Here is a 72,089-nt window from a genome sequence, read left to right on the forward strand (position 1 = left end):
CTTCTACATGGAAGCCAATTGCTTCACCATGGATGCTAACATATCAAGTTTGTGTTCCAACTTACTAGATTCAGCAATTTGTACTTCACTTACATTTCTGGTAACACAAGAGTTTTCCCTTGCTGCAAATTGTTGGGAGTTGGCAGCCATGTTCTCAATCAAGTTATGGGCTGCAACCGGAGTCTTTTCTACCAACACCCCTCCACTTGCGGCGTCTATCATGCTCCTATCCATGTGATGCAGTCCCTCATAAAAGTATTAGATCAATAATTGATCACTAATTTGACGGTGATGGCAGCTGGCACTTAGCCTCTTGAATCTTTGATAAATGCTTTCTATACTTGATCGTACATTATAATTCATGAATGATAATTGAGAGTTTTAAGCTATTCATTGAGAAAATTTACTATTATTAATTTCATTTTATTCATATTTCAGGAAAAAGGATCAAGAAGTGAAAGCTTTAAAAGATATTGGGAATTGAAACACACAAAAAAGCCAGAGATATACACGAGCAAGTACATGCCCGTGTATATGAGCGTGTATTTCACTGGTCGCGTCAATTGAAGTGTATCATCAAAATCAGAGATGTACACGGCCAGATACATGGCCGTGTATATAAGCATGTACTTTTATGGAAAGCTTTGAAGGGCGTCTATTAGAAAACAGAGATGTACAGGGCCAAGTACATGGCCGTGTACTTGGGGGTGTACTTTTACGCGCGTCAGAAATTTAACTTTTGCAAGAAAATTAACCCTAGGATAATTCCTATAAAAGGAGAACTGAACTCAAACCTGAGGAGGCAGTTTTTGGAGACGAAAGACTCAGAGACGGCAAGAGGATAAGATCAAGCGTTTTAATTCATCTCTTTTGTAATTTTAATTTCAAGATGTTTAGGTTCTAGAAGCGCTAGTGCACAATCAAGATGGAGAACCAGTTGAGTATAGAGGGTTGTCCACCTTCACTAGGCACAAGGCTCCAAAGTTTGAGGAAAAGTTTGACCCAGAAGGAGCACAAAGGTGGATGGCAGACGTAGAGAAGATCTTCCATGCTATAGGGTGCAGGAAAGAGCATAAGGTGACCTATGCGACATACATGCTATGTGGAGAGGCGAAAGACTAGTGGAGGTTTGCCAGTCAGACTTTGTCACAAGAAGATAGCTACATCCCATTGGAGGCACATTTGACAAATGTTGTGAGATAATTGATAAGGGGTGAGGGACTATCCTTATTCATGTTAAGTCATATATCATTTAACCCTACTATCACCCCACCACCATTCATGCCTTCCCTCCTCAAATGCATTCAATGGCGGAACTAGGCCCCTAAACAGCACTAGATGTACCATGTAATAGCCATAGAGGTAGTTGCATCTTGCACACCAATAATATCTGTAGAGATTCCAAAGGTACTTTTCAATATTATTTAAATTTACCTTTTAATTAACTATTTAGTGCATAGTATTATTTCCAAATATTATCAAATTATCAAATATTATCAAATTACTCAATAGCACTTTTCCTTCAAACCATGGTAAGGTCTCAATAGAGGTAGTGTAGTAACATGAAGAAGACTCTGCATTGCCCGTCCCAAACAAAGAAGCAAATCTTTTATACCTAAGAGATGCAATTGGTACTTATGTTGCCTAACCATTGTCCTTAATCATTTTACGACATAAGGTATGTATACAAATTTCTTTATAAATTTGGACAATGCGCATAATTTATAAATGTTTAATCTAAAAGCATTGATATATTTCAGGTTGTCTCATCATCAAGTAAATGGTTAGAGAAAGAAATAGTTCACTCTAAGGAATCGATTACGAGTTCAAGCACAAGCCCTATGTACTGCATGCTTTGATAAATAAAGCTTCTTATGAGACGTAATCAAACCATTGATACTGCTACCATTCATATGACAACTAAGTACTAAGGAAAGGAGTTTTATGATGTAGTGGGAAAGGAAAACATATTAGATATCATACTTCAACATTAGTTGAGTGCCTCCAATATTTGCCTTTACATTAAGTAATTATTTTTAGTATTTTTTTGTAATTAAGTATCCTTACTTTATGTTCATTACCTTATTTCATACATTTCCATTCTTCTTTTGTACTACAAGATATTTATGTGAAGCCTATTTGCATGACACAAATAAGGCAAGTAGATTTTCATTTATATCTTCATATGAAATGGATGAGAAGCCTAATCTGACCCCATATCAACATATAGTTAAAATGTTGAAGCGTCATATGGGTGAAGATCACTTGGTTTTTACACCTTATAATGTTAGGTTAGTCATTCTTATGAGCATGTATATTTGTTTTGTAATTTTAGTTATCATTTTTAATTCTTGTAATTAACTTAATGATATTCACTATTGGTAGGCAATATTAGGTCTTAGTTACCATCAACACCTTTGATGAAATAGTGTATTATATGGATCTACTACGTCGACAGCTTAAGAATTGAACACATATGCAGAACATATTTAACAAAGAAGCATGCATGTATTTCAATAGTCTATTATATATGAATATGCTTGAAATAGAACTTACTTCTTTCATCCTTTTTGGTTAGTGCTCTTATTACGTATTAACTAGAGAAGCGAGTTCAGCTCTCTTGGATAAAGATACATCAAATAAGATGGGTCACTAAATAAGTATATATATTTTCCAAAATCTCTTTTACTTGTAGCTTATTGCACTGTATATAATTATGCATTAATTCTAATTTTTATGTTCTTTTATCCCACAAAGTGTTTTAAGGAAACAAATAACGATGACTATGGATATTATATGTGTCTCTTCATTGGAGATGTTTTGCACTATGTATAAACTACGATCCAGTTAATGTAAGGAGTTCATATCCAAAATCACTTAATCATTTCTATTTGTTCAAGTTAAGTGTCTACCCATTTTGTCTATATTTAACTTGACTAGCTTGTTTTGTTGTTTTGTCTTCATTATTTTTTTAGAGTTCTCCTAAGAATAGAATTCAATAACTCCAAAAGGTGTATTATACATACATGTACTATAGATATTTAAAAGACACATTAAACACAATAGATTCTTAGTTATTTTTACAAGAACTATTGATCAAATATTTATACTTAAAGGAAAAAGTGTATAATTATTTTTTATTAATCACCGTGGTTCAATGTAATTGTATTCATTTTGACATTTTTTTATATTGTTCTGTTACATTGTTATTTTAAGATATTCAATTATTTCCAATTTGATTTAATAATTGCTTGATATATGTAATGTTCAATTGCTTTGAAATTTTAGAATATCAAACTATATTTGAGATATTGCACTATTTGTACTATTTTTTAATAATATATGGTTTATCAAGTATGCTAAAATTTGTAATAATGCCAAATATATAAAAAAAATTGCCAGAATCTTTCTAAACTTTAGAGAGTGTTTCATAAATAACTACCTCAGAAGTGGAGTTAATTTTGCATAGTAGTTTACAAATAATTGATCTCAGAAGTGGAGTTTGAAGAACAATTGACGTGAAATCACTCTCAAAGATGGAGATTGGAGAACAATTATACATTTGGAGAGCTTTACACATAGAATTGTTCTCTAAACTTAACTTATGAGAGCGATGTTAGAACAGTTCTAAATGTTCTTTAAATTAAAGCGAAACCGCTCTCATCATATTTTATTTTTAACTTAATGCTCTTTTTAAATTAATTCCTACATTTTATTAGTGCATAAGAATCTATAATTATTATTTAATGGTATGTTATTATATTATCTTAACAAATATAACTTTTTATTAATCTATTTTAACATTATTGACTGAAGTTTAAAAAATAAATGATGTAAAAATAAGCACATATAACCGTTTCTATAAACTAATAGTTCATATGAGTATAATTCGACACAGTATAATATTTAATTATTTAATGACAAAAATATTTTTGAAACATAACATAAATTTATAACATATAATTATTTTTTATTGATTATTATAATTATTTTTTTATAAATAGAATTATCAATGCCATTTTTTTTGAGGTCAACAATATTTATAAATTTAACTTTTAATTTAATAGTTTTTATCGGTACTTATACAGTTTTTAATAATCTTTAATTAATAATAAAAATTATTAAAAATATATGTTAAAACATATGTTATTTCTAAAAATTTGTAAACAACAAAAAGTCAAGAGTCAAGAGATAAGTCCAAAAATTTGTAAAATAGCATTTAGGGTTTGTATAAGTTACTCGAGTCATGGGTTAATAGTTTTATCTTAAATTATATCAAAATTGTATTTATGGTTTTATAATAAAATTTCATAAATCCATTTAAGATGGAGTTATTTGTTACACATGAAATAACTTTAGCACATGAAATCCAAACATCTAATATTATTTGTATAAAAATCATTCCTTAAATATATTATTTTCATGCCTTTCTCCTTGATAACGTAGGACGATTGACGTCTGGGTGTTCATATAGTTACAACCTTTATTAGAGGTCTTCTTCAGACTGTGCGTAATATGTGTTTGCTCTGAGCAAGTAATTCGCTTGCTTTGAAGGACATCATTTGTGCTTGAAGCATTAAAGTTGCTGCCATTTGAGCCTTTTGCCCCGCCATCTCAATTTCAGAGGACGAAACTTTCCTCAGCATCAAAAGAGAAGCTGCGTCAGCTATCTCAAGCCCTTCATCTATTGTTCTGCTGTTTGTTGTCTCCTCCTTCCTACCATTCATTGAAATATCCTTCAAACGTTTCACTATACGTTCCTCATCAACTGTTACAGCTTCGTAGGTTTCTCCAAATTTTGGTCGTTTGTACAGTTCTCCCATTGCCTTTTCCCGCAATTGCAGCTCAAATTCCTCTCCCCAATCTTGCTTGTCTATCAATACTAAATAAATTAATTTATATGTACCAAGGAAATAGCACAATCAAAATTTATTGTTTCACAATCATGTAAATTGACCTATTATGTGTAAGAAATGTAATACCAAATCATTAAGAATCGTACTTAAAGGAGAGTTTGGCTTCAGAAAAAAAAGAAATAATAAAATATGTATTTTTAATAAATAATTTCTATTCCTGTAATCATTTAAAATAAAATAATAGATTAACATTAGTTTTTTATTTATATTTATAAATATCTTTTCATTTAAAAATAAAGTATTTGACATTTTTTTCTTGTTTTAAAACTTAATTTCCAAAATTACGAAAATATATATGTATGATTCATTTGTGTGGCTTTATTTAGCCATACTTAGGAAAGTGGCTATGTTAAGACAGAAATGTACCCTTAAAAAACCTCAGCAAGTAAGTGGAATAATAAATTTTTTATTAGTATGTAAAATATTATTATATAGAAATATATAATAAATTAGGAATTTTTAAATAAATTATACTATATTTAAAAATGTGTAAAATTAAGTCTACAACCTAATATTAATGGACGATTTGTGCTTGGGCAACCTTAAATTTATTTTCTTATTTCTTACCGTGAAGAACCACATGTGAAGTGGTTGCTTGGCCATGTGTGTGAAGCAGTGTTGGCAAAACATTACCACTTTGGGAATCCTTTTCAGCTACTGGTGTCGAAGGAACCGCAGGTGATTCCTTTCTCTGTCTAGGAGAGTTTCCGAAACTTCTTTTCAGGGCTTTATTAACAATCTGATTGAATGGAACCGGAGGTGTTTTCTTTTTGCGTTTAAGAGAACTATTCAGGGTTTTGGTAACAACCTGATTGAATGGAACGGCTGTTGATTCTTTGTTCTGTTTAGGAGAACTTTTCAGGGTTTTGTTCTGTTTAGGAGAAATTCTTTCCAGGGTTTGGGTAACAACATGATTGAATGGAACCGCTGGTGATTCCTTTTTCTGTTTAGGAGAAATTCTTTCCAGGATCTGGGTAACAGTATGATTGAATGGAACCGTAGGTGATTTCTTTTTCCGTTTAAGAGAACTTCTTTTTGTGGTTTTGGTAACAATGTGATTGAATGGAACCGCAGGTGATTCCTTTTTCCGTTTAAGAGAACTTCTTTTCATGGTTTTGGTAACAATCTGATTGAATGGAACCGCAGATGATTTCTTTCTCCGTCTGGAACTTTTTCTCAGGGTTTTGGCAACAATCCGATTGAAATCAGAGATGTTTCGGGGGTTTTTGGGAGGAGTAGGAAGAGTTACATCCGTTTCACTTGGAGAAAATGGGAAAACTTCACCGGCTTCTGGATTTCCTTCTCCAAGACTTTTTGCCTTTTTTTTGTGTGGCCATGGAATTGGAAACCCAAGTTTGATTTCATTGGTGGCCATTTCCCAATTTTATACCTGTGCTTAGGTTCGTTGATCCCATATTTCCATTTCATTTTACTTGTCTTTGAATGTGAAAGCTATTATCCCCTGCCCCACCGCTGAGGCTGTATGACGTTGATTTCATTCGTTATTAATTTGTTGCAAAGTCAATTACGTGAACGGATACGTAATAATGCAGACGAATAATTCATTTGCTGATTTCTTATCGGTTCATAAATAAATTATATAACATATAATATTATGGAATGAGAAAAAAAAAATCGCATCATCCACATTTACCTTTTGTTAAAATATTTTGTAACATCCAGCAATATCGTATGTTAATGGATATCAGGTATTAAATTTAGTAAGATAATATTTTAAATAAAAATTGGAAAATTTTAATTTATTATATTTAAAGTTTTTAACTTCTTCATATTGTTGTATAAAATCTAAAAAAATATATTTAATTATCTTTTTTTTTATTAAAAGTATTAGTTTATTAATGTATGTGATACACGGGTAGAAATTATTTGACAAAATAATAATAATAATAATAAAAACTTTTTTAATGAATAATAATATCATTTAACAAAGCTCTATTGTCTTTAATTATAATAAAAAAAGTCCAAATAAAGTTAAATCAAATTGAGTTCTTACTATGCAATTTTATATTATCAATACAAGTGTCTCAAAGAAAAGAAAGTTTTCTTAAGTTATAAAAGCATTATTTTTGTTTGAAAAAATTTTGCACAAAGAAGGTGAAAGAAAATATAATAATAGTTGAAATAGATTTTATTTTATTTAAGGTTCAGTTAACCTATTTTTGGGGGTCAAAGAGATAATTTATAATAGTTGACGTTTACTATTTTTGTTAAAAAATCACAAGCTAAATCTTGTCGCTAAACATGTTAGTGTGTAAAAATCGATTACTGGACAAGTGTATCTGTTGTCAGAGTAATATTATGAAAAATAGAGTACCAAGTGTCATATCTACAGGGACTGTTATTAAGAATTACTTCCTTAATTACGCAATTGTTAATGAATATGAGAAATAAATTTTTGTTGATAAAATTACTAAAAATAGAAGAATAATAAATTAAAAGGAACAAATTTCTTATAATAATAAATTATAGAAAAGTATGACTAAAGGTATTCAAGGGAAATAGATAAGTATCTAGACTGTAAATCCTCCTAAGTGTCCAAATAACTAAATTTCTTCTTCAACTACTTAGTTCCAAACCCTTATCGCTGCATCAATACCTTTCTAAAGGATAATAATTCCTAACCTTCGATTGATTAATCAGAATATCTTCCTTAATTAATATACTTAGGTTGCATTAAGTTCATTATGAATTCCATAATTAGGATTAATCCTAATACAGAAAACTTACGTCTTTCTATCTCTAGAAATATATTCAAGTCTTTTTAATTGAGCAATGTTAAATTCATGCAGGAATTTTACTCAAATTCAAACAAGAAAACATGATAGAAGAAAATTGATATTACTCAATTAAACCCAAGAGAAAAGAACATGAAATAGCATTAGAAGAATTCCAGAAAATTTAGTCAATTAGGATTCATTACGTTTAGATACTCAAAGGAAAATTAGAACCTAAACATCTTCAAACTAAAATTACAAAAGAGATGAAATAAAATGCTTGATCCCATCCTCCAGCAGTCTCTGAGTCTTTCTTCCCTTCAAAATCGTCTCCAAAAATTGCCTCCTCTAGGTTTCTGTGCCAAGTTCTCTTTTATATGAGTGGCCCAAGAGCTCATCTTCTCGCAGAAATTTAAATTATGACGCACGTTAAAAGTACACGCCCATGTACTTTGACCGTGTACATCTCTGGTTTCTCAAAAACGCCCTTCAAAGCTTTCCATAAAAGTACACGCTTATGTACACGGCCATGTACTTTGGCCATGTACATCTCTGGTCTCTAATAATTGCACTTCACAGCTTTCTTGAAAAGTACACGCGCATGTACACGGCCATGTACTTTGGCTATGTACATCTCTGGTTTTGATGATACACTTTAATTGACGCGACTAGTGAGATACACGCTCATATACACGGGCATGTACTTGCCCGTGTATATCTCTGGCTTCATTATGTGTTTCAATTCCCAATATCTTTTAAAGCTTTCACTTCTTGATCCTTTTTCCTGAAATATAAATAAAATGAAATTAATAATAGTAAATTTTATCAATGAATAGCTTAAAACTCTCAATTATCATTCATGAAGTACAATGTAGGATCAAGTATAGAAAGCATTTATCACATGTTAAGAAAAATATCTCTAAGAATGAAAATGTATTTTTAAGAATGAAAATGTTTCTAAAAATCAGAGGAGCCGCTTTCCAAGTTTATTAAAAAAAATTTAGAAGATCTTTTAGAACTTTATGATCTTTAAAATAAAAAATGAGTTCGAAAGTTGTTCAAAAGAAGGTATTAATACTCTACCATGTCAATTTAAATAACAATTACTTTAAATTAATTGTACAAATTTATTTTAATTTTAAAATATATTTATTTAAATCCTAAACAATAAAGGTTGCTATTTTTATTTTTAAAGGAAAAAAATTTATTTATTAAATAATTAACTAGTATCTTAGAAAAGAGATTTTTTTTTTAAATTGTTTTGATTTGACGAGTATGTTCCCGCTCCTATGTATTCTCAAGTGTAATGGAAAACTCAAAATCATGTAATTCTATAAAAAAATTATGAAGTTGGTTGGCTAAAATTGAGTTTAGTAAAAAAAAATTATCCTATAGATCTATTAATTAATCGAAGTACGGTCACCTGATAATGTAATTAATTAGGGTTATATCACGATATAATTATGCGCAATAGGATAAAAACTAATTGTAGACGAAAATGACACTTAGATTCTAACATCAAAATACCATAAATTCATAAACAAGAATTCTCATAACCCTAGCTATTGATGTAGTTACTCATACTAAAGAAAAGAACTAAAGCAATTATAAGCAAAGTCATAATCAAAAGAAATAGAAAACTAGAAATGAGATGAGTTTCTGGTCTTCAAGTATAGCCGCTCGAAACCCCAAATCCTACCAAAAGTATGTCAAAGGATCAAGTCGAAAGAGATGTGAGAAAGATGAGAGGGAAGAATGTATTCAAAGATCAAGGACAAGGTGTGAAATTGGCTACTAGATCGCTACCCTCGTGCCTCCTTTAATAGGTTTTGAGACCACTAACATTTTTCAAAGCTAGGTTCTCTCACGTAAACACAGTTGTGGCAATTGTAGGTTGTGCTTAAACATGAGCGTGCTGTTAATATGCACGACTGTGCTTAATATCGAAGCATGGACATGCTAAGTAATGGAGGATTGGGCGTGTTTTGTTCAGATTAGCATGATTCTCTTAAGTTCATGCCAAAATTGTCCATAAATCGCGTGTATCCTCAAACATGTTTATCTATGGCAAATAACAAGGTAGTTAGTTTAAAAATCTATTCAAATCAAGAATAAGTATGTATGAACATGCTAGGAAAGTGTGCCAAAATACGAACTTAAAAATATAGGATGATTGAAATGCATTTTTGCCTTGAAATATTTGTTTTGGACTGAGTCTGGATGTGTTTGACTTTAAACACTTATATTTAAGTAAATAATGAGAACGAATAAAGGAAAGTATATTATGAGTGGTGGTGATAAAGAAGATTAGTGTAAATGGTTATAATGATACACTAGAGATATAAAGTCTAGAAACAATTTGAAAAATCTTGGAAAAATGAAGATGATGAATGCTATTCAAAATGACTATGCATAAACTGATTAGAGTGAAAGCATTACAGGCCTCACATTTATTTCTTGACTAAACTTCTAACTATACTTTTGCTAAGGGGCCTATTATTGTGTATGTTGTATTTGTGTGCATGAGCTAAACAGAAACCGTTTATCTACATGCGTAAGGCTTCATGAAATGCTAAAGGTAGCGGTTAGGACTTAGAGGGCTGATTCGATGATGATGACTAAGATCCTGCCTTCAAGACTTTTGTTGTGGAAATACACTGCTCATTAGGACCTAGTGTATTTTGATGATGTAACAATATAATTTTGAGTTCTAATACATTTTGGATAATGACTTCTACATGTTAAACGTTTATATATGAATGAAATCTAATGTGTACATATTTTTCCATTATCAATGTGTAAATTTTGTTTACCAAAGTGTAATGTAGTTATAATTAATTACTTTTTGTATCCCAAATACTTTGGTACATTTTTAAGTTAATTAAGAAATTAAAGTTTTTAACTTTTCATAAGTTTTTATACCATAATTATAAGAAAGTCATTTTATTTCTTCTTATCTCAATAAAAATTATTATATTTTAAAGAAAAAGAAACTAAAGATATTACAGTCTATACTATTCTATTAGAAAGAAATTAATCAATCAACAATCAAGGGATACATCACAATTAACTATTAAGTTAGACAAATCAAACAACTTCAGGTTGAGAAAAAAAAATTTCTTCTCATTCTATTTTCTCCTTTTAATGTGAATTTTTTCGTGGAAAAAAATGCAAATGACCCCTCTCTCTCCCCCTCAACAAAAACAAGTGCATTAGTCGATTATTTGTTTAAAGAAAAACAAAAACAAATATTGACCAAAGAAACAAAACTGTCTTCAATAAAACCAACAATTGTACTCTTTTCACTATGCCAAAATGGAGATCTGAGAGCGGTTCTGTTTTGAATTAGAGAGTGTTTAGAACTGCTCTAAAATCTTGCACTATCTAATGTATTATATTTAAGAGAGCGGTTAAACAAGCGCTATCTGATGTTAAGATTAGAGAGCGGTTCCATGTGGAACTGCTCTCCAAAGTATAAATGTAGACCGCGAATCTGAAATTTGAAATTGATTTCTTTTTTGAGTTTTCTGTTGCAAAATAAAAATTTATTATTACGCTTAAATCAAAACTTGGAATTGATTTCTTTGTAAGTTTTCTTCATTTTTATCACAAATCAAAATTGAATCTTGATTTTATATATTTTGTGTTAACCAAACAATTCACATCTACATGAACCAAACACAAATAAGCAGAGAAAAAAGAGAGAACAAATTAATAGGATAATTTTTAACATTAATAGTGAGAAAAAGAAAGAAAGAGAGAATGGATGATTCACCGTTAACAAAGAAAAGAAAAAAGAAGTACCTACAGATGTGGAAAAATTAATGTAAAGAAGATGAAGAGAGCAGACTAACACAAAATGAAGAGATACCTACAGATGAAAAAAAAAACTAATTTGTTAGCAGAGAAGACAAAGAGAGCAGGACAACAGAGAAGATGAAGAAAACATAAGAGAGTAAAGAAGAAACTTATATTGAAAGAAACCAACTTTGTTAGCTAAGAAGAAATGTGTTGAGCGTGTTCATTTATAAATGACTTTAATAACATTAGAGATCGGTTCTTTATTAATCGCTCTCCAAGAATGAGATTAAAGAGTGATTCTTTATTAACCGCTCTCTAATGTGTGCTTTAAAGAGCTGTTAATAGAGAACTGCTCTTAGAAGTATAGATCTGAGAGTGGTTATTAGAGAACCGCTCTCTAAATATATAATTACAAAGAGGTTTTTGTAACGCCCCTAATTTTGTAATATTAATTATGGTTATTTATATAAATCTAAATGTATATTCACGTGTGTATTTTTAGATAGATGTTGTGAATATGTAGATATATATATATATATATATATATATATATGTGTGTGTGTGTGTGTGTGTGTGTGTATGCATGATTGGTTGGGCTAAAATGGGCTAAGTGTCTAAGTATATGGCGTGTTATTGAGCTGTTCTTGCTGCAGCAAGAGGATTTTTGCTGTAGCGAGAGGGCCCTGGGAGGAAGGACCAGAACTGTCGCCTTCTTGCTGTAGCGAGAGACGTCTCGCTGTAGCGAGAGAGCGACAGTTTAAGGTGCATTTCTGGGTGCAGTCTCGCTGTAGCGAGAGGGCCTCGCTATAGTGAGATTCTGCAGAAACCAGAGTGCAGTTTTCTCTGGTTTTTTCGCTGTAGCGAGAGGGCATGTCGCTGCAGCGAGAATATCTTGTTGTAGCGAGAGTGTCGCAACTAGAAAAGGATTTAAAGGGAGTTAGGGTTCGAGGAGAGTTATTTCTCCCTCTTTCTTCGATTCTCTCATTCCCCAAAGCCCTATTCCACTGATTAATTGCCTCCAAAGCCGTTTGGGAGCTTGATTGAAGGTTAAGTTTATGTAGGGGACGCTTGGAGGTGAGTTTTAATGGTTAGGGTTTCGATTTTTCATCTCCTTTCTCTGTTTTCGTGGTTTCCTTGTGTTCTCATGGAGTTTCTCCATGTGTTTAGGACGAAATTTGTGAGGGGGAGCACTTATTGGTGGATTTAGTGCGTGGGTCTTCAATCCAAGGTAAGGGGGGGACTCTACCCTATCTCAATGCATTATAATTCTTTTGTGTTTTGTTGATAAGTGCAACATGGCTGAGATAGAGAGTAGGAATTGTGTGTTTAATGGAAATTAGTGTGTAATGTGATGTGTGCTGAAATAGTTAGACCCCGTGTGGGTGATTGTGTGTGATGGATTGCCTTTGATTGGTGAAATAATGTTGTTGTGAATAAATGAAGGCTATGTGCCGTATATTGTGAACAAATGTGGGCCCGAGGGCCATGTAATATAGATGAATATTGGCTGTGTGTCGTGTAATGTAAAATGAATGTGGGCCTAGTGCCGTGTATTTGAATGCAATGTGGGTTGTGTGCCGTTTGTAAGCATGATTATTGCATGCGTGAATGAAATATATGTGTGAATGTGCGTGTTAGCGCTGTTGTAACGTGCTGTGAATGGTTCAGCGATACACTGGGGTGTGTGAGATGAGGACGGTAGAAATACCTTGGGGAAGAAGGAGTAATGGTGACACCGACTGTGGAACGGGTGCACCACGGGCCACACACTCTCTTCCTGACTAGACCTCTGACCATTACCTTTGCTGAGCGATCCGTGATTGCCCACATGGTATCCGTGAGGCAGGGGTAACTAGCGACCATTCATGGTGTAAATCTGTGATCACAGTGCTATAGTGAGTGTGGCTGGTGTGTGTATGCGTGGATTTGTGTTTTGTACTTATGGATGTGAAATGCTACTTGTAATTGTGTTTGTTTAATGTATTGGAATGTTCTGAAGGTGAGACTCTACGCTTATTATGTGTTTTTGGGTAATGTAGGGCACTCACCCTTACATTCATTTTTTAGGTAATTGAGACGATCAGCACCAGACTCAGTGAAGGGACAAATGTACTGTTATAGGACTTAGATTTTATTTTGAAAATGTTGTAATTGAACTAGTCCTGTAGCAGTTATTTTGATATTAATTTGTAACCCTTCACTTACTTTGAAATCTTTTATAAAAACTTGATTATCTGATTTGTGAAATTATTATTTAATTAAAATTATAATTATAATTAAAATTAAAATTAAGTTGTTACAGTTTTTATTAACCGCTGTCTAAGTTAACGCTCCAAAAATTCATTTCTGGCGTAGTGTTGGTATAGACAAAAACACTTTTTTTTTCTCATTTTTCATATTATGCGCTAAAATAGTAAAAGAGCAAATAAAAGGATACAAAAATCACTTTTGGCAAAGTATAGGACCTGTATCTCATAAAACAATTTCAAAAAGAGGACATGTTATGACAAACAGTTATGTATGTGTTTGCATAAACCGTGAAGTTATAAGTTATTTAAAGAGACACATATCCATGCAAAAAACAAAAACTGAAAAATACATGTGTAAAAGATCATTTTTCAAAAGTTTCAATTGCTGCAAGTCTTCTATAAATTCACATATTTATTTCATATTTAATGAGTTAAAAGTTTGAAGAGAGGCGTGAGAAGAATACTTTGGAGTGAAATTGCCTAAAGAGACATTTATAAGAATACTTAAGACTTTTAGAGTTTGAAGGGATTTGTACAAAAATATTTGAATAATTAAATAGAGTCTAAAGTCAAGAATTGGATGTAGCCTTACTCTTTTTGGGTGAACCAAATTTAAAGTATTTTTCATTTCCTCCATATGTTAAACATTTTTTTTGCAAACCAAAAGAATTTGTTAAGTTTTAGTTTATCTTTTTAAAAAAACATTAAAATTATTTAAAGTATCTGAAATATATAAGAAATTAGAGGTTTATAATTAACAGTGAAGCAAAAGGTTGAACACATACGTACATATAACATTCTAGCTAAAACTCCAAGTATTGCAAGTTAAACTACAACTCAGGCAAATTACTAGAAACATCGAAAAAGAAGCGAATGAAATATTTCATGTAGGATAAGTAGTGAAGAGCATGCTCATAACATAGGGGAGGACAACCGTGACAGAATGAGAGAGAGGAAAGGCATTATTGTCGCTGAGCACCATGCAAGCACTCCACGGTTGTCATCTTGAAAATAATGGTTAACGGGTTCAATGAGTTTTACAAGATAGAGTGCATTAAGGCATTGAAAGATTAGAGAAAATCATAATCATGACACAATTTAAGATTAGGGAGAATCAGAATTGCGCCTAAAATAGAACAAAAAATTCAAAAATGTTTGATTTGTGACTCAACAAAGAGATTAGGGAGAAAAGAATGATTGAATCATAAACTCGACTGAGCTTTTTGAAATTAAAATTAGAGATGAGATGAGTTTGGTTATGAAATCAAAGAGAAATAAGAGAAGACACATTTCAAACCTTTGGATTTCAGACTTTTCTAATTCCTCTAATCGTGGCCGTTAGATTCACCATGCCACAAGGCCTATCGTATTCAGAGCATGTGATTTCAAGCTATTCTCCCGAGAGTAACAGGGTAATTATTTTAAATGATTTTTAAATATAATATATATCAAAATATGATATTTTTTAAAAAATAACGAAAAATGTGATTTAAAAATTACTAATGATAATTTTTTATGTATGTATAAAATTTTAAAATGAAAAAATGAAATATTATATAGTATAAAAAATTGTCAATAATAATTTTTCAAAAAATATTTTAAAAGTATAAAGAGTCAAAATTTGTTAATAGTAATTTTTATAAAAAAATAAAAAATACTAAATAAAAAAAATTATCAATGATGATTTTTAAAAATAATAATTTTTTTTTAAAATACCAAAACATGCTATGAATAATTTTTAAAATTTTTTCATATCTTTATAATTCTTCTCAAAACCCTATATGTTGATAAATTTTTTTTCATATAAAAAAAGCGCCTAATCAACAGGGTTATGAGACTCAGAGTATTTGTGTGTGTGCACGCCTGGTTTATGGCTTGAAAAACAGAAGGTCTAATATGTTTGAAAAACAGAAGTCAAAAGGTACTACAATACAAGAGAAGATTAAAAATTAATAACAAGTATTTAAAATATTTTGTAGCGGTTAAAAATTCTAAAAAAAGGAATTTAATTGTCAATAAATTTCAATTTTGTGACCTTTACAAAACCTACCAAAATATATTGTTTGGTGTTGGTTTCAAGTCATCACTTGTACAAAATCGCTAGTAAACGGTACTGTTTTGTTTGGTTATATAGATATATTTCTCTTGTAAACTTTCATATTTCTTGAAAATTTATAGTTCTTGATCATATATAAGAATAAGAAAAAATATTAATCTTTATTTTTATTTTTTGTGAATGATTAATATTGTCAAACGTGTTTCTCTTATAATTTATCTCATCCATTTCCTTTCTTCTGTCTCTGCACTCGATGAAAAATAAAGAGATCTACTTTAATAGATTGCGACATGAACCATTTCATTTCCTTTCAACATGTATAATTGTCACCATCAAACCATTACAACTTAAAAGAGTTTCATTCCCAGAAATTATATTTATATGCTACACACGAGATGTTACTTAAATCTTTCATTTAGACTAAAATGATAAAGTACTTTTCATTATTTAATAATATATCAATTATAATGTGTATAAATAGCTTTATGACTCAAATATTTTTTTATCCTCACCTTTTTTTTTAATTTTTAGTTCCTCTTTTTCTTTTTTTGTTTTTAGCACGCTCTATCATTTTTAATAAACAAATATTATAAAAACAGTGAGGACTAAAAATAAAGGCAGAAACTAAAAATAATGGAAAAAAAAGACTATAAATTTGAAGTCATTGTTTCATTTATTCATTATTTAATAAGTGATAGTTAAAAACAAAGTTAATTAAAGTTAAAGCAATTATACATCGCTAATTCAATATACCACAACGCTTGAATGGTAATATATGTCTAATAATAATATCATTTTGATTGATAAATCTTTTTTTATATTACTATTTATACACGTGAACATGAATTTTAAAACAAAATTATTTAAAAAATCATAATAAAGTAGGATGAATATTATTATGGATGAAATCCAAATACTTCCGTTTCCCTCCCCAACCAGAAGTATTTATATATTCCTTCAGCAATTCAACTTTAAGTAAGATTCCTAATTCAAACAAGGTTATCTAAAATCCTAACAAATGATAACAATGAAAACAAATAGCAAATAATAAAATAAGATCAATCCTAATACATTATATAGGATCATTCATCAGACATCGATTTGGGAGGTACAGGCATTTTAAATATAGAGTAAAGAGAAGCTTGTGACTGCGCAAGCATTCTCTCGCCCATGTCTCGGAGTATCTCTCCATAAAGCGACAACATGGCTCCGTTTTGAGCCATTTGCTTAGCCCTTTCCACCTCATCATTTGAAGTTGAAATAACCCTCTTTATCTTCAGAACATACTCTCCATCACCCACAATCTCAAGGCCTACATTCACCTCAATATCACCATCTAACAATTCTTCTTCCCCACCATTCTTATAAGCTGATTTTTCTACATCCTTATTATTTTTATCCTCACCTGTACAAAACGTTCAACACAAAGAAAGAGTTAATCGTTTTTATTCATACTTTCCATATTGTTACTTCTGTTAATTGCAAAAGACTTATTTATTATATCAAGAATGTAAAATTAAAATAAAAAATTAAAAAAATCGTAAAAAAAATCTAAACTTAAAAAAAAATGACATGTTGCGAGTTAACAAAAAGAAAATGTAGTACAGATTTACCGTCGTGCTTAATGGGTGTTTTGCTGCGAGATTGGTCAGTTGCGCTTGAGTCAACGCCTAATAGCGCGTTACTGAATAGATTGTCCAAATATTTTTTGATGGCTTCTTGTCCTTCTTTCTCTATGTGGCTTGGAATTGTGAGTCCCTGGGAACACTTTGGTTGGCAGTTACCAACTACGTTCAGCCCATCCACCGTTTCACTTTGGCAATCTAACTCGCAGTGCTCAATTTGGTCCAACAAATTGGCGCACGCCAAAGACGCGCACAAGAGAGAACAGAGAAAGAACGAGGAGAGAGAGAGAGGAGAGGGAGAGAGGGAAATTCGAGACCGTGAAATCGTTGGCTTCATCGTCTTGTCTGTGTTCCGTGAAAGGAGATGAAGAGCTGCAATTGGGGTGCTTGTGTTAGGATAATGAAGTTTTTGGCTATTTGCAGTTAATAAGACGAGAGGAGGCTTGAAGGAAAAGAACAAGTCTACGACAGCTTGAAAATAATTTTAAATTACCCTACCCAACCATGGGTCTAAAACTTTTTTATATGAAAAATTAAAGACCGGTATTTCTTAAAAATATACAAATATTATCACTATAAAATTCATTTTAAAAATCAATTGAGTTAAATAAAATTTATCTCTACAATTTAAGTTATAACTCTATAAGTTTAATTAAAACTAAAATTAAGTTTATGGTAAAATAATTTGCTTAAATATTTATTAATTATAGGATGTTAAGTATTTGATTTTGCTTACAAAAAATTCCTGCATAGTAAAAAAGCGGTAAATTTCAGCATAATTCTAAAATATCTTTCACTATTTTAATTTAAATGTAAAATTAATATTTTCTAGTCATAAATTAAAAAGTCAAATGTAACAAAAAAAATAAAATAACTCAGCAGTTTAATTGATGGGGAGTGAATCAAGTGCTGAAGGGATGGATATACGTATTTTACCTTAATTATTGTTGTTTTAACAAAGGTGAAAAGCTTATTATGAGAACCGTTAGTTAATACATGTTCAAAAACTTATTAGAGTGCTATTGAATGATAACATGATTTAATTCAGGGCACAATTTAAGCAAATAATGTTTAGTTACATAACATAATGTTAATATGTAAAGCAATTCTGTGTAATTTAAATCACTAATTCAAGAATAGAATAAGATAACGAAGTGAAATAGAAATTTTAACTTCATTCTTTTGTTTTCTTTTGATTTGATAGGACTAAGTCTACATTTTGTATTACTGTTTTCCTTTAAATTTAGTCAATGCGTATGCATTATAGGGATAACGACAATGGGTTAGATAAGAGAATCAGTTAACATTTTCATAAGATGGCAAAGGTTGTTGAGCAGTTTCAACTTAGTAATTTGAAAACTTATATAATATCGAAGGTTGGAAAAGGTAGGAAAATATTTCTGAACACTCAACATATAAAAAAATAATGTTAAAAGAGAAGATATGACTTGGTGTTAATTTAGTCCTGGAAGAAGTGAGTATTTAATATAAAATTAATGATACTTGAATGTGTCAAAGATGGAAGTAGGTACAATTAGAAACAATTATGATATTTTCACACACCATGGTGGTGAAATAGATTTTTTTATTATATGGTTATATTAAGAGTAAATTACTTTAATTTTTATTATGTTTTACATTTCTTACAAAACATTCCTTTACTTTTAAAATTTATATAAAATCTCTTATATTTTTAAAACTTACGCAAAATGTTTTCTATTTTAAAAAATTATTACACTCAAATTTTAATTTTATCTAACAAAAATTTAAAAAATAATTAAATATATAATTAATTTGAGTTTCCAAAGTGTCCGTCGTATAATTTTCATTGTTACATTATTTATCTAACAAAATGGTTCTAAAGAAGAGATTTTATGTAAATCCAAAAAAATATAAAAATCATAAAATTAAAGAGAGATTGAAATAATTTACCTCAATATTAATCATATTGATTAATTCAAAAATTAAAATTTTGTTTGTATTCAACCACTTTTCTCTAGAATGTTCTGGTATATGGTTTCATGCGACAATATCTGACTTTCATTCCATCAATTAATTGTAATTAAGAAGTAAAATTAATAAGTTATAAATATATAAATTAAAATAAAAATTATTTTTAAGAATTAAAATTAAAATTATTCTGAGAGACAAAAATATATTTAACTTAAATTTTATAATATAAAAATTTATTTAACTTAAAGAGTACATTGACTCAGTCAGCTTCAACAGGCAGGGTATTAATGGGTCAATTTCAGCCCAAGTTGGGGAGATTTGAATATATATAGGGTTTGTTGTTAATAATGTATGTATTAATGGCTCTGTGGCTTGCTCCAAGTTTTGTTTGTTTTAGCCCCACGTGATATATAGCGTGTGCAGTGCAAGCCTTATATTATCAGGCTTTAGCCTGTACTGTTCCTTTTTGCTATATGAAAGGATACTTCACGACAACAACAATAGCTTGTGTTACATATAATTTGCGATTGATCTATACTAATATTACATGACTAGATCAGAGGCTAATTTATAAGTAAATGATTAAAATTATATAAACATGATATAATATATGTGTAATTATATGTGAATATTATTCATTTTTAATTAAAAACAATTCATATATGCATACAAAAAATTATTTTAAAAAAATATAAACAATAATTCATAGAGAAAATATTTTGTCTTCCATCATTATTACGGTGTTTACTTTTATAAATCAGAACCTTAATTTTATTTTTTTAACAAATAATTTTTTTAATAAATATTTTTTGAGAGGCATTCATTTAATTAATTTTTTACTAACTGAATAATTAATTTTATAATTTTTTAAAAGAAATAACATAAACTTAGATAATAATCAATATGCACAAAGATAATAATTAATATGTGTAAAGCATAAACTTCAATAATGATAACTTATTGTTCTACATATTACAACAGGAGCACAACTATAAATATATAATATAATTAAATAATAAAATCATAACAATAGAACTATTTATTTTTTTTATCAATGGGTGGATAACTAAAGGGTTGTAATATGTGTAAAAGAAATTTCTTTTAACTTTTTCATTTATCTTTATTATTCTCACTCTCAACTTGTGTAGTCTCATATATTGCACTTTCATGTTCTATAAGTCTCGACTCTAGCAAATGAAAAAATGTAGGTGCTTAGGTGTTATCCTACTGTGTTATATTCTATGAAGTAATTGACATAAACCATTGATTACTTGGTGAAAAGCCCTAAGAACCGGTGACAAGTTGCATTGTGATCGATAGACATTCTCATTTTGTATGGGTACTTCTTCCATGGTTGCCTCCTTATTCAGGTCAAAGTTTCATTAGGCGTGACATTGAGAAGATTGAACTTCGCAAATGACATAGTTGTAGTTGCATAGTAATTCACAAGAAATCTCATTAGCAATGCTGCAATTAACAAACCTTTTACCATGTGTTTCTCTACTTTTTGAACCACAACGGATATCTTGTCTATCTATAAACATTCTTCCAGTTCCTGTTGTAATGGTTGTTCATCTTATTGAAATGGTTGTCACTAGTTTATTTGTGGTGACCAATAAAATTTTTCATTGGGTTGTACTAAAGATTATTGAACTTCCTGTTGAGAAAATTGTTCATGCTGAGATGCTAGTGGGTGCATTGGGCCTTTGTCTTGTTTAAGAGAGAGTATGTCCAAGGGAAATTATTGTTGTTAGGGAACTGGCTACTACATTTGTGGAAATAACCATAAGCAATTCATTGCAAACAATGTGTACCATACCTGATACTCATATGAAGGATAATAGTTCTGAATTAACATTCCTTGTAAGATACGTTCAAAACAATGATCTCATATTGTGACCTAGTCATCATGTATGACTCTCCAATTCTTTTTCTTTGGCTCTCATAATCCTTGTCAGTCTTTGTTATGAAACTCTTCAAGACTTTAGGGTGGGAGAGGAATAGGCTATGCATATTCAAATTGACGCATAACATGATGGGCTGCATGCTACTCTATAACCTAAAAATAAATCAACCACAACAATCATTCCCCTTTAACATCATCGGGAATAACAACATCATCGTTATATAGTTGCCAAAGACACTACAATAAATATAAATTATTAGATATATACATAATTACATGTTTTATATAAATAAATTTAACATTCTTAAGGATATATTAATTTTTACCTAATGAACATTCATTTGGTGATAAATCTAATATCCCTAAAAGGAGTGTTTAGCGGATATCGCAAATGTCTCCACTTGAGAACAAGTGAAAATATTATTAGTCCACCAAAAATTAGAGCCAACCATGGGAGTGATAGTCACACCCATACCTGTAGTAGTATCAAATACTTACAAATTTCTTTAGCATTATGTCATGAAATACGATATATTCCTAAAAAAAGATAAGCAAGACATGTTGATCCCTAACAATAATTGCCAATTTCTTTCACATTAGTTATCACAATCGAGAGTCACAACAGTATGACGAAAACATTTTCTAAAAAACTAGTGAAGTCGTCACCAAAGTTTATTTAAGAAAACTTTGGAATTTTTTTTTTTAAATAATACATCTTTGAAACCAAAAATAAGTTCAGGAGTTGTTTACGTGTAAAAAAGGTATTAGCACGCTACAATATTTGTTTAAATAATGGTTACCTTAAATTAATTAAATTAATTGTGCAAATTGATTTTAATTTTAAAAATTTTATTTAACCCCTAAATAGTAACTATTGCTATTTTATTTTTAAAGAAGGAAAATTTATTTGTTAAAATATTAATTGGTATGCTATGAAAGTAAAAATTATTTTGAAAATAGTTTTGATTTGACAAGTCGAGTCTCGCTCCTACATATCTCCAAGTGCAATGAAAAACTCAAAGTCACGTATTTCTATCATAAAATATCACGAAATTGGTTGATTAAATTAAATTCAGTAAAAGAAAGTTCAAATTGATGTATAAAACCTAAAATAACATTGGTATACATAAGTTTTATCAATTTATAATACACGATAATAAAGGAACTATATGTTAGTATTATAAATTGATGCAAATGTTATACTATTTATTTGTTTAAAATATAATTTACTAATCATGAAATAAAAGGTCAAAACATGAATATAAAATCAAATTACATCAATTCTTCTAAATTTAATACAATAAAGTAAAGAATAATAATACCAAAAAATAAATAACTCACAAATACATAAATATGCCGAATATAAACAATAACACGATAATTATTATGAGAATTTTTTTATTTTCATATTATTTTACCTATTAAATTATTTATTTATTTACTTATTTTTAAATTTAGTTGGTTAAACCTAATATTTACAAAATAATAATAATAATGTTGGAATAAATAAATAAAGTAAAAATAAGAAATGTTGCAAACTAACTCAACAATAATCTTAGTCTAAATTCTTCTTTTTTGAAGTCTAACTACATTTGGTTACACTACAAAAATAAAAATAAAATAAAAACAAAAAGCAACAAAAAGAAAAAAAAAGAAAGAAAAAAAGGAAAAAGACTATGATTCAATCGCTACATGCTACAAATCTGCCCACATGCCCCCGCTCCCTTTTTTTACATAAATCCCATCAATTGCTTAAAGTAATATAATATTACCAAAAAAAACAAAACTTTATCAAATCGATTGCACTAAATCTATTGGGCTTCATAAATACCTCTGGTGCAAATCAATCAAAATCACATCCAACTTTTTTTTTCATTTTAAAATAATAATAATAATATATTATTAAAAAAGACTTAATCAAATGTCGGTGACTCTCAATTTTTATCGTTCAATTTATATTTTACCTCTTTCATTTTGAAAAGGCTTGAGACACAGTCATATGAACGTGAGTTTATGAGCAATGACTATGTTTTAGAAGGTTAAGAAATTTTTCAAATGTGAGCAACATTGAAGGATGATGGATTGCTAGAATGGTGAAATTTCTTTCCTCTCTTTTAGCTCAATTTCTTTCTCTATTCTTTTCTTATTTTCTCAGATCTCCTTTCAAAAAATGCTTATCTCCTAAAAATTTGCGTTCTTCCTGAAAACTGGTTGTCTTCCTCAAAAAAAAATTTCTCCAAAAATTCGTTACTGCCTCAAATTTTTGAACCATTAATATTGTTTATTGTAGGTCTATCACCTAATAGCTCTTCACACATATTATGAACTACTACATAATTGGGATTAGTGGACCTAATCACTGGTACACCATTAATCTAAAGTCCAAGTAAGATAGCAACATCTTCTAATATAGATGTGCATTCACCAAAATGTAGATGAAATGCATACAATTTGGACCTCCATCATTAAACAAATGCATTAACAATGAAACTGTTTATATGCATTTGCCATATTTAGAAAACTCAATCAAAATCAACATGTTGAATTATGTCATTTATTGATAGCTTAGGTGGCATAATTGATAGCATTTCTCTAATGGATGACCTCTTCCTTAGCAGCAATAGCAAAAAAAGGTGGAATGGAAGAATTATGTAGGCATATCGAAGAGTCCATCACGAATATGTCCTTCCACATAAACTCGAGTTCTGAAATGGACTCTGACAAAGATGGCATGGAAGTGACAAGCATTAGGCTAGGCATAGTAGAAAGTGACATTCCTACTCTATATTCAGAAAGTGAGAGAAACAATGAATATAATGAAGTAGGTATAAATCTTTCAATCAAGATGGTGGTTACTTTGATGGGCATGGTAGTCTCAACATTCACTCGTTGAACAAACAATGTTTACATGTATAAACTTGACAAGTACCTACCTACACAAGGTAGTCTCTCCAATTTGTGGGTTAAACATCTATACTCCGTTATTGAAGTAAATCCTCCCACACCCTTAGTAGAATGGGATCCATCTAGTATAGGCATTAGCACAAAAAATACATAAAGAATGAAACACATAAGCAACATAAGTGATGAGTTTACAACTTGGTAATTTCTAAAAACGAATGACTAACACACTAAGTCTCACTTATACAAATCTCAAGCAAATAGACTTGCAAAATATATAAAATCAAACACATCCAAGTTTATCCAATGTGCAATGTATGATGTAGGATTTCACATCCTTTCTTAATAATAATATTATAATAATGCTTGTAAAATGCTATATAAATATATTGATACAATACAATAATGCCTGTAAAATAGTCTTTTAGAAAATTTATATTTTCAATGTAGCAGTACCTGGTACTTATATAATATTTTAAAAGAATTATTTACTTTTTGCAACGACTACAATTTCACTTAAACATACAACTTTAGTAATGAATACATTAGAATATCGTATTTTTCTTCAGAAGCCATGACATTAGAGGTACATAATAAGTAACTTAATGAGTAGTATAGTATATTTACATGAACATACTCCTTTTAAGATAGGTATGAAATAAGTACACTACGTAGACGTATAATTTATAAAAATTTATTTTTCTCTTTCAAGGAAGGACTTAGAAGTACATAATAACTTAAGTTTAAACACGTGTTCTTTCTTAATGAAAATCACATTCAAGGTTAAATATTTCAATATCGTAACTAAGTTACAAACATGGACAATATGACATATTTTTAGAAATTTGTTCTTTTTGGTGCAATCACATTGCACTTTTGGGTTATACGATACTACAATACTAACATATTTTATAGTCTATTTTCTTCATGTGTGCACAAAGTCCAAGCATGACATACAAGTGAAACATCCACATACAATGAAAGAATAAAAAATTACAACCAACACAAGTGGTGATAGTGACATACAAAATTTTTACATTCTTTTCAGGTAACTTTTCAACTATTAGATTATTAGATTATTTAATTTGTACGGTTGAAATTTGGTGTACGTCTTTTAGACTTACACCTAGTGTCAATGAATTCTATCCTATATATATATATATATATATATATATACACACACACACACCAACTAAGGACAGATCACACCACATTCTGATTAAAAATGTTAAATGCATATAAAAGTAGTAAAAATATGATAAGTATTGGAAAAGATAACAAAACTTACAGAAACTTTTATGAATTCTTGTATTGATAATCTAAAGCTCTTACAACATTGTTGAAGATTGATAAAAAAAATATTGGAAAAGAAAACTAATACAAAAGTCAAGCGATTTTTTAAAGATCAGGAGAAGATAAAACTAGAAGGGAATATGGTTGCTAGTTCTGCTGATGATTTTCTTTCATCTCAAAACCAACCTTAATATTGAAAAAGCAATCTCCGGCAACGACGCTAAAAACTTGTTTGAAGGGCAAGTGTACCCATCGAGAAGTAATAAAGGGTTCTTTAAATTAAGTTCCCAAATTATCGTCCCACAAGGATTATTTACCAATTACTAAGAATTTCATAATTTAATTGTTTGAGCTTCAAATATGCGAGAATAATCAACACAAGAATTTAGAAAATCAATTATAAAACTAAGAGCAAGAAACACAAAACACGTCTTGAGTACACTTATCGGAGAAAAACCTACGGCATATGGGTGTTCTTATTCAATCCTTTATGTTATTTTTCTAATTAGATCTAAATCCGATTTCCTTGTGATTACTAATCATTCATACGAATACTATTAATATTCAATGGTCATGCAATACTAATATTCTTTTCTCTAAATTAACATCTTCAATGATTATGCAAGATATCAATTTAAGAAAGCCTAGGGAGCTTATGAACTTGTTAATTCAATAACAATTAGAAGAAGAAGATTGGTTTGGTCTACCTAATCTTTCATCTTGTTTTATCCTATAGATCTATTAATTAATCGAAGTACGATCGTCTGACGATGTAATTAATTAGAGTTAAGAGTGAGAAGCAATAAGATAAATTCTAATCACGAAACGGAAATCAAATTTAGATTCAATTATCAAAATCTCATAAATTCATAAACAATAATCCCCATAACCCTAGCTATAGATTTAGTTACTCATGTAGAAAGAAAACGCTAAAACAGTCAATAAAATATCCATAATGAAGAGATATAGCAAACTAGAATATGAGATGAATCTTCGGTCTTCAAGTATGGTCACTTGAAGCTTCAGTCCCGCCAAGAGTGTGTTGACGATCCGTACAAGAGGAGTAGAAATGTTTCGAGATCTCGAAAGGAAAGTTGTGTGTAAATTCGTGCTTAGCCAAAAAAAGGAAGAAGAAGAAACCCCTTCACGATGCCTTCCTTCCCTTATTTATAAAATCTGAACTCCTTTAAAATTACAAAGAGTGACTGGCGCAAACAAGCATGACTGTGCTACTCATATGCACGGTCGTGAATTACATCAAAGCATTCTCGTGCTTCACTAGGCGTGCTTATTGCTGTGATATTTTTAAGCCCATTCATTTGGGTCGAAATGCACCTGAAATCTATTTGTGACCTCTTTATATCAAACTGCACAATTAATAAATAAATTAGTGTAAAACTTAATTAAAATAAAGGTCAAATATAAATATATGGGCGGTAAAAGAGGACCTAATTACAGACTTATCATGTTTAAATATACACTCCAAACTATTAAAAATTAACATTTATCACTCGTTCATTATTTTTATTGTCTACAAATTTGCATTAAGTTAAAAGATTATAGTTGATATTGTATATTTTATAAAATTATTTTAATTCCTTATCCCTTTATTACTTATTGAGATTTTGTCAAAAATGTTACACATAGAATCTATGTTTTGTACGTAATATAAACTCTTACAAAGCTAATATCAAATCCGATAAGAGAAATGAATAAGTAGTTTAATTCCTAAAAAAAAAAAACCCATAGAAACTAGTAAATAAATATTGACTAACAAATTGTGCATCTGCAAATATTTAATTCATTTAAAATTATATATATATATATATATATATATATATATATATATATTTCTCAATTAAAATATTTGATGTTTTTTAATTACATAAATACTTTTTAAATTACATAAATTTAATCATACAAAATAAATATATAAAAATTAAATCTTACTGTCATTAAATATAAATTATCTATTCATAGCATATATACCTCATTTAATTTAAAATTAAAAATAAAGATTTCAATTTAACAGTCTTTTTATATTGCATGTTAAATGATATATAATAAAAAATGAATAAATAATAAAAATTAATTAAAAATTATCATTTAATATTATTATTTTATTAGATTTTATAATATTTAATAAAATTTTATTACAAATAGATTCTTATTTCGTATTTTTTTAATACACATTAAAAAGTATTAAAATAATTATTAGCTAATTTTTATAATGAAGTTAATTCAAACTAACTGACATAACTTTATTTTATAATTTATCTGATTTCTTTATATTTTTAATAACATTTATATTGGTAATTATTCTTAAAACTTTTTGTTAGGTAATTCCAAATATGTTTCAAAACAACTATTTGTTTCATTAACTTCCAAAACTCAAATTTTAATAAATTCAAAATATATTGATCAAATAAATCATAATAAATTAAAAAATTTAATTAAAACATATTAAAATGAAAATAAAGAAAAATAGCGTATGACTACTTTTGAGGAAGAATTTCAGTCTTATATAGATATAAAAGAATTATTTTATTCTGTAATGATATTTAATTTAAGAAAATGTTAACATGCATTGAGAATTAAGAGTAATTTTTTATATATAAAAAAGTGTATCATTTGATGTTACAAATATATTTTTATTTATTAATTTATGAATTGAATACCTTTAGAACTATATTTTTAAATGGATAATTTTTTATTGCGTTTCAAGATATATAATAAACGATTGTGTGTAAAGAATTTTTATTGAAAATAATAAAATATTATAAAATTAAATATTATATTTTTAGTAAATAAAAATAATACTAAAAGTAGTTAAATACTTTATTTAAGTTTAAGAGAAAATTTATATATTATTCTTTAATTATTGTTTGTTATTTTAATTAAAACTAGAATTTTATTTTAATAACAAAGTTATATTTAATGTTGTTGCAGATTATTAAAATAAAACTAAAATCTAGAATAAAAAAAACTTAAATCTTAATTAACAAATAAAAATAAATATCTATAATATTATACTATTTAAATTTTAATTTTTTTAATAAGTTTATTCGAGAGTCATATTCTTAGGCAAAGCAAATTAACAAAGTTCTAATTAGCATTGAATATATAATTAATGTAGTGAGATTCCCCAGCCTCAATATACAATATTATTTTATTTTTATTTATACAAAGAAATAATAAATTATTTAGACTAAAAAAATAATTATTTATTAGAATTAATTAATATTTTTATTTATTATTAATAGATTTTTTATTTACTTTTTTTATATGTAGACCATATAATTCTCTTATAACAATTTTTTACCGGTTGATTTACATGTTTGGTTTTAATTTTAATTTTTTTTTTTACTTTTAAACTATTTAAATAGAACAAAATTTTAAGTAAAAAATAACAATTAATGTATTTTGAATATTTATGTGGATTGATGAAAATAAAAATATATATAAAAAAACCCATATTCTTCTTTTCTTTTTTTGTTTTTTAAGATTTGCCCTCTCTCGCTCACATGCTGCGCTTGTTATATAAAAGACCAATTGGATTACTTTTCGCTAGCTATGAACATCATGGCCACCAATCTCTGGTTTCTTTTCTGCTTCTTTGTTATGTTTATGTTCATCTGCCAAACACCAATATTTGAAGCTTCTGAGAATGCTGGGTTCAGTGCTCAACTAATCCGCCGCAACTCACGCGCTTCCCCTTTCCGTGAACTTCACAAACACAGATTTCACTCTTTCAACAAGTCCCCAATAAACCATCTTCCCAGAATCGTGCCACCATTGGATTAGCACGCGACAATCACCATGAATATCTCATGAAGCTCACATTGGGAACACCACCAAGAGACATATATGGTGTGTATGACACAGGCAGTGACATAGTGTGGACCCAATGCACCCCTTGCCAATTTTGCTATAAGCAACGTATCCCAATATTTGATCCCCTAATGACATTAAATGCGTTTCGGAGCAGTGTAATTTACTTCCTTATCGCTCATGCTCTCCTTACAATCTTTGCATTTATTTTTATGACTATGCGGATACTTCACTGACGTATGGGGTGCTTGCTAGGGAAATAGCTACATTTAATTCTACTGATGGACAATTTGTAGCTGGAGACATTGTGTTTGGGTGTGGCCACACCAACTTTGGATCTTATGATGAATATGATACGGGAATAATTGGATTCAATCAAGGGCCTCTATCACTTGTGTCACAAATTGGTTACAGCTTTGGGGGCAAAAGGTTTTCCCAGTGCTTGGTTCCTTTGGATGTGGACTCTAACATTGCTGGCAAACTTGGTTTTGGTGAAGGGAGTGAAGTTTTAGGTGAAGGAGTGGTGACAACTCCTTTGGTCTCTAAAGAAGGTGCTACCAATTATTTTGTCACAATAGAAGGCATTAGTGTGGGGAATAAGTTTTTGCCTTATAAATTTTCACAACAACAATCGGTGGGGTATATAATGATTGATTCGGGTACACCACTTACAAATGTACCAGTTCAACTTTATAACGGCTTGCTTGTGGAATTGATGTCTCAGATTGGCCAAGAACACATTGTGGATCATTCAAACTTTGGTCAAATGCTGTGTGTCAGAAGTGATACATTTTCTGAAGCACCAATTTTGACTTTTCATTTTGATGGGGCAGATGTGCAAGTAATGCCTACCCAAACCTTTGTTTTTGTTGAAGATGGGGTTCGTTGCTTTGCAATGAACGGAGCACTTCATGAACCATATGTATTTGGAAATTTGGCTCAAGCAAACATTTTGATTGGGTTTGATCTTGATAAAAGGACTGTATCCTTTAAGCCAACCGATTGCACCAAACTGTAAACATCATTTTGGTGTAATTTCTAATGTGAGAAAATTAAAATACTCATACTGATCTCTATAATTTGAGGTTTGAACATGGGATCAAGAAAAAGTCCAGGGATATAAAATATTCAGTCCTTGTGCACAAAAATAAAACAAGATATAATAACTTATAAACATTTAAGAGTGATTAGCTCCTTACTTTCTCATTTTACAATTAAACTCATTTTAAGGTGTTTTTTACGTGTCTCTATCTATTTATTTATTTTTATTTTTCCTCTCTTTATGTAGAGAGAGTAATAGAAATACAGACACCTTAATTTATCTTGATATAATACTTTAAATATATAAATGTCTAAATACAAAAAGTAAACTTCAATAAATAATGTAACATTATAATTTTATACTGTATTTTATAAGTAAATTATTAAATGAAACATTAATTGCATTTCACAAAATGTATTTAACACCTTTTATTTAATACGCAGGAGAGTTAATAAAAGAAGCAAGAAGGTACATAAATATTTGACTTTAATTATCTTATTCCTTCATAAAATATTTAATGAAACTTATTATACTTATAAATGCTTTGATTTTGCATTATCTTTGTATTTTGTTTATATTTATTGCACGCCACTTTAGAGCTTATATGCTTATTAAATGCTATTGTAAATTATATTTTCTATTAATTTGTATTTCAATAATTTTATATTAACAAATAATATAAATTTGGTATTTTTGTATAGTTATTTTGAGCAGGGACAGATGCACTAGTATTTGAGTGGAGGCAAGTACATACCTTTTCAACTTCTTTCAACTTCTTGAGTTTAGCTCCGTGGCTTTGCTTTTCTACTTGCTATTGCGAACTTGGGAGAAAAGAAAGGAAGAATATTACGTGGGTATGCTGTAAGCTTCATTTTAAGTCTTCAACAACTCTCGGTTCTATATTTTTTTGTGTCAAAAGCATTATTTTTTGTTCAACAAATTTTTACCCAACAAGCTATGAGCTGTCCAACAAATGGAGAATATTGGATAACATTTCACCCCCTATTTTTATTTGTTCAACTGTAATATATTTCTTTGTTTGTTCCATTGCATTTGTTACTGTTTTATCAATAAATTATTTGCTTATTTGATTATTTAATTTGCTCTATTTTATTATTAGATATTTGGATTATTTGTATTAGTTTTAAGACTTATTGTTATTTTTATGTAAAATATTATAATCTTTATTATTGATTTTAGTTTTATGAACATGAAATTAATTATGATTTTATTGATTTTATTTCTAGCAATGAAAAGATTTTTCAAAAGAAAATCAATATCAGAACAATCATTTTCTCTTCAAGCACTTAATGAATGTAGAAGTACAATATTGGTCCATCTAATAAAAAAAGATTTTTAGAATTTGATTTGGAAAAACTTCCTAATAATCCCAGTTTAAGGCCAAAAATGTCAAATTATCATCCAAGTGCTAGAGATGAAATTAGGATATATTATTTGCAAAAGGATCCTTGTCAACCAAAAGAGATTAATTTTCCACAAAGACAATTTGGGGATACAATTCATAAATTTAATCCAGATTGGTATTCAAAATATGGCAATTGGTTAGAATATAGTCAAAAGGAGGATGCAACATATTGCTTATATTGTTATCTTATGAGATCACATGTTGGAGAACATAAAGGTAGTGGTGATGCATTTATAATAGAGGATTTTACAAATGGGAAAAAAAGTGACAGGTTTCAAGTTCATGTAGGATATGGGTTAAGCTTGTCAAGGTTACGTGGACAAGGATATGATGGAGCAAGTAATATGCAAGGTGAATTCAATGTTCTCAATAGCTTAATATTGAGGGAGAATTGTTCAGCATTTTATATTCATTGTTTTGCTCATCAACTCCAATTAGCTCTTGTTATGGTAGCAAAAAAGCATGTTGAAATTGCATTGTTTTTTAATTTAGTTGCTAATTTGTCTAATGTTGTTGGAGCATCATGTAAGCGTCGAGATATTCTTCGTGAAAATCAAATTGCAAAGGTAAAAGAAGCATTGCAAAAAGGAGAAATCTCCCGTGGACGTGGTTTGAATCAAGAAGGCAGGGGTTACTAGATGGAGCTCACATTATGGTACCTTATTTAATCTAGTTTCTTTGTTATCTTCTATGATTGATGTGCTTGAAATGGTTGAAGCATGTGCTTTGTTAAATTATATGCAATCTTTTGAATTTATTTTCATCTTGGACTTGATGAAAAATATTTTGGAGATTACTCATAAGTTATCTTAAGCATTACAAAGAAGTGATCAAAATATTGTAAATGCTATGAAATTAGTTATAGTGTCTAAACAGAGGTTACAAGCTATGAGGGATGATGGTTGACATTCTTTACTCACTGATGTTTCATTATTTTGTGAAAAGCACAATGTTGTCATTCCAAATATGAGTGATACTTTTCAAACAAAAGAAAGGTCAAGACGCAAAATGGAAAAAGTATCTAATTTACATCATTTTCAAGTTGAATTATTCTATCAAGTGCTTGATTGACAACGAGTTGAATAATCGTTTTACAGAAGTGAATACTGAGTTGCTTCTTTGTGTAGCATGCTTAAATCCAAGAGATTCATTTTCTGCATTTGATAAGGAGAAGTTGATTTGTTTTGCTCAATTTTATCCTTCAGAATTTTCTCCTGTTGCACTTTTGGCACTAGATAGTCAACTTGAAAATTATTTTATAGCTAGGGGATTAGTGATCTTTCCATAAAGCTGAAGTGATCAAAATATTGTAAATGCTATGATATTAGTTATAGTGTCTAAACAGAGGTTATAAGCTATGAGGGATGATGGTCGGCATTCTTTGCTCATTGATGTTTCATTATTTTGTGAAAAGCACAATGTTGTCATTCCAAATATGAGTGATACCTTTCAAACAAAAGAAAAGTCAAGACGCAAAATGGAAAAAGTATCTAATTTACATCATTTTCAAGTTGAATTATTCTATCAAGTGCTTGATTGACAACTTCAAGAGCTGAATAATTGTTTTACAAAAGTGAATACTGAGTTGCTTCTTTGTGTAGCATGCTTAAATCCAGGAGATTCATTTTCTGCATTGGATAAGGAGAAGTTCGTTTTGCTCAATTTTATCCTTCAGAATTTTCTCCTGTTGCACTTTTGGCACTAGATAGTCAACTTGAAAATTATTTTATAGCTAGGGGATTAGTGATCTTTCCATAAAGCTTGTGGAGACCAAAAAATATGTTGTGTATCCGTTGGTCTATTTGCTTTTTGAGTTAGCTTTAATATTACCAGTAGAAACTGCAACAGTTGAAAGAGCCTTCTCTACCATGAATATCATCAAGAATCGGATGCGAACTGCATAGGAGATGAATGGTTGAATGATTGTTTGGTTACTTGTATAGAGAGAGAGATTTTTTGTAATATTGAAAATAAGAAAATTATTCATTGTTTCCAAAATATGAAAATTCGTAGAGAACAATTATGATATGTATTTATACTTTCAAATATTATGTTACATTGTTAATGCAGTAAAATTTGTACATATTGCCCACAACAACAAAAAATTTGGATCCGTCACTGATTTTGAGTGTTTCTTTCACACAACATTAAAAGGCTAACACGGAATAATCCTAATCTGTCTACTTTATATTCAGCGTATACTCCTTTGTAACTCATCTGGTTCTATAAATACTTTTGATCAATGTTTTCTTTTCCTTTTTCAAGTTAATATATTCATACTAAAAATAATTTTTCTTTCTGTATTATACATAATGAATCATAATGCGTTATGTATTTTTAATAATACTTGAATTTATATCTAAATTTTCATGATTGACCTCTCTTTATATATATATATATATATATATATCATTATTCATCTCTTTACAAGGTGTGTGTGTGGGGGGCTTTTACCATATTATACATAGACGTCAATGTAAATAGGAAAGGTATAGATATTAGATGCAAAAAGATATATATATATATATAAACTGAAAGATTAAGGGGTCAGTCACATAACTTAATTTATAAAAAAAAATTCCAATAAATTAAAGTTTAATGGATAAAAGAAAGTTTAAAATATTGAATTAGAAAAAAAAAACTTAAAAGATTTTTAGTGGAATCAATTTTATAATATAAATAAATATGAAATAAGCATTGCAAATATCAATATTCCAAAACTTATTCACTTTAGGCAAGTCAAAAGACTAAATATTACAATTTTTTAATCCTTCTTTGAAAATTTTAATTAACTTACATTTAGATTTTCTTTCATAAAAAATTTAAGTAAAATGCAAGTAAAATAATACATTTGAGAAAAAAGTTATACATAATGTGACTTTGAAAATTCAGTTAGCTCTCTAAACGCCCCGATTGGAAGTTTAAATATAAAAATAATTTGAATGATGATAAAGAACAGAGAAAAGATGAGAAAAAGTGACGTTAAACTTATCTCTTATTTGTTATTTTAGACGTTAAAACACTCCAGGAGAGTTCAAAAACTACAAGTAAACAAATTTTAGACGGCATAAAGAAAATATTTTTCTCTCCTAAATCTAACTTACAAATATAGCCCAGAAAACTAAAACGTGAACTTGATTTTAACAAATACTGTGACCAAATTTTATGATATAAAATTTTTAAAAATGAAAAAGTAAATAAAGTATTTCTTTTATGGACCGGTTTTATGTATTTAATCCAAGTCAAATGAGGTATTAGATGCCAGAAATATTATCAATTGGGTAGGAAGCAATTGCTCACCCACTTTAGTAAGTCAGCGCTTTTGTAGAATCACAACTTAATATATAAATAAAAATATAAAACGGCCTCAATCTATTTTTCTTACCATTAACTTACATAGAGTGAACTCAATTTTATCAGTATTTCTTAGCCTCGTCCTTTCCCTTCATTTGTTGCTTAATTAACATTTATAGAACACTAAACATCAAGCAGAAGCATTCTGCTTAGCCTCTCCAATTCACATTACTAGTGTCACAAGTACTAATCCAGCTAAGTAAAATGTTTACAAGCCGAAGAGACTTTTACAAGGCACAATATATATTGAGGAGGCACAAGACTTAAGAGGATGAGAAGGTGTCAATGATGGTTGTGTGAAGTGGGTCACTCAAATGGGTAGCCCAATTGTTAAGTGGGCCCTTGCCAGTGGCAGCAGCTTGAACTGCAAAGCCCAATGCTGCAACCATGGCAAGACGTGCGTGCTTGATTTCTGCCAATTGAAGTGTGGCTTTCTTCTCAGGATCTGCGGCTAAGCCAAGAGGGTCAAAGTACTTGCCACCTGGGTACAACCTCTTTTCTGGGTCAAGCTCAGCATTCCTCTGGAACTCAATGTATCCAACTAACAGAACCTCAATCCAAATCAATGTGCTAATTGAGAATGGAAGTGGTTGCCCAAGATATGATGACCCTTCCACTAGCTCCACCTTAAAATTAAACCGCAAATCCGTCATTAGTTTACATGCATCGAAGTAAACAACACAATTTCTTTGTTTTTATGTTCTGTTTACTTTCACACCAGTTCAAGCAATCTCACCAGCGTTTTTCTTTCTTTTTGCTCATACAAATGTGAAAAATAAAACATAAACCAAACTGTTTTACAAAAAAGTAAACACGTAAAATAATTTTTATTTTTTTTTACAGGCAAAACATATATTATTAGAGAGAGTTCAAGAAAAATTTAAAATTCATATACACAGAAAAAAATTACTAACTCAGAGAAATAAAAATTTATAAATAAATAAATTTAAAAATAAGAAATATTTTCGTTATTAATAATAATAAACAGTTTATTATGATAAATAGCAATACATTAAAATCAAAGCACATCATTTTTATTGATATGATTCATTAAATTAAAATGAACTAATATTCGATGCTTTTAAAATTTAATTTATTTAAAATAAATATATATAAATAAATAAATTACATTAAAATTTAAAATTAAATTTAAAAAATAATCTTTAAAAAGCATAAAAATAAAATATTTAATGCAGAAAATATTATATGTTTTAATGATGATAAATATAGCTCCTAAAATAAAACACAAGTAAAAGAAAATTCATATGTATATAAAACTATAGATGCACGCATTCAATCTGCAATCACACACCAATACCCCTAATCAGATAAAGGACAAATAATTTTTAGAAATAATCACTTAATTTTAAAGTCTCTCCAAAAAAATAAAAAGTTATGTGAAGCATGCACTAAGATCGTGTCATATTATAGACACCCAAAATTGTTACAAGATTAATTCATCAAAACACGAGTAGTCTTTTGCGTCCTTTATCGAGGAGAGACCATCCAAGACGTGCACTAATACGCTATTAACGCACTGTTTTGAATAACTCTTTAAAGCCAAAATAATAATTAAAAAATAATAAATTTACGATATAAGTATTTTGAAGAGTGTGTTGAACGGTGTATTCTTACCTTGCCAGCGTCTTGCCACGTAACACCGGTGAGCCACTCAACAGTGAGGGCCCCAAGCGTGGCAAGCATGGCCCACCTTCCATGAATAAGCTCGCATTCTCTGAACCTCTGCAACCCAAAAACCTCTGTGTAAGGCTGAAACGGCGTCGATTTAACATCCGCACCCTCCGTCCTCGTTCCTATCACATCACCCGCCACGTTCTTCGCTAGGTTCTGATCCAAGGAATCCAATTCGAACTGCAAGTACTCCGCGGGTTTCCCCAACCCGAACGGGTCGAACCCGTAGTCACCGACTAGGCTTCCGTCGAGCCATTCCGGTGCCTTCGCCCCTGGGTACCACAACGGCCGGTCCGTACCCTGACCCGAACCCTTTGCAACTTTTTTCGTGGCTTTCTTCGCTCCGAATCCGAACCTCGCTTGAACCCGACCCGAACCGGAATGCACGTCGCGGAGACGCGTTCCGATGAAGGAGGAAGTGGCGGCTGCGGTTGCTGTGGCGGTTGCCATCAGTGTTTGCTAATGTGCGCCGGTGGTGAGGAGTGGCGGAGAGTTCTTTGAGTTGATGTGTGAGAGGGATGGGAGATATATTTGACGAGGGAAACTAAGATTGGATAATCTGTGATTGGGGGTTTGTGGCCGTTGGTTTTAAGAGAGTATCCATCTGACGGTGGAGAAGGTGTTGGGTCTTATCTTTATGTTTATCTGGTGGTGATGACGTGGATGCCTTCGGTGGACCCGCATAGGTTCTTGATGGTGATTGCTAATGTGGGAATTTGTGGCGCTGGTTCAGTGGTTCGCGTTGAGGATTTTGGGAAAAAATCTAATTACTTTTAACGAGAACAATCCTCTATTAATCTGTTTGGGGTCCGATATTTTAAATGTTTAGCTGAAAAAGGGTATAAATTAATTCGAACACAAAATTTGTTTTAATGCTTATAATTTTTACGTTAAAATAAAATATAATGTAAATTTAGTACATTTTTATACTGCACTGTGAAGAAGAATAAAGAGGAAGCCGGATAACAATATAACACCTACAAGATGCAGTGTTGATATTTTCATTATGTAAGGCATTTTTATTGGTAGGAAAATGGCATCTGAATGTATGGAAGTGCTAAATGGAAATTGTAGAGAAACGAAGTTGGATTGATTTATCGAATGAATGGTTTTTAACAGTTATCAAAGTTTGTTAGTTATATCTGCTCATAAACTAACTCAAGTCTCAAAATTTACTCTTTTCTTCTTGAAAAATATTTCGTTAATAATAAGATTGACTTTAAGAGATGAAGTAGATATTTTCAATTAAAATTTTACATGACCTTATAAGATTTTATGTAACTTTTTATACAAGATTCTCTTATCAAAGACCATCAAAGAACTTTGATTTTTAGTGGAAAATGAAATGACTTTTTCAACAAATTTTTTGGGTAAGCTACGACCAAAGAAAAACATACATTTTTAGTTGAAATAAAGAGACATTTTAAAGAATTCTTTGTGCAAGAAACATTGACCTTTTAGTCAAAGAAAATATGATATTTCGATAAAAAAATTTACAATTTTAAAACTTTTTGTACCTAAAAAATTCTTTCGACGTATCTTTGATAAATATTATAATTGTCAACAAATGCCATCAATAATAAGTTAAATAATGTTTTGTCAAAAAAATTGATTCTAGCTATTTCTCATAGTGAAGTATCTAAAGTACAACTGCTTTAAAAAAAGTTAAAGGTTTGTATAAAAATTTCAAACGTTAGGATAGGTGTTTAGATAGGATAGAAATTACCATTTCTTCTCTTAAACACTTGTACTTAATATCTTAATAATTAACAACGCTCTATGCATATTAGACCTAATAAAAAGAAATTAACAGTATCTCAGTTAAAAGCTTTATGTTTCTTTTAATTGCAATTTATTTTTAGTTTAATTGTTACTCAGTCTATTTAATCGCTTTAAAATCTTTTTAATTCTTTTTTTCTATTTTATTTTATATTTTGTCCAAAAGTTATTCGTTTATGTTGTAAATTTTATTAAAAATACATCGTAAAAAATCCAAGAAAAAATTTAAAATTTAATCTTAAATTATTCTTAAATTTATTTATTTGCTAAAAAATAAGAACCAAATGTTCTACTCAAAATGGAGGTAAAGTAATATTAATGAAAAAAAATTTCTCGTAAGAGTATATATATCTAAGGAGAAAAGAAAGTGATGACGAAATTATATAATTTTTTTAAAATTATATATTATTTTTTCTTAAAAAATAAATGCAGTTCACTTTAATTACTTTTAATTTAAACAATTTATTAAAAGTGATAAATAATTATACAAGTATTTTTTTAATATATTTTATTATGTTTTTACAGCTTTTGATATCACTGTTTATTATTACGTTAAATATGAGTTTATTAAAATTAAAATTTTATCTTGTATATCAACTTTAACGCTGATGTATTAATTTTTAATTTCAACATATACCATTAAATCATTGAAGTACAACTTTAAGTCTAATTGATTAATAATATCAATATTTATATTATTATCCATCAGTCTATAATAAATGTTTTGTATGGTAACGTGATTTGTAAGAGTTTATTTATAAAAAAATTTATGACTGAATGAGAAGTTGGATAGAAATTTGAGTATAGGTTTGCACACTTTTTTTTTTAGAGAGATAAGTGAGTAGGCAGGATGTAATTGTGTGAGACATTTCTGCGATTGTTGCGGTGGCGAGAAGTGTTGAATTTTGTGTATTGGAGAATTATTTTCATGATGGCACTAAGTGTGTTTGAGATGTTAGTTGGCGAAAAAGGTTCTTTCAACATGAGATCTCAAGCTTTAATCTTTTGTTGGAGCTTGTGGGTGGAATTTTTATTAAGGTGTTATAAGAAGATAAATAGGTATGGAAGATAGATTCTTCAAGTTGTTATTTAGCACAATTTGCATATTCATGACTGTTTAAACATTTTGGTGGTCCTAATAGTGTAAATCAATGTACAGTGGATGTTTTGCAAAGGCTATAGAGAGAGAAAGTCCATTTTTAAGTGTCTGGTATTTTCTTGGCAATTATTGTTGAATATACTTCCTTGTAAAGGTTTGCTGATTGATCGTGGTATTTAAATTGATGATATAACTTGTTTCTTTTATTATGGTTTGAAAAAATTTCCAACTCATTTGTTTTTAACGTGTTCAATTTTATCTCAAATTTGGTACTTTACTGCACATTAGCTTGGATTCTCACTGATTTTACCTTCAGATTTATCGACTTATTTGCTTTCTGAGGTTAGTGTTGATTATAGTAAAAGAGAAGGAATATTCTTACTAATTGTTTGGGTAAGTAAAGTGTCGTCTTTATGGTTACACAGAAATAGAATAGTATTTTTCAATGGTGTTTCGAATAAGAGAAAAGTTTTAGATTCTATTATTTTGAGGTCTTAAAAATGACTATTACTTGTTAGTAAGTGATAAGCTATTTTATTAGTTGATTAGTATCTAAACCAACAAAATTGCATCCGTCTTATCTTTGCATAAGTATATTTTTATTTTTTAAATAAATATTAATTTTTTTCTCTGTGTATATGAGTTTTAAGTTGTCTTTAAACTCTCTCTAATAATATATATTTTGCCTATTAAAAAAATATTTATATTATTATACCTAAGCTTTATCGAATTTAAATAGCTTCTATGCTTATATGAAGCAGAAAAACGAAAGTGACAAAAGATTTTTATTTGAAATTTCTAAAGAGTAGTAAGTTAATAATTATAATATTTTCAATTATATCGTGGAACTGTTTGTTTAAGTTTACAATAAATAATCATACGATACATTTTTAAAAATTTTCTTTAGAATTTTTTATTTTTAACATATGATAAAATTATTAAAATAATATTTTATAAATTTTACATTAAAAATTTGTATAATATTTATCATGTATAAACATATTTTCAATTAAAAACATTTTTCTTTTTCAAAAAAATTGCAATCAAACTAGAAGGCGAGAACTGCATCTATATTAACTCGTATCATACTTGGCAGAAAATATGATTTTTAATAATTAAAGTGAGATATTTTTTGCTATTTCCTTCAAACAGAATTTTAGACACGTATTCATTAAACAATAAAAGCATATGTGTCAAATATAAAATGAATTATTTAATATTAAAATAATAAAATTCAACATCACATCAAGCTAATAAAATTGTCAAAAGACTTGACATTTTTTAAATTGACAAGGAGTCAGCCTATCCCAATAACATGTGTGGTTTTCCTTGCAACATAGCCCATTTATTTTTTCTTTTGGTGCTTTAACCCAAATTTCATTTTATATTCCTTTTCAGTTTGATATAATTCGTGTTTTGTGATTTCTAAGGTTATATATATAACATAAATATTTTATTTTTTTTGTTTCATAACTTGGTGGCTTCTTTCTTCCTGTGTTCCCTTTAACTTTTCAAAATGTGTGGTTCATATTGTATACAAAAGAAAATTTATAATAAATATCATTTGCCCATAAACAACAAACAACAAACATCAAACATTAAGGTAACTTCTATTAATACTATATATATATAGATAGATATTACTTCCAGTCCGATTTATAAATAATAAGTATTAATATTTTATTTTAATTATAATATTTTAATGTATTAATTATTAATTTTATATCTTAACTCATTATAAAATTTGTTAATAAAATATTTAGTTTTTACTTACATAAGTAAATACATTCATTAATTTAATATATAAAATATTAATTTGATAATTTAATATTATAATTTTTTTAAAAATATAATACAAATTTATAATATATAATTTTTTTATTAATTTTAATAAATTAAATACTTTATTTTTTATAAATATAATGAGAGATATTATTTTGTATTAAAACTATTTATTAATATAGTATATCATACTACTGTTATTTTAACTTCACAGTGTCGATATAAATAGTTTGAATTTTGTGAAGAGGATTATATATATACTTATTTTTAAAAACATAAGAAAATATATAGTTGAATCTAATATTAAATGATTAAAAAATGTAAAAAACAAAGAAAGAGAAAAGGTTACAAAATTATTTGAAAAAACATGTATTCGTGAAAAAAAATTATAAAGATAAAGTATACTTTCAATTTTAGATGGAAGTATAAGTCAACCCCAAAAATAGAATTTTATTAGCATTAACTATTTTGATTAAAAAATGAACATGAATTAACATGTTTTCCTCTCCGGATCATATAGAAAATTTTCGACGTTACGCACAGCTTTACACATATTTTGAATTTCTTTAAAAAAAATTTGAGAAGTGAAAGCAACAATTCAACATCAGAATAGATAATAATATATCATAGTTCAATAATTATAAAATAATTTCAATCTTTTAATATATTTGTGAGTCTTAATTCTTAATTTTTAAGATGATTTATGAATTTATTTTCTTTTACGTTGTGTTACATTGTTATTTTTAAGTAAAATTGTATATCCTCTTTTCACTTTATAAAAAGAAGGAGCAGATTCTCTAACTGAGTTTAGTAAAGGAAAAATGATGCATACATCTTGAGAGGGTGAAGACTACAAAATTGTATATATTTTTCTTTATTACTATGACCATTTAATATTGGAGATGAGGTTTTTATTCTTTGAAAGAGTATATCTAAGATGAAAGTCTGCCAACTTACTAATTTTTTACACTATGTCACGACAATCAATTTTTAAATATGAAATAATTTTACTAATCAATTACTTAATATTTTGTAGTTATGCATGATACAGGAACAAAATTTAAAAACTTAGTTCAATATTATTAATAATTAAAGTCTATTTTAACTTTTTTAATTTAATCTTATTTAATATTTCTAATAATTAAAAATTTTATTCTTTTGAAAATTTATAAAAATTTTATTTTCAAAAAATTACATAATATACTTTTAATTTTTATTTAAAATTATTTTCAGATTAAATAAGTAAATAGTCCCTAAATATATATCCTTTTTTGGAACTAGTCTTTGTGAAAAAATTTATTGAATTTAGTCATGCAATTATTTTCTTTAAATAATTATTACCATTAAAACCGTGAAGTGAAGTGATGCCAAACAATATTTCACGTCATACTTGCCAGTTTAAATGCTAGTTTCAGATCAAGCAAAGTTCAAATAAGTAATTAGTCTTTAAAAATATATATTTTTAAAATTAGTCTTTATTAAATTTTTATTTTAGTCTTAATTTTGTAAAATTGTAATTTTTTAAAAATAAACCTTACTATTATCTCTTGAATTAATATTTTTGATTTAGATATTATCTTACATTTTATTTTTTTTATGAATACTTAATGAAATAGTGTTACCTGAAGTCAAATAGTAAAATACTTTAGTGTTGAATGTAATCATAAAAAATTAAACTACAACAAAATTAGAATTAATCAACATGTTACATCTCAAAGAGTTTATATTCTGATTGTTTAAAATAAAATTGGGTATGATAAGAGTAAGTCTTTCTATCTTGTACGTAATGAATAATCTTTACATTATCTCAACTAATGAAAAATAAAAATATAGGTCTAAAGAAACACACTAAAGTAAGTCTTTTTATCTCACACATTCAACTTCTTTTTACCATCTTGAAATTAATTACTCTTTGTTGATTACATATATAAATTGTTTCTAAAAAATTTAATATTTTTATTTTTATTTTTTCAAAATTTTATTTATTTGTATTCTTTTCTAAATTATAAATCCTTGTCCTAAGTTAGTAGTTATTGGTGAATGAATAAAAATACACTGTTTTTTTAATTTAATTTAAAGACCAAAATAAATAAAAATTAAATTACAATTTAAAAATAAAAATATTTTAAGAATTAAAAATATATTTATGCTTTTTATTTTTTTCATTTTGTACTGTTTTTTTAATTTTGTTTCTAAATTGTTGTCTTATATGGACAAAGATTAAAGAATTTATTACCATTTATCAACAAACAACTATAATAACATTTTGTGTAATACCACCTGTAAATTATCACTCTATAATATGTATTTGCATTAATAATAAGTTTTTGATGGTTTTCTAAATGATTATTGCTAATTTTGTGTTAATATTAACATGGATCTTCTTTACTTTAGAAAAATAAGTTCTTTTTATTTTTTCAAATATGTTTTTCATGTTTTGCCTTTTTTTATTTTATTTGAACGGTCATTTATTACTTTATTTTTACTTTAGATATCATTTGTTTTGTGCTAAATAAAATTATTGTAATATAATTTTTTTTCTGAATAAGTCGTGAAGGAATTAAAGTCTCACTTTCTTTTATATTACCAAAATCTATTATTAGTAATTTTCAACCTGTCTCTAATTTCTCCACCACACTTTTAAAAATATCTTTTCTTAAAGATATTTGTAGATATAAGACTTTTTGTTAACAATATTGTATCACAGACTTCCTAGTCATTTCATTTTCATCATTTTAAGGCGTTTAGTAGGCACAATAACTATTAAACAATGATTTTATGAGTCTGATTAAGTGAGCTGTTCATTCCAAAATCAAGTTTTTGCAGTTGGCTAAGAATTGTGGCCCATAATAGTTTTCACTTAGTCATTAATCAGTGAAATTATTAATATGAAAATAGACTTAATATTCCTCGAATTATAATAATCCTCGTGGGATCATCTTGATCAAAGGCTCTCTAAAATGTTATTTTATTTTATTTTGATTCATATTTTTATTTAATTAAAAATTATGTTAAAAATCTAATATTTTATGAAAAATAACACCAATACATGACTCTTTATAAGAAATCAATATTTAATTAATTAAGACTAATAAAAATAATTATATGTCATAAATTATATTTTATTTCAGAAATATTTATAGCATTAAATTGTTAAATTGATGTCTAATATATTAAATAAACTAATATATCTATTTATATGGGTAAAAGATGAAAACTTTGTTAACGTAAATATCAGTTACAAAAAAAAAAAAAAAAAAAAAAACTTAACAATTAATGCATAAAAAAATTGTATTTATTTTTTACAGTTAAAATAAATAATAGCAGTTGTTTCCCATAAATAAGATTAAAAGTAAATCTTTTAATACATTCTTTCAAATACTTTCTTTAATATTTGATGAAATTTATTAAAATTAGTAAAAATTATGTAAACTTTATTTCTAATTTAATGAGTCTGTGTCTCTAAGGGATGAGCAAGGTCATGTTCAATTGACGAAACTCAAAACTAAAATAAACAAATAATCTTAATGTTTAGATAAATTATTAAATTATCATTAGATAGCTCCAGTTTTAGTTTATGTAGATGATCGAGTGAGTTTGAGCATTTTTTGCCTCTAGTTTGTAATTTTTTTTTTTTTCTCCTTATGATTGTCTTCTATTGAGTCTCTTACACTGGCCTTTATTAGAGGATTAGGGAAAGATATTCTATAGTGGTTTGCTAGTAAGAACGTTAGTTTAGAAAGTACAAATGGTTTGAGCAAGCATGTTAGGAACAACTTTCAACACATAACTCTTGCAAAACAAAAAAAAATATCTTAAGAAATGGAAGACTAAGAAAAAGAAGAGGAGAGAAGAGAAGTGAGGGAGGGGGGAGAGACCAAAGTGGTGTACACAAATACAAAACCATAAGATATACAAAAGTTGTATTGCAATGTATGCTTCTTGGCATCTATAATAAATTTGTATTACAATTTACTTTTAAAAACTAAAAACTATTTTTGAAAAGTAAATCAAACATACTCTTAAGCTTTGTTTAGAAGTTTAGAGTGAGTGAGAAGAAAAACAATTAAAAAGTAAATAATAAAAGACAAAAAGAAGGGGAGAAAGTTAATACAAAACCCTTTAAATTTGAAAAATTTAAAAATATGAGATTATGAGGTGTTTGGAGGGTTTATAAATTTCTTCCATTCTCTCTTTTTCTTCAAAAAAACCAACTGCCAAATAAAGTCTCAAAGAAATGTATCAAAGAAATGTAGTTATTATATATAAAAAAAAAAAATAGGTGACATTGACTTAGTAATGCTAGTTATAAGTGAAACAAACATAAAAGGTAAGTAAAAAACGAGACTTGAGTGTTGGATAATGCGATAAATTTATCCCCTCAAAACATGCATTTTAATCCTTCAACTAGAATATAAATAATTTTTATTTTTGAAAAAACCTATTAGGAGCCCATGGTTTATCTTAAGCTAAAACGTTACTTGTATTAACAATAAAGGCCTATATATAAAAATTAAGGTATTGAATCAATATTAACCCAACAATGTAATATTTAGAGAGTTATCACAATAATTATGTCTTTATAAAACACCTCAACGTTAGGTGCCGAATTTAGGCCACTCTGGCATTACTCTAAACTCAATTGTATCCAAAGTTAATCAGCATATCAACCTTAAGCTACTCCATATCATATAAAATATAACCTTCTAATGAATGTGAAAATAATGCATATATTTAATCTATAAAATTTACATTTAATTTCATTCTAAAGTGATAAATAAATAAATAAATAAATAAATTTAGATTTAATTTAAAATAGTTTACTTTTAATAAATAAAAGTGACAACATTTTATCTTATTTTTCTTTACTGATAAATATTTCATTTAAATCATTTTATTTTATTTCTTGAATTTTTTTTCCATAAATTTAGTTTAATATTTAAATTGTTTAAAAATTTATAAATATTTTTTTTATTCAAATTTTCTTACTTTCTTGATTTAACTATCAAATATACTTATTAATATTTTCAATCAATCTATTTAATAAGAATAATTTAAAATCTCATGTACTAAAACTACAATTTATTGTTTCTAATCCTAAAAGATCTCAATTTTTTTATTTGTTACGTCCAAAATTTTAACTATCTATTTATGTTATTAATTAATTTTTTCAATTAATTTACATGAATAAGGTTAATAAGAGACTAATTGAATATTTATTAGAATTTAAATCTATGTTGATTAAATAGACTAGAATTAATAATTTAAAGTAATTTAAATTACTATAATAAAATAATATTATTTGTCCTAGATCCAAGGGTAGGGAAGTGATGTGATATATTTTCGGTTTATATTTATAATTTTATTTTGATTAATAAATACTTTTCATATACTTTATTTTTAGAGTTTTTATCATTTTCTAATTATTTGAATAAATTGGGCTTGTTACAAATAAATGCTTTAATTTTGTATTTTCGGTTATTATGACTTTTGACTATTCTTTTGTCCATAAATTTTTCTAAAGATATCATTTTCGGCTGATTCTAGTTGCATTGGATTCTATAAATATATTGGTTGATTCTAGTTACAACATGGGGAGGAACGTGTCAACCCTTATACAGTCCAATATGCTACAGAAGTGCAAGGATCCTGACACTTTTACTATCTCTTGCACTATTGGAAATTTCACCTTTAGCAATGCATTACTTGATTTTGGTGCTTCCATAAAAGTGATGCCTACATCAATCTACAGGTCTTTGAGCCTCAGCCCTTTGAAGCAAACTAGTGTAGTCATCCAATTGGCAAATAAGAGCACTGCATTCCCTGCTGGAGAGTGGATAAGTTGATATTTCCTGCAGATTTCTATATTCTAGACATGGTAGAAGAGTCCAACATGCTAAACTGATTCTTCATAGACTTTTCCTGAAAACAGCAAGGACAAAGATTGATGTGCACTCAGAAATTCTATCCATAGAGTTTGGAGACGATGTTGTGCAATTCAACATCTTTAAGGCTATGAAGCATTCACTAGAGTTGCATAATGTATTTTATATAGATATTTTTGATGTTTTAACTGAGGATTTTTATATTGATTTTTCTAAAATTTCTAGTTGTACATGCACTATAGGAGATTTGTGTAAAATTTGTGCTGAAATAGATGAACATTTAATAGCTGGTGTAACATATTTTATATTTACATTTAATGTTTTATTTTGATTAATAAATATTTTTCATATGCTTTATTTTTATAGTTTTTACCATTTTCTACTTATTTGAATAAATTGGACCTATTACAAATAAATGTTTTAGTTTTAAATTTTCAGTTATTTTGACCTCTGACTACTCTTTTGGTCATAACTTTTTCTACATATATCATTTTTTACTGTTTCAGTTGCGTTGGATTTTAAACATCTAGGGCTTGAAAATGCATATATGGATCACTAGATTTGGAGTTGTTTTTAATTTTTTATAATTTTTTGAAGTTGAGACAGATTTGCTGAATATTGTGGAAGGATTGCATTTGGATCCTTATTATTTAATAATTGTATTTGAGCTTTTAGATATTATTGAGGCCTGCATTTTGGCCATTTTAATTTACTCTAATCAAAACCTATAAATAGACTAATACGGTTCTGAATTTGAAGGTGATTAGACACTTTGAGCTTTTGAGACTTGACCAAAATAAGAATCATTATTTTTACTTTCTCTCAAACTCTTTCATTCTTTTCTCATTCTTGTGTGGGTTAAGCGTTTCGATAGAAGGCTAAACCTCTCGTTCAATCTATGGAATCCAAACGTTGTAATTCTGACTTGAGTTCTGCGCTAATTGCTCTGAGTTTGTTCTCTTTTTCTCTCTAATATCAAAATTGTTTACTGTGATCGTGATTGACTTTTCTGTTGTTAGATTTCAAATTAGGACTCGATTGATGCTCTAATTTGATAATTAATACGAATTAGGTTAAATGATTATTTGATTTAATTCGTAACTCTATTCAATTAAGTTATTCGATTGAATTAATAATTGAATTGTGTGATTGTTTAAATGTTAATTTAAATCTTTAGATACTATGATAGTCAGAGTTACATGCAATTGGTATTTTGTGGATTGATATTTCTTAATTCATTTTTTATTCACTTTAATTTTGTTCGTAATTTAATTTGATTAATTGCAATTTTCAACACTCCAAAAATTTTATTTGCATTTTTTAAAAAGAAAACCTAAAATTGAATTTGACTGAGAATATGTCTCCGTAAATTGACTTAGGTTTGACTCTATACTACAAAATCTTTAAAAAACTTAGTTGTTTTGATAGCAACTCGACAATAGTCTATCAAATTGGCACTGTTGCCAGTGACACTTTGTCTGTTTTGATTCGTTTTAGGGTTTAGTATTGCGTTTTCACTTTCTAATTCGTAACTGTTGTTTTTGTCTTTGTTTCATTTTTATCTCTGTTGCCGTGATTTGATATTCTTATTTGTTCGTTTCATAGATTGTGTTTATTTCAATTTTTGTCATTTTTTTTGTTTTGTTAAATTTTGCTGTTTTAATGAATTTTGCATTTTGCTGTTAAATTTTTGTCATTTTTCAGATTTTATATTTTTTAAATATTAGATTAATAACGTATTATTACAAAAATGTGTGATTTGCAGAGATAAAGAGCAACGGATAAGGATCCCTTAGATTTAGTTTAAATTCGATTTTTTTAAAAAAATTAAATTTAAATTTTAAATTATTTTTAAATTTAAATTATAAATTATAGTTAAGATTTGATTAGATTAAATTTAGTTTGTTTTGGGTTTAAAGATAGGATTAATTTTTTTTAGATAGATTAGTTTTAAATTTAAATTTTGAAAAAAAAAACTTTATCTAACCAATTTTTAAATTTAAATTTTGAATTTTTTATTTACTTAAAAAAAAATTTGAAAATAAAATTTAATTAATATTTTTCTAAAAAAATAAACTAAAATAATTTTAATTTCTATTTTTTTATCGCATTTTTTATTCTAATTTATTTAATTAATTTTTTTTATTTAATTTATATAAGATTTGTTTGTTCCCTCACACACCACTAATAATGCATAACATGAGTGAGGCCCTATACTTAGGTCTGAGTAATCTTTAAGTTTAGAGGAGTTGTGTAGTGATAGCAATTTAGATAAACATTCTATTTGTCTATCATGAGAACTTCAGCTAAAGCTTATTTTACCTATATAAGTCCCTTCATTTAGTAGACTACCTACTGATTGAGGATGACTTTATGGAATAGATTTTAGCTCTAGTAACTTTTTATCTTTAGGCTTACAAACTACCCAAAGTAAGAATGCATATCATAAATTATTAGGTTAGAATTCTAGGAACCGTGATAGAACACCATGAGAACATATTCTTTTATTATCTTGCTACATTTTATTTATTTATTTATTATTATTTTGTGAGTTGAGGAAATTATTGATATTATATTATTCATTTTACGTGCGATGTTGCTCAAAATCACAAATTTCATCTTTTAGAACACTTTTCTAAGTTTATTTTTATTTTATTTTTGATATTTTTATTTAAACTTTTATTTTATTTTTGATTTAGGATAGAAAAATCACAAATATATATATTTAAAAAAATCTTAAAAATAGAAAATAAAACAATTAGGTTGACTTTGACTTTATTGATCCTGTTGACTTCGACCGATCTGCTTCTTGGTGCATGACTAGAACCAATTATGGTCAATTACTCACATTTGATCCTGAGATTGAATGCACTTGAAAAAGGTTTAATAAACTTAAATTGGAAGTTGGTGTGCATAGTCATTGTAGTGATACCCTTGATAGTGTTGGTGTGCACTCTAATTATGAGCATTCTAATTGTGATCATTCTGATAGTATATCTGTGTAGTCCGATATTATGGCTAATAATCAACACAAAAAAACTTAAAGAATTGGCTGCACCAGATGTCACATACCAACTATTAGGCATCCAATATCCTGATGTAGATGCTCCATTTGAGTTAAAATCTGGTCTAATCCATTTGTTGTGTAAGTTTAATGGTAGTGTAGGTGAGGACCCTCATAAGCATCTAAAGGAGTTTCATATTGTCTACTCAACAATGAAGCCTCAAGGAGTTCTAGAAGACCACATCAAGCTGATGGCCTTTCCATTCTCCTTAGATGGTGTAGCAAAAGATTGGGTATATTACCTGCAGCCAGAGTCTATCACTTGCTAGATAGACATGAAGAGGATGTTCTTGGAGAAGTTCTTCCCTGCTTTCAGAGCAGCCACAATAAGAAAAGAGATCAGTGGCATCAGACAGTTCAGCCAAGAAAGCCTCTATGAGTACTGGGAGAGATTCAAGAAGTTATGTGCAACCTGTCCACACCATCAGATCGGTGACCAGCTGCTTATTCAGTACTTCTATGAAGGCCTTGCTCAAATGGAGAGGAGTATGCTTGATGTAGCAAGCGTTGGAGCTCTCATAGACAAGACACCATTTGCAGCTAGAGCACTAATTGACAACATGGCAGAGAACTCTCAGCAGTTTAATACAAGAGCTATGGCACTAATGAGAGAGGTGCATAATATGCAGCAACCAAACCATATGGCAGCAAATTCTAGCAGACTTGAGGAGCTTACTACTTTTGTGAGACAGCTAGCTGTTGCGTAACAAACTGTTCCACAAGGAGGGGTGACCAGAGACTGTCATATTTATTTCTCCATAGAGCACACCTCAGATTGTTGTCCTTTGCTGCATGAGGGTTGTAACATCCTCGTTTTTCCTAAACAGTTAATTTGTTAATATAGTTATAATTTAGATTATAATTCTTCAATTTTTGAAAAAAAAATAAAAATAAAAATAAAAAAAATAAAAATGCTCGTTTATACCGGTTAAAATTGTTCTATGAGGATAAAAATAGCATTTTTAATCTAGAAGAATTATTTTAAATAATAAAAATTTATATTTTAATTAGAAATAATATTTGGAGTGTAAAAATAATTATTTTGGTAATTATTGCTTATTTTTGAATTTTTGGTAAATACTGTTTTATGTGTTTACAAGAACTGTGTGATTTTTTTTTTCCTTTTCTTTTTCTTTTTAAGTGATAACCAAAGAGATATTGATGTCAAAAATTATGTTATAATTATTTTAATTGTTTGGCATAAATTATTTTTATTTTTGAGTTTTATTCATAATTATTTTATTTAATTACATTAAAATAGTAAAATAATTGATTATTATATTATTATTTCTTTATATATTTGACTAAATTGACCATTTCTTACGTAAATCTTCTTCTTCTCCAAGTCCATAACCCCTTCTTCTCCCTTATGCCATTTTCATTTTCTTCCACTCATTTAAGCTTGTTTTAAGGTATGTTTTTAATATATATCCTTAATTAAGCTTAATTAGTTGTTAATTATCATTTCATCCGATTAAAATTTTAAATTTTTTCTATTTTTGGCTGTCATGAACAGTAAAAATGGGTCTTACTTTACTTCAAAATTATTGGTTTTTAAACTTACTTTCTTTTGTACTATATGTAGACTATGCATGGCTTATATTGTTTACATAATTAGTTTTTCAAAAATGTGATTAAAAAGCACTAAACCCTCACAAGGGTTGGCTGCCATGTAGTTTTAGAGAAGGTGAAGTGAGTGTTTTCCAATTCCATTTTATTCTTTTATATTAGTTAGATCATAGAAACTAATTTTGTGTTAATCGGACTTTTATAGCAAAAGTTAGAAAATTTCAATTTTTACATATACATATAAGAGTATAAAATTAGCATCTCCTTAGTATTAATTATGTTTAGGCATGATTAATTGATTAGGTTGATCATTTCGAAGATTGGATTGTTCGAGTTTTCTAAAGAATCAGAAAAAATTCATCCATATCTTCATCAAAGAATATCCGTAAGGTAAGGGGTGGGATAATTTTATTTCAATAGGTGGCATTAAGAACCATAAGGGAATGATTCTCTATTGTTCTAATCAAATAAAATGAATTTGGGTTGTTTTAGAGCTATCCCATAATTTTTAGAAGATTTTGTTATAGCACTTGACATGTGTGAAAGGTTGCCTTAGACCAGGAAATTGATTGAACAAGGACTCTCCCTTATATGTAAGGTCTTTTGTGTATTTAAATTAATGTAATGGAATGATTTATGGTTGAAGTGCTGTATTGAAATATTTCTTTATAATTGGTTGAATTCTCATTATGTGCATGTGTAGATATTCTTGTTGGTAGGAATGCCATATAATAGTAAAGATTGGAAGTAATATAGTTTCATGTGGTGTGAGCATATAGATTGATATAATCTAAATGTCCATTAAGACTTGTTGGAAAGAAGAAAATATGTTTTTAAGGTATATATATATAATTATGTATTTTATATATAGTACAAGTATCTTTTGACTTCTTTTGAAAATAGATTTAATAAAAATAAATAAATAAATTATATTACTGAGAAAGTAGTATTGGATATTTGGAAGGCTTGAATCACTTTTAAAATGATTAAGTTTTAAATTTTTAAGCATAAAAACATATTTAAAGAAAGAGGGGAAGATACGATTTCCATGGATTTTGAGATGATGGAGGTGGAATTTAATGAATTAGAAGTATTTTGGATTTTTTCTAGTTGTTTTACAGGAAGAAGAAAATTTTGGAATATCTGATTTACAGAGGAGACTCTGTCGAATTTTATTGAGAAAAGAAAAAGTTAAGGATTGTACTTAACAGAAAAGAAAAATTAAAGTTTTTCTCTAATTACATTAATTAGGAGTGAAGACATGCATCATGAACATGTGATAGTGTGATGAGTGGACAGGGAAGTATAAGAAATCTAGGGGCGGCTCCAGGGTAGTCTTGGGGATAGTGACGTGTGATTGAATCTGACAGTGGCCAAGGCTCGCCATCTTGTGCTGTAGACTCTCACTGCAAAACTTTACTATCCTGACTGGTCCCGAGAGATTCTTGTATTAGTAGAGCTGTTACTGTATTATGAGATGAACAAAGTTGGCAGATAAGTAACAGTGAAACTCCTGATCCTTCCCTGAGTAAAAGAAACATATTGATGGTTTTGGGCCCACATGCATGTGTCAAAATGTACTAAGTTATAATAATGGACTTGCATCACTTCTCATTCATGGCATATGCATTTGCTTGGTAGATTATGGGTGTTGATAATTAATTGTGTGATTGAAACCCTTATATGTCTTTTGCTGCTGGAGATTGAATTAAATTGTCTCACCCTTTTATTGCTATGTGTGTTGTGTGTGAATATGTTTATTAGGTGAGAACATTGATGGCTCGACCACCGTACCAATTCAGCGTCTCGATCAGATATGATCCTGAGGGAACATGGGTGCACGACTGGGAGCAACAACGATTCACCCACACTGGCTCTATTACCTTTTTGTTAGATAGAAATGGCCCAGGCCCACGAGCTTACCCTATCCCCATCCGAGTACCCATGAGACTTACTTTTCCATTTCCTCCAGATGTACAATTTGTGAGACCCCCTACCCCACCTCCTGTTCTTGTATTATCACCCCCGGTATTACCCCCAGGTTTTCTTAGACCTTTACGTCCTTCTATACCATATTTACCACCTGTTGAACGAACTAGTTTAGTTGACACACTTTTAGCAAGACCTATCTCTATCTCATCCACTTCCTCTTCGTCTTCCTCTAGTTCTTCAGACTCTCCTGATTCTTCTCACTGTGCAAACACCTCTTCTGCTATCGGAAGGAAGAGGACTGCTTCTCAAGCAGGACTCCCTCCTAATTTTACCTCCTCTGAGTAGGAATCTAGTGGAAAAGGAGAGTAGGATAGAGTCGAGTAAGGAATAATCTATACATATACGTAGGTGTAAGTACTTTTGACTGAAAAGAAAAATGGGTATATAGGAAGCCTAACCTTACCGTTGTTGAATTTTGGGAGGAAATGGGCACTTTGGTGATCATGGATCCAGGGGAAAGCTCGTGAGGTCTTCGTTTTGGGTTGTCGTCTCTGATATCGTGACCCCACTTTAGTTTGTATGTAATTCAGTTATGTATATATTTAGATAACTGGATGATTGTATAAATTAACAGATGATGTGTATATATGAAATGAATACTTCTAGTAATGGTAGTGTATTTAATTTCACTATATCTGAATAGATATAGACCCATGCATGTGATGTTCTTACTGCTTGGTTATTTTATGATTATATTTATATTTATTGCTTAGTAAGTAGTAAGGGTGTCACAAGGGTAGCCAACAAGCTTCAGTCCACAGAGTTTTTAGTGGAAGACAAGACCAATACAGAGCTTCAAATTTTTAACAACCTCAAAGACAACAACAGCCGTATAGGTTTTAGTACCAATCTCATAATCCTACCTTCAATGATCATCCAAATATGAGATATGGTACCTTTGAGCAGCAGCAACAACAGACTAGCCAAGCAAGTAATGGCTATAGACCACCCCTTATGAGGCAGCAACAAACACAACAAAGTTCTGAGCCTTCTTTAGAGGATTTGGTCAAACAAATGGCCAAGAGCAGTTTACAATTCCAACAGAATGTCAATGCCTCCATTTAAGACCTGCAGACACATATTGACCAACTTGCTACCACTGTAAACTAGTTCAAGTCTCAAGGTTCTGAACAACTCCCTTCTCAACTAAAGGTTAATCCCAGAAATGTGAGTGCCATACTATTGAGGAGTGGGAATGAGCTGTCAGGCAACTAGAAAGATGAAGAAGTACAAGATGATGTGGAGGCAGAGAAGCAGCAAAACACAGAGCAACAAACTACCTCTAGCAGTTCAGAAATTATGCAGAAACCACCCCTTCCCTTTCCGAACAGAGTGGCCAAGCCAAGGCCACCAACAGACTTTGATAAGGAGCTTTATGAGACATTCAGAAAAGTAGAAGTGAACATTTCACTGTTGGATACGATGAAACAAATTTCAAAATATGCAAAGTTCCTTAAAGAGTTATGCACTAACAAGAGGAGATTGAAAGGGGATGAAAGAGTCAGCAAAATTTGATCGCGAGTGTCGCGCTCGGACAAATTATTAAAAACTGAATTGCATAAAAATTATGTAGTATGAGGTGCAATCTGAGTCGTCTCCCAATAATGATAATGTTATACGATTATAAATTTCGATGGGGTTTGATTTATAAAATAATGCTGATTAGAATAAAAAGTTAATAAGAATTTAAAAACTTTAATCCAAGAATTTAGAAGAACTACGACCACTCTATCACCAGAGTCCAAGAAGATGCATCAACCAACAAATTAGTGATTAACATTAAATTCGAATGAAACTTCAATTCAAATTAAGCATTCACACGAGAACCCTCATGCATTCGATTAACACACAATTCTCTCAAAGTTCAGAAACCTCTAGAACCTAATCGATTTGTGTTAATTTAATTCACCAATGCCATTAATCTTAGATCTCAAACCTGAAAATCTAATTCACACTCCTTCAAGAATTAATTACATACATCAACCGAATAATATATAGTCAAACAACTGCACAATTATCAATCCAAACGAAGAACTTCAATTCGAAATCATAATTAGCAAGAGGAGAAAGAAGGAAGAGATGAAACCGAATTTGTTGTTGAATAAATTGCGAAACCAATCCTCAAGAGTGTCACGTCCCTTTTAATCCTTGAATTAGATGGGAATCTAAGCCTCCATGGATGGAGGGAAACAATTCATGAAAGGGGAGAAAAAAACGAAAACAGAGAGAAGAGAGAGGAAGAAGACGAGCCAAAAAAAACAACTTAAAATTCAAATTTTCAAATTCAAAATTCCGTTTGTCACTTTGTTTGCTTTTTTAGGATATGAAAACGGCCTCTTTTTGGTTCGTGGCCTGAAGTATAATTGTAGCATTGGATGTTAGCTTCAAAACGCCACTGGAATGGGCTTAATCGGACATCTATGGACTGAGATATGGCCCAAATACTGCACCTTGCTCAGAATCAGCGACTGCAGCGTTTCAACTTTTTCCAGGCCCAGTTTCAGCTTCTTATCATCAGAATTGGTTTCTGAGCTCTTCATAAGAATTGTGCGCCTTTCTATAAGCTTTCCTAAAAATCAAGAATCACAATGAAATGAGTTCTACAACTCAAGATATGTTCTAGAAACCAAAATAGTATCAGAATTTACCAAATACTGGAAAAATTAAATAAAGCCCAAATAAAATTCAAACATCATAAAATGATCCAATTCAAACCAATTAGGCACAAAAGAGGATTAATTAGCTAGGAATGAAAGGAAATAAGGTTATAAAAATCTAATTGATCACATAAGGAGGAACGTGTCAGCCCTCATATAGCCTAATATGCCGCAGAAGTACAAGGATCCTAGCACTTTTATTGTCCCTTGTACTATTGAAAATTCCACCTTCAACAATGCATTACTTGATCTTGGTACTTCCATAAATGTAGTGCCTACATCAATCTACAGGTCTTTGAGCCTGGACTCTCTGAAGCAAACTGGTGTAGTCATTCAATTGAAAAATAGAAGCACTGCATTTTTTTTATAGGAGTAGTGGAGGACATGCTGGTGAGAGTTGATAAGCTGATATTCCCTGCAGATTTCTACATTCTGGACATGACAGAAGAGTCCAACATGCCTACACTGATCCTTGGAAGACCTTTCCTGAAAACAACAAGAACAAAGATTGATGTGCAATCAGGAATTCTATCCTTGGAGTTTGGAGACGATGTTATGCACTTCAACATCTTCGAGGTCATGAAGCATCCATCAGAGCTGAATAATGCATTTCATATAGATATTATTGATGTTTTAACTGAGGAGTTTTGTATTATTTTTTTATATTTCTAGTTGTACATGCACTGTAGGAGATTTGTGCAAAATTTGTGCTAAAATAGATGCATATTTAACAACTGATGATGTTTCATGTGATGCAGCAACAGGTTTGGAAAGCTCTAGCTTGATTACAGTAAATACACGTACTCCTGAACCTACTCAGATACATGCTACAGAATTAGACTTCTCCACCAGAACACTTCCTTCTATTATGCAGCCACTTGCACTTGAACTGAAGCTTCTGCCCAAGCACTTGAAGTATGCATTTTTAGAGGCTGATAACAAGATGCCAGTGATCATTTCAGCAGATTTGGATGCTGCACGAGAGGAGAAGTTGTTGCAAACTTTAGCAACCCATAAGCAAGTAATTAGGTGGACTTTGGCAGACATTCCAGGAATTAGCCCATCCACGTGTATGCATAGAATTTGGCTGGATGAAGATGCAAAACCTATGAGACAGTCCTAAAGAAGGTTGAATCTCACCCTCCTGGAGGTGGTGAAGAAAGACGTTGGCAAACTGTTAGCTGCTGGCATGATATACCCGATCTTCGATAGTGAGTGAGTGAGTCTGATCCATGGTGTACCCAAGAAGACTGACATAACAGTCATAAAGAACCAATTTGATGAGCTGATTTCAACCAGAATTCAAAATGGGTGGCGAGTCTGTATTGATTATAGGAAGCTGAATCATGCCACTGGTAAAGACCATTTTCCCCTACCTTTTATTGATCAGGTCTTGGAGCGGATAGCAGGAAAATACCATTACCGCTTTTTAGATGGATTTTCTAGTTACTTTCAAGTACATATAGCCCAGACGATCAGCATAAGACTACCTTTACTTGTTCTTTTGGTACTTTTGCTTACAGATGAATGTCATTCGGACTGTGTAATACACCTGTTATTTTTCAGAGGTGTATAATGAGTATATTTGCGGACTGCCTAGAGACCTCACTTGAAGTATTCATGGATGACTTTATTGTTTATGGGTCTTCATTTGATGCATGTTTAGATAGCTTGTCCAGAGTATTAAATAGGTGCATACAGTTCAATTTGGTTTTGAATTATGAGAAATGTCATTTTATGGTGACTGAAGGGACTGTACTAGGGCATGTAGTGTCAAATAGGGGGATTGAGACTAATAGCGCTAAGATTGATGTAATTGTTTCTTTACCTTACCCTACTTCTGTGAAAGAAGTATGCTCTTTTCTTGGCCATGCAAGTTTCTATAGGTGCTTCATCATGGATTTCAGCAGAATTGCATCCCCATTATCTACCCTTTTGTAGAAAGATAGTGATTTCATCTTTGATCATACTTGCAAGGACGCTTTTGGTGAGCTAAAGAGGCGCCTCACTTCTACTCCTATCATTCAGCCTCCAAGTTGGAAGATTCAGTTTGAGCTTATGTGTGATGCTTCAAACTTTGCAGTTGGTGCTGTCCTTGATCAAAAAGTGGAGAAGCAACCCCATGTCATAGCCTATGCTTCTCGGACATTGAATAAAGTACAAGCAAACTACACTACTATAGAAAAAGAACTTTTAGCCATTGTTTTTGCTTTAGATAAATTTTGTTCATATTTACTTGGCTCAAAAGTAATTGTTTTCTCTGATCATGCAGCTCTGAAGTACTTGCTTAAAAGGTCAGATTCTAAACTGAGACTAATTCACTGGATGCTTCTTCTGCAAAAGTTTAACATTGAGTTCAAAGATGGATGTGGTGCATAAAACTTAGTGGCAGACCATTTGAATAAAATTCAGCAGCCACTGGAGGATCTCCCCATTAGAGACACCTTTCTAGATAAGTAGTTTTACCATATTGGTGAATTATTTGGCTGCTAAGGAGATTTACATACTTTTCCAAAGCTCAAGCTACTAAGCTGAAGAGTGGTTCCAAATACTACATTTGGGATGATCCATACTTATGGAAGATGTGTAGTCACAAGATTATCAGACGATGTGTGCCCAAACTTGATGTAACATATTTTATGTTTATATTTAATGTTTTATTTTGATTAATAAACACTTTTCATATGCTTTATTTTTATAGTTTTTACCATTTTCTACTTATTTGAATAAATTGGGTCTATTACAAATAAATGCTTTAATTTTGAATTTTTTATTATTCTGACCTTTGACTACTCTTTTGGCCATAACTTTTTCTATAGATATCATTTTTGGATGATGCCCATTGCATTGGATTCTACACATCCAAGGATTTAAAATGCATATATGGATCACTGGATTTGGAGTTGTTTTTGATTTTTTATGATATTTTAAAGTTGAGACAGATTTACTGAATATTGTGGCAGGATTGCATTTGGACCCTTGTTATTTAATAATTGTATTTGTGCTTTTAGATATTATTGAGGCCTGCATTTTGGCCACTTAATTTACCCTAATCAGAACCTATAAATAGACTAATAAGATTCTGAATTTGGAGGTGATTAAACAAGAATCCTTGTTTTTTCTTTCTCTTGAACTCTCTCGTTCTTTTCTCATTCTTGCGTGGGTTAAGCGTTTCGATGAAAGGCTAAACCTCTCATTCAATCCGTAAATCCAAACACTGTAATTTTGACTTGAGTTCTATGCTAATTGCTCTGAGTTTGTTCTCTTTTTTTCTCTAATCTTAGAATTGTTTATTGCAATCATGATTGATTTTTCTATTGTTAAATTTTAAATTAGGACTCAATTGATGCTCTAATTTGATAATTAATAGGAATTAGGTTAAATGATTATTTGATTTAATTTGTAACTCTATTCAATTAGGATATTCGATTGAATTAATAATTGAATTGGGTGATTGTTCAAACGTGGATTTACATCTTTAGATACTGTGATAGTCGGAGTTACATGCAATTGGTATTTTGTGGATTGATATTTCTTAATTCAGTTTTTACTCACTTTAATTTTGTTCATAATTTAATTTGATTAATTGCAATTTTCAAAACCCTAAAAATCTTATTTGCATTTTTTAAAAGAAAACCTAAAATTGAATTTGACTGAGAATGTGTAATGAGGTTTTCCCTAAGCCTCTTGAATTTCGGACCTAACTAGGACTATGATGTAACTCGAGCTACAGACCTCAGAATGGAGTGTTTCAAAAATGACAAGAAAGTTTACATCGTGAACTATGATTTTGGTTCAAGAATCACTTAATTTGGAGCTGTAAATCATGAGATATGAATTAAAGTTATTTTGGGTACAAATTGGAGTTTGTTTGGAAGAGAATGCTATGAACCCTAAAATTCAGAATTAGGAAAAAAACCAAAATCATACCTTCTAAAATGAAAGGAAGAGGAAGAAATAAGATAGAGAGGGCGCCACAAACGATGATGTTTGATAAGCCAATGGGATCGCCACAAGAATGGATGAGTTCTTGATGAGATAAAAGATTGTAAGGAAGAACCTTAGCAAAGCACAATACTCACTTTAATTTGATTTCAATCTGAATTCCTTTTTCATTCAATCCAAGTGTTTTTAGTACAATGCAAATTAAGAGTTTGCTTAATTAAAGTCCAACAAGAGAAAAAGAAAAGCACTTTTAGTACAAGTAAACTAAGATGTCCTAGTGGTCATTAGGTAACACTTAGCCATAATTACCTAAGTTCAAGTCTTGCTACAAACACTTTATATATATATATATATATATATATATATATATATATATATATAATTGTAATTATGGACTGAAAAGAAAGAAAAATAAATAAAACTTCAAATAGAGTCATTGTGCTTATGTCCTTCAAAATAAGCAAGAATAAGACAAGTGATGGGCTTCAACTCCATGGATGGATCTTCCTTATCATGGGCTTCCAACACAAGATGTATTTCATGTGCTAATACTTCTTGAGCTTTCTTAGCTCTTGATCTTGTCATCAGTCTGCTTAAGTCTTCAAGTGGATCTTGGGCCTTCCATGGGGGTGTGAATTCTTCCATAGGCTTGGGCTTAGGCTTAGGCTTGGGCTTGGACTTGGATGTCCTCATCATTCTCTCCTTCTTTCAATCTCCATATCAAATAAACAAGTTGTAGAGCACCTATAACGAGTGGGCATACATTAAAAGAAATTGTGAAATAATAAAAAAAAACTAAAATAAAATAAAAGCAAAAATTATAAAATATAAAAAAATGTAATAAACAAGACAGAATTAAAATAAAGTAAGACACAACTTGCTCAAATCAATTAAATTTGAGATTTTCTTAATATTAAAAAAGTAATTCCTAGCAACGGCGCCAAAAACTTGTTCGGAGGGCAAGTGTATCCATTTAGAAGTAACAAAGGGTGCTTAAATTAAGTTCCCGAAATATCGTCCCACAAGGATTGTTATCCAATTACTAAGAATTTCCTAATTCAATTGTTTAAGCTTCAAAGATATGAGATTAATTAAAACAAGAATTTATAAAATTACTTATAAACTAAGAGCAAGGAATACAATGCACGTCTTGGTTAAACTTATCGGAGAGAAACCTAGGGCATATGAGTTTTCTCATTCAATCCTTTATGTTATTTTTCTTTTTAACTCTAAATCCAATTTTGATAAGTCTGTATTTAGGCCTTCTTTTACAGCCCATATATTCATATTTGATCTTTATTTTATTTTGGTTTTACACTAATTTATATATTAATTGTGCAGTTTGGTATAAAGAGCCATAAGTGGATTTTGGGTGCATTTTGGGCCCAAATTGATAAAAGATTAGAGCTTCGCAACAGCCAACACACCCAGACCCTTCCAACAAGCACGGGGGTGCTTCGAGCCCATGCATGGCCGTGCTTAAGGCCTTGCACGGTCGTGCTCATCTGCGGGAAGCCTAATTGTGAAGAGTTTGTAGGCTTTTCAAATCCTATAAAAAGGAAGATCTCAGACGCGTTTTTAGAGAGTTTTTGACATCTTGGTTTTGGCTCTAGAATACATTTGATCTTGTTTCTCTTGCATGGGATCCTTGGCACATGCTTGGAAAGACTTGGAGCTTCGAGCGATCGTACTTGAAGACCAGGAACATATCTCACACTCTAGTTTGCTATTTCTTTTGATTATGACTTTGTTTATGATTGTTTTAGTTCTTTTCTTTAGCATGAGTAACTAAGTCCATAGCTAGGGCTATGGGAACTATTGTTTATGAATTTATGAAATTTTGACATTTGAATTTAAATTTGATTTCTGTTTTGTGATTAGATTTTATCCTATTGCGCTTCTTTCTTAATCCTAATTAATTATATCGTCAAGCGATCGTACCTTGGTTAATTAATAGATCTATAGGGTAAAACGAGACAAAGGATTAGGTGGACCAAACCAATCTTTCTCTTCTAATCGTTATTAAATTAACAAGTTCATAGGTTCCTTAAGCTTTCTCAAATTGATGTCTTGCATGACCATTGGGGATATTAATTTAGAGAAAAGAATATTAATATTGCATGACCATCAGGTATTAATATTCGTATGAATGATTGATAATCACAAGAAAATCAGATTTAGAGTTAAATAGAAAAATAACACAAAAGATTGAATGAGAAAACCCATATGCCCTAGGTTCCTCTCCGATAAGTTTAACCAAGACATGCATTGTATTCCTTACTCTTAGTTTTATAATTGATTTTATAAATTCTTGTTTTTAATTAATCTCGTATCTTTGAAGCTTAAACAATTGAATTAGGAAATTCTTAGTAATTGGAAATCAATCCTTGTAGGACGATATTTCGGGAACTTAATTTAAGAACCCTTTATTACTTCTCGATGGGTACACTTGCCCTCTGAACAAGTTTTTGAATTTTTTTGTGATTACCAATCATTCATACGAATACTATTAATACCTAATGGTCATGCAATATTTATATTCTTTTCTCTAAATTAACATCCCCAATGATCATGCAAGAAATCAATTTAAGAAATCTTAAGGAACCTATGAACTTGTTAATTTAATAACGATTAGAAGAGAAAGATTGGTTTGGTCCACTTAATCCTTTGTCTCGTTTTACCCTATAGATCTATTAATTAACCGAGGTACTGTCACCTGACGGTATAATTAATTAGGATTAAGAGGATAAAATCTAATCACAGAACGAAATTAAATTTTAGATTTAAACATCAAAATTTCATAAATTCATGAACAATAGTTTCCATAGCCCTAACTATGGACTTAGTTACTCATGCTAAAGAAAAGAACTAAAACAATCATAAACAAAGTCATAAAGAAAAGCAAACTAGAATGAGATGAGTTTTCGATCTTCAAGGCGATCGCTCGAAGCTCCAAGTCCCGCTAAGCATGTGCAAAGGATCCTGTGCACGAGAAAGGAGATAAGAAGTGTTAAAGAGTAGCTGTCAAAAACGGTCTCCCTTTACGATGCCTGAGATCTCCCTTTTAATAGGGTTTGGAAACCCTAAAGACTCTTTATAATTGGGCTTCCCGCAGATGAGCATGGCCGTGCAAGGCCTTGAGCACGACCGTGCATGGGCTCAAAGCACCCCTATGCTTGTTGGAAGGGTCTAGGTGTGCTGACTGCTGCGAAGCTCTAATCTTCTATCAATTTGGGCCAAAAACGTACCCAAAGTATACTTACGGCCTCTTTATGCCAAATGGCATAATTAATATATAAATTAGTGTAAACACCAAATAAAATAAAGGTCAAATATGAATATATGGGCTGTAAAATAGGGCCTAATTATAGACTTATCACCTGCATCAAACAAAGACAAGTCAGTCACATTAAAGGTAGCATTCACTCCATAATCACCTGGTAGATCAACTTTATAAGCATTATCATTGATTTTGGCCAACACTTGAAAAGGTTCATTTCCTCTAGGCATCAACTTTGACTTTCTTTGTGATGGAAATCTTTCCTTCCTAAAGTGCAACCATAACAAATCTCCTGGCTCAAATGTCACTTTTTTCTTCCTTTATTTGCATGTCTAGTGTAACTCTCAATCTTCTTTGCATGTCTAGTGTAACTCTCAATCTTACCTTTGCATGTGCATCTCGATACTTAAATTCAGAAATGTTAGGTACAAGTAATAAATCAAGAGCTGTTAAAGGATTAAAACCATATACTACCTCAAAAAGAGAACAATTAGTAGTACTATAAACAGCCCCATTATATGCAAATTCTACATGAGGCAAACACTCCTCCCAAGAATTAATATTTTTCTTTATAATAGCTCTAAGTAAAGTAGAAAGAGTTCTATTTACTACTTCAGTTTGCCCATCAATTTGTGGGTCGCAAGTAGTGGAAAATAAGAGTTTAGTGCCCAACTTACCCCATAATGTTCTCCAAAAGTGACTTAGAAATTTGGTGTCCCTGTCACTCACTATGCTCCTAGGCAACCCATGAAGTCTCACCACTTTCCTCTACAATTGGTGCACATCCTCCATGTTCCATCTTTCTTTGGCACAAGTAAAACTGGCACTGCACATAGGCTTAAGCTCTCTTGAACCCATCCTTTTTGCATTAACTCTTCAACTTGCTTTTGAATCTCCTGGGTATTTTGAGGATTACTTCTTTATGCTGGTCTATTGGGTAAAGAAGCTCTTGGAATGAGGTCAATCTGGTGCTCTATCCCTCTCAAAGGTGGTAAATCATGAGGCACCTCTTTAGGGAATACATATGCAAATTCCTACACCAAAGAAGAAACTTCCCTAGGAAGTGGGTTAGTAGCATCTATTATGGAAAAAGTGTTTTCTTTACTTAAAATTAAAAGCATTGGCTTTTTCATTAACATAGCCTTTTTCACCTTTTTTTCTCTCATAAACATATTTTGCACTTTCTCCTCTCTTTTCTCTCTCTTTTTCTCCTTTGTTTTTGATCTTTTTCTCTCTTTTTCTTTTTCTTTTCTCTCTTGAGTTCCTTTCTTTCTCATAAAGAAGACAAAGTCGCCTTTCTATTCTTGAACTCAAATGAGTATTTATTGATTTTCCCATCATGGTGTGTTTCTCTATCATATTGCCAAGGTCTACCAAGAAGCACATGGCTTGCTTCCATCGGTACAACATCACACAACACCTTATCTGTATATTTCCCAATTGTGAATTCTATCTCAACGTGCCTATCCACTTTCAGCTCTCCTTCTTCACTCAACCACTGCAACTTATAAGGCTTAGGGTGGGGTGTGGTTTTCAAATTCATCTTGGTGACCAGCCTAGTACTAACAATATTAGTGCAACTTCCCCATCTATGATCAATTAACATACTTTTCCTTGAATTTTACATCTAGTGTGAAAAATATTCTCTCTTTGACTCTCCTCATTTTCCTTTGCAACTCCCCTAAGCATTCTCCTAATTATGGAAAGTTCTCCCTTAGGTACTTCATCATCCTTTCTTTCACTCACTTCCTCACTAGAGTATTTAGATTGGGATGATTCACTAACTATTTCATCACTCTCTTTTAGGACCATGACTTTTTTTGTAGGGCAATAAGAAGTTATGTGTCCTCTTGCTAAACACTTGAACTTGATGTCCCTTGTCCTAGTTTTATTCACAACCTTTTTTCCTTTGTTATGACTATGTTGGGGTGTAGGCATGTTTGGTCTAGATGAAGTTCCCTCCTTCTTGTACCCCTCTTTCCACTTAGGCTTTTCATAATTAGAAAAAGTCCTCCTCACACTCTTTCTTTTCAACTGTTGTTCAACCTTCATAGCATGGTAAACCAAGTCTTTCATCTCCACATAATTCTGAAGTTTAACCACATCCCTAATATCTCCATTTAGGCTATTAAGGAACCTAGCCATGGTAACCTCATATCCTCCTCTACATTGGCTTGAATCATGGAAATCTCTAGGTCCTTATAGAATTCATCTACACTCTACTCCCTTGGGTTAGTCTTTGTAATTTAGCATAGAGTTCCCTATGATAGTATTAAGGCACATACCTCTTCCTAAGGACTCTCTTTAGCTCCTCCCAACCCTCCAACATTGGCTCTCTATACCTCTTTTTTTCCTTTAGGAATTGATCCCACTAAACTAAAGCATAGTTAGTGAATTCTAATGTGGCCAACTTTACTTTTCTCTCATCATTAATGTTATGGCAAGAAACTATTTGTTCCACCTTAAGCTCTCACGCTATATAAGCTTCTGGATCACTTCTCCCCTTATAGGATGGGATAGGTACTCTCACATTTTCCTCAAGCTCTCATTTTCTCTCCTCTCCCTATTATGTTCTTCTCTCTCCCTTCTTTCATGATTTTGATTTTCTATATTCTCTAATCTGTCATATATCTCCTCAGTTTGTTCTCTCATCAATCTAGTGAGCCTTTGGGTCAAGGCATCAAACAACAATCTTTGGTCCCTAAGAGGTGATGTGTTCTCTCCCTTTCTCTATTTTCAGCCATAAATCTGAATTTTTTTTTAAGTATCCTCACAAGTGTATCACTCTTAGTGTTTCACTCAATTTTAGGCTCTTTCTCTAATGTAACTCTCTTGCCTTTTACCACTTAGTCTCTAGCTTAAAGTTCTTACAAGCTTCTCTAATCAATTACCAAGAAATAAGAGGAAAGTGACTATCAAGAAAGGCTCTAAATTCAGATTATGACATCACACAAAGAAGTAGTAAAGAACAATTCTACTACCTAACAAAAACAAAAGACAAGCAACAAGGAATTGTTTGGACAAAATTAAGACAAGTAAGAACAACACAAACAAAAGGAAGCGATTAAGAATAAGGACATAAGGTAACTAAGAACAATAAACCAAAACTTAACAATTAAACAAGGAGGTTAAAGACATTTATTTTCAAACAAAAGACGAAAAAAAAAAATCAGCAAGTAGGAATAGATGTGAATTTGAGTGACTTAGTTTCTTTTAGGTCCTTCAATTCAAAAGGTTGAGAACAAGCTTCAACTCTTCTATAATTCAACAAACACACTACAAGTCACCCAAACAACCAACATAATCACTCTTTTTTTTTTTTACAATACGAATTTTTTTTAATACAATTTTTGTTTATTGTTTTTAATTTTGTATTTAAAAATAGCCACAAACTTCAATTTCCACCCCAACAACTTAAGTGCACAAACAAAATTTTTAATTACACTCTTGGAGGTGGTGAAGAAAGAAGTTGGCAAACTATTAGCCGTTGGCATGATATACCCGATCTCTTATAGCGAGTGAGTGAGTCTGATCCATGTTAGACCAAAGAAGAATGACATAACAGTCACAAAGAACCAGTTTGATGAGCTGATTTTGACCTGAATTCAGAATGAGTGACGAGTCTGTATTGATTATAGGAAGCTGAATCAGGCCACTTATAAAGATTACTTTCCCCTACCTTTTATTGATCAGGTCTTGGAGTAGATAGTAGGGAAATCCTATTATTGCGTTCTAGACGGATTTCTGGTTACTTTCAAATACACATAGCCCTAAAGGATCAGCATAAGACTACCTTCACTTGTCCTTTTGGTACCTTTGCTTACAGACGGATGTTGTTTGAACTGTGTAATGCACCTGGCACTTGTCAGAGGTGTATGATGAGCTTTTCGCGGACTTTTTAGAGACCTCACTTGAAGTATTCATGAACGACATTACTATTTATGGGTCTTCATTCGATGCATGTTTAGATAGCTTGTCCAGAGTATTAGATAGATGCATACAGTTCAATTTGGTTTTAAATTATGAGAAATGTCATTTTATAGTGACTGAAGGGACTGTACTAGGGCATGTAGTGTCAAGTAGGGGCATTGGACTGATAGAGCCAAGATTGATGTAATTGTTTCGTTACCTTACCATACTTCTATAAAAGAAGTGCACTCTTCTCTTCGCCATGCAGGTTTATATAGGTGCTTCATCAAGGATTTCAGTAGAATCGCATCCCCAATATCTACCCTTTTGCCGAAAGATACTGATTTCATCTTTGATTAGACCTGCAAGAACGCTTTTGATAAGCTGAAGAGGCGCATCACTTTTACTCCAGTCATTCAGCCTCCAAGTTGGGAGATTTCGTTCGAGCTTATGTGTGATGCTTCGAACTTTGCAGTTGGTGCTATCCTTGGTTAAAAAGTGAAGCAACCACATGTCATAACCTATGCTTCTCGGACATTGGATAAAGCACAAGCAAACTACACCACTACAGAAAAAAAACTTTTAGTCATTGTTTTTGCTTTAGATAAATTTTGTTCATATTTACTTGGCTCTAAAGTAATTGTTTTCTCTGATCATGCAGCTTTGAGGTACTTGCTTAAAAAGTTAGATTCTAAATCGAGACTAATTCGCTGGATGCTTCTTCTGCAAGAGTTTGACATTGAGATCAGAGATAGAAGTGGTGCAAAAAATGTAACACCCTAAATTTCCTTCACTCTATAAATGATTTTTGAATTTTATCAACCTCATTGAATAAAATACAAGTAAAACATAGAGACTCTAGAACTAAAATTTTCTTTAACAAAATTTACCGAAATGAGTCTCATCGGTAAAGAATCGAGTAATATAAAAAGAAAATAAATATGTAAATTTTTTTAAAATATCTAGAATAGTTTTATATGATTTATAAGAGGGTTAAAAAGATCCAAAAATGGAAAATAAACAAAATTGCAAAATTTGACCAAAATGACAAAACTATCCTTAAAAACACCTAGAATGGAGGCTCTTTTAGGCAAGCAAATGAATGAGATAAATTATAGAATTTTTATGGTAAGTTATTGGACCAAATAGGGTTATGTACATTCAAGACTAAAGCCAAAAATCCAAGAACAAAATTCAAACCAAATTTCTCAAAAACAGTGCATATATGATGTGGAAAATGGCCCATTTTGTGCCAAAAACTTGCAAAATTTGTAACCTACCCAACCCAATTCAATTTGCACGTTTTCTTGGCTTGAAAGAGAAGCCAATTGACCAGTAAATAAAGCATGAAAGAAGCTGGAAGGAAGTAGCCAATAAGATAGAAAGGCAAGTCAAGCAAGTCAAGGTTTCATGATTAAGATTTTAAATAAGTGCAAGACTCAATTTCCATCCAATTTTGAACTTAGGAACCGTGACTACCCAGCCAAATGGGACTAGAAGATACATTCTAAAGTAACTAAAAGAATTAGAAAGCAACCAAGAGGATTTGAGTACAATTGGATAAGGAATCTAAGGACAAGAATTATGATGGAGGGCAATTTTGGCATTAGGAAAGATGTCAATGTGTAGTCTTATGAGAAAAGCTTCAATTGGACCCCAAATTAAATCTCCACACTTGTTACAAGAGGGAATAACCGTGAGGGGCCAAAGGAAAGAGAGAAAGAGCCAATAAGAGAAGAGCTTGAGTCATCTAAACTTTCAAGAAATGATGAAGGAATATTGACTTAAGTCAATACATTATCCCTTGCCGAATTTCCTCATTAAATCATGACCAAATCCTTCCAAAGAAACTAATAATTGGAGGAATTAAGAGGAAATAAACTAGACTTAGCAAACCAAAGAACTAGAATCAAATTGGACAAGTACAAAGTCATAAAACATGACATCATGACTTGGAAAATTGCTAACCATGCTTTGAAACTTTGGGAGCAATTTGAACATAGATGGGAAGCGATAAGGAGGCACCTTGTGAAGCAAAAATACTTGCCTAAGACTCTTCTATTTAGTCGCAAGCCACCCACAACAATTCAGCCAAGACAAAATTTTAGAAACCCATTCAAAGTAAAGTGCCATTTCACATAAGAATAGAGCAACCATGCAAGGGAGAGAGATTTTCCAAACTTAACAATCTTTAGCAACCTTCAAACACTTCTACAATCAGTGCCACACCTATCTCTTGAACTCCACCAAGTTGAATCATCCATCAACTTACCATAAAAGTCCTAAAGTAGACAATAAACCCCACAAAATCCACAAAGCAATCAACTTTCTTGATGGAAGCCTTGATCACGTGGATGATGAGACCAAAGGAGGTGGAAGATCAATTTAAAAAGGATTAAAAGAGTAAGAGAAGGAGAGAAAGAGGACTTCCCAAAGATCAAGCCAAGAATCAACCAAAAATCAAGGGGGAGTACTATTTCATAAATTAAGGGAATACTTTGCTAAATGAATTTTTGAGTCAAAGGGGAGCCTTAACCCTTTTTGTATGATGAAAATTTTTTGGTCTTGGTATACATATGAAGGAAAAATTGATTGGAAAAAGAATACACAAAAAAACCACTAAAATAGAAAAAATAGAAAGTTTTGCAGAAACACCGAAATTAACTGTAAAACAATATTTTAATGAAATTTTGTTAATGACTTTGTTTGATATGTGTTATTTTCATGAACCCATGATATATTCATGTGGATTTAGGTTTTGGAATTGATTAGATGGACTTTGAGAATTTTCTACGAAATTGCATATTTTCTGTCATGGATAAATATGAGTTTTCTACAAAATTTGTTTCTAAGGGTGTATTCTGAAATTTTTCTCTTTGATCTATGTTGTGTGATTTTATTTGAGGATAATTAAGTAAGATATATGATTTTCTCTTTGGTTTGGATTATATTGGAGTTAAGAAGTATTTTTGGGACATTATTGAAGATTTCATATGAAACTTTAATAAGAAATGGACTAAAATTAGAAAATGACTATGAGGAGGACCTATGGAACCTTGAACATATTTGGAACCTTTGGAATATATGAGAAATATGATGAAAATAGTGATCTAAGATTAAATTTGAAAGATTGAACCTTAACATGATGATGGACTATGATTTTAGACTAAAATATACCTTAAAAGTGCAAGACACTTGACCACATGTGTGGTAGAACCAAGAGAATATTTTAGAACTTGTGAAGACATGATGCAAGACCCATAAGCTGATTAGAAACGTTCTGGACTATCTAAGAATTACCAAAAAGATTGAGAAAAGGACCTTTTTGCAATTAACATAAAGTAAAAGGACTAAACTGCAAATAATGTAACATATGAGAAAACCTTTGCAAAAATTTTTGTTAGTATTTTATTCATGTGTATAATTATATTTTGAAACTTTTCCCACTTGTTTTATTTTTTTTGGATTTAAATTGATTTATTTATGATTTTTCTAAGTTTCTGCTACATGAAAATAGTATTCTGGGAGCAGTGTGCCTCGATTCAATTTCGTTTTAATTTCTCTCTGTGTCATTATTTTACCTCTATTTTTTTATATAAATATACTTACTAATGGAACTTTTCTCACTGGTTTCATTTGATTTGGATTTCAAACAAAATAGATATGATTTTTTGAATATTATGATGTGTGTGAATGATTTCCTAAGAACAGCTCACTATAAGTTCTCTTTGTCTTAAGTTACATCCATAATATTATTTTATTTATATTTTTTTACAAAATTAGACTTCATAAGTAAAATATTCGCTCTGAGTTTTCATAAATGGAAGTTAAATTTAAATACTTATGATTTTCTCAATATGTTGTTGTATTAGAGTAACGTTTTGTGCATGTTACTGAGAAACTTGTTTTCATTTTAAAATTTATAAGTGTCATTATTTTATTATTATTTTTGTATGAAAATAGAGACTGTAAGAGAAATATTCTCACTAGTTTGATGAGTTTTGGACTTAAAATAAAATAGTTATGGCTTTTCTATTTGACTAATTCTGAGAAGTATGTTACTAAGAGTGACAGAGAATGTTTAGGACTTGTTCTGGAATATGGAAGCCATAAATTTTTAATTATATTTTTATAGGAAACTAGATAACCAAATTGAAATAATTCCATGGATTTCATGAATTTTGATGATGAATTGAATAAATTATGATTTTTCTAATATGTTGTTGTTAAATTTTTCTATTCTATGACATGAACTGAGAAACTAAAGCACGAATTGATGTCTGGGAATAGTTTTATTTTGGAAGTATTTTTACATGAAAATATACATGCTAATGATAATAATATCACT

The 72,089-nt window shown here is 30.0% G+C and overlaps 2 protein-coding genes and 2 pseudogenes across 2 annotated transcripts; 2 read left to right on the plus strand and 2 right to left on the minus strand.

Annotated features, from left to right (window-relative positions):
• Positions 1–16,806: 16,806 nt before the first annotated feature.
• On the minus strand, positions 16,807–17,765 carry LOC113851465. The gene is made up of 2 exons (XM_027481957.1): positions 17,371–17,765; positions 16,807–17,162 (listed from the first exon to the last, which is right to left on the minus strand). The coding sequence occupies exons 1-2, from the start codon at positions 17,717–17,719 to the stop codon at positions 16,840–16,842; spliced, it is 672 nt and encodes a 223-aa protein (XP_027337758.1). The 5' UTR covers positions 17,720–17,765; the 3' UTR covers positions 16,807–16,839.
• A 6,156-nt stretch (positions 17,766–23,921) lies between these two features.
• On the plus strand, positions 23,922–30,284 carry LOC113850919 (annotated as a pseudogene).
• Positions 30,285–31,557: 1,273 nt separating this feature from the next.
• Positions 31,558–32,372, plus strand: LOC113850920 (annotated as a pseudogene).
• A 2,602-nt stretch (positions 32,373–34,974) lies between these two features.
• LOC113849968 (chlorophyll a-b binding protein CP29.1, chloroplastic) lies at positions 34,975–37,376 on the minus strand. Its single transcript, XM_027480254.1, has 2 exons — positions 36,724–37,376; positions 34,975–35,714 (listed from the first exon to the last, which is right to left on the minus strand). The coding sequence occupies exons 1-2, from the start codon at positions 37,228–37,230 to the stop codon at positions 35,352–35,354; spliced, it is 870 nt and encodes a 289-aa protein (XP_027336055.1). The 5' UTR covers positions 37,231–37,376; the 3' UTR covers positions 34,975–35,351.
• Positions 37,377–72,089: the final 34,713 nt, after the last annotated feature.

This window comes from Abrus precatorius, unplaced genomic scaffold, assembly GCF_003935025.1.
Source record: "Abrus precatorius isolate BTA unplaced genomic scaffold, Abrus_2018 Scaffold9, whole genome shotgun sequence".
NCBI classification, from domain to species: Eukaryota; Viridiplantae; Streptophyta; class Magnoliopsida; order Fabales; family Fabaceae; genus Abrus; species Abrus precatorius.

Excerpts from the sequence above, each read along its gene's own strand:
- LOC113849968 (XM_027480254.1), bottom strand. The coding sequence starts at position 37,230 with ATGGCAACCGCCACAGCAACCGCAGCCGCCACTTCCTCCTTCATCGGA. Across the intron at positions 35,715-36,723 it reads CGTGGCAAGACGCTGGCAAG|GTGGAGCTAGTGGAAGGGTC; the intron begins GTAAGAATACAC and ends TTTAATTTTAAG.
- LOC113851465 (XM_027481957.1), bottom strand. The coding sequence starts at position 17,719 with ATGAAGCCAACGATTTCACGGTCTCGAATTTCCCTCTCTCCCTCTCCT. Across the intron at positions 17,163-17,370 it reads AACACCCATTAAGCACGACG|GTGAGGATAAAAATAATAAG; the intron begins GTAAATCTGTAC and ends CGTTTTGTACAG.